The sequence below is a fragment of the Lontra canadensis genome, unplaced genomic scaffold (assembly GCF_010015895.1).
Source record: "Lontra canadensis isolate GAN:19392208 unplaced genomic scaffold, GSC_riverotter_1.0 scaffold12, whole genome shotgun sequence".
Lineage (NCBI taxonomy): Eukaryota > Metazoa > Chordata > Mammalia > Carnivora > Mustelidae > Lontra > Lontra canadensis.
Window position 1 is genome coordinate 29,339,110 of NW_022631006.1, and position 72,089 is coordinate 29,411,198.

A 72,089-nucleotide genomic window follows, 5' to 3' on the forward strand; every position below is an offset into this window, starting at 1 on the left:
CATAAATCAATAATTCATTGGAGTCTGCTGTTGCAATTCACAACATTACCAGGTACCTGGCAACTATTGTATCAAATTTACCTTGGGTGTTTTCTCCTAAAGAACTGAAAGCATAGAGGTTCAAAACCCTGAAGCTTCCTATGGAGAAGGAAGCACCAAACCCGTATCAGGAAGTCATCATTTCCTCACAATTTCTTTGAGGAAGTTATCACTTCTCCTTTGTTCCTTTAAGGAGGCTTGGTCTTCCTGCATCTGCAGGGATACTGGCTTTAAACAGTGAGTTGGAGGGTGTGGGTCTCATCCACACTGTGCACAAGAAGGGCATCTTCCAAGCCCTAGGTTTCCCTTTCCTCTTTCCTAGGGCTCAGAACCCTTCCCTGCTGCAGGCAGGCCACACTGGCATACCTGGCAGAGGAAAAGCAGACAAAAGTCTCTGGGCCTGGAACTAACCACTGCCTCTGTCCTCAGCAGGACCCCCAGCAAGGAGACCTAGAAAGAGGAGAAGCCTGGGGGTTGAGGAGATAGAACGAGATGATGGCCAGATAGCCCAGGTTAAATAGATGGAGGAGAAATTATCCAGGAGGGAGGAGGGAAGAGGCAAGACTCTGGACCCATAAGCACAGGACAAAGAGAATAATGGGATCTGGCAGTCAAAGGAAAGATCATCTTAATTCACATTCCTCCTCATTGGGCTTCAGGAACTTCATAGAATTGTGAGACCCATGTTGGAAAGATGTTGGTTTTTTAAAAAATTGACTTAAAATAAATAAATAAATAAATAAATAAATAATAAATGGACTTAAGAAATCTTGAAAGGCTCGATGAAGATCTAAATCGTTGTGAATGATAATTTTGCTCTTATTGCTTCTACTACTATCATTCTCTCACTTTCTTCCCTTTTCCCACACAGAAGAGATGATGCTGGATCTTTTGGGACCATTTCCTCTCCTCCTGGTGCTGCTGGGATTGGGGGCCAGTGTCACTTGCTGCTAGGCCTCAAAACCTCAAAGGGTTCAATGGTTTGAAATTCAGCATGTAAGAGCGGGTCCTGTCCAATGCAAGACGGAAATGCGTGGGGCTAATAATTATACTCAGACCTGTAAACTTTCAAACACCTTTCTGCACAACACCTTCCAGAACGGGCTGTTACCTGTCTTTTGCCCAAGACAGACTGTGAGACTACCCAGAAATACTGCCACCGGAGTGCAAGTTGTACTAACATGACTTACTGCTATCACACTGGAGGGACAGTGTGACTGCTGCTACAAGGCTACACTCCAGAACTGGTTCTACCTTGTTAAATGTAACAAGTTTCAACCAGGTTACCCTCCCAATAGTCTGCTTCCTGTACACTTAAACAGTACCAGATCACAGCCTCCTGGATAGTTTGATTAGACTAAGGTTCCCATTAATTTGCCTTACACTTGGTGCAGGTTCTCTTATGCTCCCTTCTGCCTTTTTTTTTTTTTTTTCCATTGTTGATTTCCATGGTTCCCATAGAAGAAAGAAGGAGGGCAGTGAGACAATTATGGGGCCATGATGCCAGACCAGAGTTGGGGACAAAAACATATAGCATTCCTTTCTGCTTTGGAGCTTTGTGTATTTTGGAGAAGGCCAATAGGGAAAGGGACAAGTAAAGACTCAGGCCCGCATATTTTTAATCTTGGAACATCATCCAAGTTTGTGGCATTCTGTTCACAGCCATAAAATCTCTTTCTGCTGCATTGTAATGACCTTGAGTGTGTGTGTTTAGGATGCCTTTCACATCATTCCCAGCCTGGAATCATCTAGATTGCATTTGCTGACATTCTTAGGAGAACTAGCTGGGCCTTAGGCATCCTCTGGTGTTATTCTGCAACCTGGGGCCTCTGCCCACTACTCTCACCCCTGTGTCTTTTTGGAACTTTGGAGCAAGAAGATTCTCCATCTCATCAAACTCTACTCATGGCTTTTACATATTTCCCTTGAAACCATGACTTATTTTATTTGGAGGTGGCACAGATATTTCATAAAATGTCCACAGTACTTTCACACACAAGTTCTAACACTGACAACCAATGCATCCTACATCTTTACTGTTGGTTTCCATAATTCTTCAGATAATTTTAAATGTCAGTGGTAGGGAGAATAATCCACTGTAGCCTTAGAGTCAATTCTCCCATGATCTATTGCAATGCATGAAAAGAAAGCATAGATCAAGAAAAAAAAAAAAGTACTGGGGAGCTAAAAACACGCCTGTCTTACTTAAACACTGAAATATCACAGAGTAATGGTGTTTTTGAAGAGGTAGAAGACATAGAAATTAAGGGACTGGGATTCAGAAAATGGCTGAGATTAAGAACTTAGGTAATAGATGTAGGGGAGGAAGAATAATTTTCCTTCTACCATTCTAGGTTCTTAGCTCTGAGCCCCCACCCCCAGTATAAAAAGGCAGAGTAACAGGACAAAAACTATTTTAATTATATACATACATAGGAGATCCCCACAAAAATATGAGACTAAAAAGCAGCTATCCACCTGGGACTTATGGACCATCTTGGGCTAAGAAAAGGATAGGGATCTAGGGCTTTAAAAGAGGGAAAGGCAATTCAGAGGAAGGTGAGAGGAGGAAATATTTGTGAAAGGAAATTAGCCCTGTCATGAAGATGACTCTCCCAGATGAAAGTGATCCCTGTCATGGCTCACTTCCTGTACTGGACCCTTTTCTAATGTAAATTTCCCCTACAGAAGTGTAACATCTACTCTGCTTTCAGAACTTCACCTGGTCTACACTTTCTCAAAATAAACAGCTTAAGATAATTCTTGTGCCAGAAAGGATTATTTGGAGGTGGCCTATTCTGCTACCCCTCATACCTTTCCATTTCCCTGCCAACTGCTAGACTCACTGGGTTAACAGCCCAGTGGAAGTCAAAATGTTCTGTAGCCCGATCTGTCTTTGAGTAGCAGCCAAACATAATGCCTATCCAAAAGGCCACCTACTGAAGTAGTTAACGAGTGTGTCAGTTATCTGTGCTGCACAATGGTTCTTTCCAAACCAAGGAATTCCTTTAACAGCTGTGCTAGTCAGACTCACTTTCCTTTATGCCACATCTTTACATCAGGTCTTAGAAACAAAGACAGAAATATGAAGTTTCGGGTTTCAGGAGCCTGGATTCCAAGGGTGCTAAATACTCAAGGCCCCTCTCAGTGGGAAGACATAAGAAGGCCAGGACAACCTGGCACTTGACAAAACGGGTACCCATTGGGGAACTTCTCCCATGGGACTTGAGTCTGCCAATTTAGAGCAGCTTTCGATAGTATTAATCTTAAGCAGCGTGACATTTACATTGCAGAGGCTCAAAGTATTCAAGCCAAGTGCGGGGGGAGTGGACACAAGGATCTGTGTTCACATTTGGTAGGAACCAGTGTAGGAACATGTAGCATCATCCTCAGCGAAAGGGGTGCATTGACCTGATCAGTAATCACAATGGACTTACGTGTTGTATAAACATTACCTGGCCATTTCAGCAGATTCTTGGAGAAAGTAACCTAGTAAAAGGCTGAATTTCCTGTCACCCAACCACTCAGTTACTCTACCTTACTCAACTATTTCTCAACAATCATTATTTATACATTACAGAACACACAAATTGAAGAAATTGTGGGAGGGAATAAGAATGAAGATAACTTGGGGAAAATCTTTTATGCCCAGAGGCATTTGTTCTGAATTAACAGACCAGACCAGGGTAGACTTTCTCTCAGATTTGTGTTATTTTCTGCATGCTATCAGGTATTGTGGGAGAGTCAAGATAACTGACTGAATCAGATATTCATTTAGGTATATTCCTAAGTCAGCTTCAATGACCTGACAGTCATTATAGGAACGACTCAAAAGTTGCAAACCTTAATATTTTAGCAAATATTTCAGCAGCTCTTAACTCTGGTTTCATATGAAGTTCATCTGGGAGGTTTATAAAAAAACAAAATCAATGACTGGATCCCTGTGAGAAAGTAGAAAATATATGTTGATTTCTGTCTCTGATTCCTGGCACAGGGCTCTTGAAACCCTTGTAAATTCCTAAGTGATAAGAGCACTGGGAATGTCTTTTCTTATAAGAAAGAGACCCTTGGCAGCCACCTGGGAGGTTTCTAGATGGGACTGATCACCAGCAAGATGGAGCCATGATGAAAAGCTTGGTAATTTTGGCCTCACCCTCATCCTCAAGAGAGGGGAGAGGGGCTGGAAATGGAGGTAATAATTGCCCTGCCTGTGTGAGGTAGCCTTTATAAAAAAGGGGGAACTAATGGGTTAGAAACACATCTATGATGTGGGAAACAAAAGTGAAAGAGAAACTAAATTTCCTTACTACCTACAATCCATGACATCCTTGACACAAGCAGAGTGACACTCCTCTAAGAACTCAGCTGCATCAATGTCACTACTTTGCCAAGGGCAACTGGCAATCATAGCCTGATCTTCAGGATCCTGTAAGTCTACTATAACATATAAAAGTCCTTTGGGGACTTCCATTATCTCTACTCCTCCCCAAGATATATGATGACATGATCCCCAAGCATATGGCCCACTTATATAAAACTGAAAGACCTTATGATGAAGTTTTACAAGACAGTAATAAATGATCTCTTCCTGGAAATAGCTAGCCCCTTCAAGGTCCTGGAAACCTTCCTGCCTGGTTCATTAGAGACTTACCCTATCCCTAAAGCCCTCCAAACTTGAAAGTATCTAATGGGCCACTCCTCATGATCTGAGTGCAGCTCTATCTGCCCTCAGGTCTTGTCCCCCTGCTTTAATAAAGCTGTCTCTTTGTGCCACAGACGTCTCAAGAATTCATTCTTGGTCACTGGCTTTGAGCCCTAACATCCTTCCTACATCATCTACACTGGGAGGGTGATGCACACCAACTCCATGAGGACAGAAGCTTAATCATTAGGGATACTCCCAGACCTTACCCAACATAACTCTTATCTGGCTGGGCATCTCTCCTTATCATATCCCTTCAAAAACTGGTAAAGCATATATGTTTCCTTGAGTTCTGTGAGTGGTTCTAGCAAATCAATCCAACAAACAAGGGGGTGGGGGGGAAAGCTGAGACTTATAGCCAGGCAATCAGGAGACTTGTGATTGACATCTAGATTGGGTGAGCCTCAGGGAATGAATCCTTAATCTGGGGGAGCTGACACTATCTCCAGGGAGGTAGTGTCAGAATTGAGTTAAATTGTAGAATATCCAGCCAGTGTCCCAGAGTTGCCTGTTGTAGGAAACCACCTACCCCCCACACACATATACCCCCGCTGCATATCTGGTGTCAGAGGTGTTGTGAGTGTGGAAGCAGTGTGACAGTAACGGAGAGACAGAGAAGCTGTTTGTCCCGTTAAATGACTTTGATGAACACTTAATAAACAACCAAATGAATTTCTGAGGATGAGGCCTGGCTTGATGGAATATTTTTTAAAGGTCCCTGCCTGACTGTAACAGGCAGTCTGATTCAGGAACTACTGTTCATCTAGAGGTAGGACTACAAGGGAGAGGGGAGGAGGAGGAAGAAAGGGGAAGAGAGACACCACTTGTAGCCCACAAAGATGAAATAGTTATTGTCTGGCCTGTATAGAAAAGGTCTGCTACTTTTGGTCAACAAAACTATTCCATGGATGTTGTCTTCTGGCTGTGACTGACCCAGGTGGCTAGAATTCAGTAGGAGGGAAGATACCCAGCAGGCTGAGAATTTGTAACTAGTGCCTCAGGATATCATGGACTCAGGACTGGAAAGATATTTGGCCTCTTGCTATCTCTCATCAGTGTTCTTTTCTATGCATCCCCTCAGTCTGGCTGTAGCAGATTCATTTCCTCGACCCTTCTGTTTCACATCGTGAACCCATGTTCATCTCACTTTCTATTTCTTCCTTAAATAGAATTTCCTGCTGAAGGATAGCTGGTTGACCCACCTGCATTAGTCAATCATATCACTCAGACAGAGTTCAATGGCACAAATGTGCCTTCTGGAGCCTTCTTCTGTGGCCACACAGAAGATAGGGTTAGAGCTGGAACTGCCCTTACACAGAAAAGTGGAGTCTCTGGAGTCTTGGCCCCCATGTCAGGGATGCCCACCCACACACTTTGCAACACTTTTGAAGTTCTCACCTTTTAACTTTTTATTTAGCTTTTTTTTTTTTAAAAACAAATTCTAGTGAATTTGGGTCTCCAAACCATGACCCTGAGATGAACCATCTCATGCTGTACAGACTGAGCCAACCAGGCAACCCCTTTGAAGGCACTCCTTAAAAGTCTACCTGTAGTGGTGGGAAAACACCAGAGCCAGCATGGCCTGGACTGAGACCCACACTTGCAGCCATCCTGTGTCTCCCCTTCCAGGCTTTCCTGACCCTTTGCCTTTCCTCCCAGCACAGGAAGTTCTGAGGAGCTTCAGGATCTGTGGCTCTGGTGGCATCCTAAGGCCAGACCTCATTCCAAGACAGTGAGCCCTTGCTTAGAGATGTCATAGTTTTGAGAAAATGAGCTAAGGACACAATTCAAAATATGTCACCTACAGAATCTGAGAATTGAATCAGATGACATGGTACTTTAAAGGAATAAAAGAGAATTTATGTTGATTAGAAGATGCAGTTCCAGTGAAAACAAGGTACTGCTCTGACAGCCTGACCTCCTATCTTACACAGACGCCTTAGCTACTTCCATGGGCAAGGACAGAGAGTAGACAATCTAAACCTATATTGATTGATTAATTTCCTAGTATGAATGCTTTTTTCTGTAAGTCATCTTTTCAATTTGTAAAGTTATTTTTGAAAATGCCATACTATCTACCCAGTGCTAACAGAAACAGAGAAAAAGTGCTGTTTGTCCACAATTAAGGCAAGCCTACAAAGGACAGCCCAGTGTGAGGGTGGCAGGAGAGGGGCCAGAAAGCCTCACAGGAGAGGAGAAGCTAGGCTCAGGGTGATGGGGAGTCTTCTGGAGTTCCTTATACTTCTTGGTTGGTTTTATTTTTTTTTTCTTGGTAGGTATTATTAAGTCTTTCCCCTGCCCTTTCATGGGCTCATTTCATGTTTAAGGTGATTAATTACTTTTCAAAATTTAAGCAATGTAGATCAATACAAGCCAATATATAGTACGCAACACTAATAAACATCGTTTTTCATTTGCTTAGCATTTTGTCAATAAAGAAAATATAAAAACATTAGCGTCCACTTTTCTCTTCTCTCCATTCTCACTCCTCTTAACACTTCACAAATGAAAGCATAAAATTGGAGTGTATCCAGTCCTATTTTTACATTTGTACTTCATGTCTAATATATTTATAAGCAAAATCTAGTGCTCTGGGAGCAATTTTAAAACCATGTACACAAGACAAACCATAAGAGACTCTTAATCTCACAAAACAAACTGCGAGTTGCTTGGGGGGAGGGAGGTAGGAATAGGGTGGCTGGGATATGGACTTTGGGGAGGGTATGTGCAAAGCTGAGTGCCGTGAAATGTGTAAGCCTGATGATTCACAGACTGTACCCCTGGGCAAATAAAACATTATATGCTAATATAAAACAGAAAAAAGGAAAAAAGAAAATAAATGTACACAAATTCTATCATATGGGTCAAATTATTCTGCAACTTGTTCTGTTGTTCAATCATTAGTGCTTTTAAGACTCAATATTAAAATGTATGTTTCTCATTCCTTTATTTGTTGTGATGTATTCTTGTCCCTTTGTATCAATAAAACACCATTCCTTTAGTAATCTTCAGTTGGCAAAAATTTGGAATATTTCAAAAGTTTCCAAGCGATGTAACAATGAATATCTTTCTATATGTCTCTGTGTGCACGTGTAGAAAAATTTTAGCAAGGTACGTCTAGATGTGGAATTGCCATGTCCTATACATTTTCAATTTTACCAAATATTGCCATAATTTCTTCAAACTGATCAGAGCAGATTATATTTCCAAAGATAGCCACACCAGCATATCCCATTCTACATGCTCTTCTTACAGTGTGATATTAATTCTTCTCTGTTAAAAGATATGGTCTGTGTTACCTTTACTTGAGTATGGGTTAGTTTTAGGAAGTCACTTCCAAGGAATAGAATCAAAGTGACTTCTCGCATGATTTCCAAGGCCAAGTCATAAGAAATGATACAACTTCTGCTTAGTTCTCCTTTTCTGTCTTGGGATGCAATCACCATGTTCTAAAGAAACCCATGCCACCCAGAGAGGCCGTGCATAGATGTTCCAGCCACCTAAGACCTAGGCCACCTAAGGTCTCAGCCAACATCAATCACTCATCCTGTGGGTGAATGAGACTATAGATGATTCCAGCTCTTAACCTTTCAGTCTTCCAGCTGTGGCTTCAGTTGTTGGAACAGAGACAAATGGCCCTCACTATGTCTTATCTGAATTCCTGACCCATTCCAATTTATCACTTGTTTTTAACAACAACAACAACAACAACAAACCCAAAGCAGGGAGATTTGTCCCACAAAGCTTTTAAGGGAAATATTGACCAATATAGCAGACCATGGCCCCAGGTTTCACCCAAACGTGGGGATGTTCTTTCTTCCCTTCCTGCGGTCATGTTGTGTAGCACTCTCCGAACAACAGTTTACCAACAATAGTTGGTAAACTCACAGTAAGCGAGAGTGCAGGGCAGGCTGCCAATTCATGTCCCAAACTCCACTAATGCTGTGTTCCAGCTACAGTTTTAATCAAACCAGCTCACCAGGAGGGAGTCTCAGAGTGTTCACTCCCACGGACAAAGGAAAGCAGGGAAGTATTTTAGCTGTTTTATTTTTAGTACGATTGAACTGAAACCCATACTTGATTCAGAGTTCCTTAGTTTCTACCAACATCCTTTTTCTGTGCCAGGGTTCCATCCAGGACACACTTGACATTTCATTACCTGTCTCCTTAGGCTCCTCCTGACTATGACAGTCTCTCAAACTATCCTTGTTTTCAATGACCACGACAGTTCTGTAGAGAACTGCTCAGGTATTTGGCCAAATGTAATGGTGTAGTTTGAAACCAATTTTTCTTCAAAGTAGTTATTAATTGGTAGGCCCAGGCTTTCAGAATTCTCCCATGCAGGCAAGGGAGAGGAGTTGACTCTTGCCCAATGAACACCTGTGGTAGGAATAAAAAAGGAAACTCCTCGGAAGTGGAGCTTGAAGGTCAGTTAGTACATACTTCATTGAGGGAAGTGATAGAGCCCCTAAGGTGGAAAAATTCGCTCTTGAGAGCAAAAACATGCTATTTTATTGTACTTACTTATTTATTTTTCACACTGACCCATTTTTAACATGTAGCTTTCCAAGCAGAGAGGACAGGGCCTGGCAGATGTAGTAGGACCAGGGTCTCTGCACAGACCCGACTCCCGGGGCAGAAGGTTCATCACACCACATCTTCTTGCTGTCTCGCCAAGCACAGGGCGGGGTGGCTGTCCGGGTCCATCTGGGCCAGCCCACGGCGACCTGGGCCTGGTACTTGACAGCTTCTCCCACGTGGGCACCCCTGGCCACCTGGGCGGGAAAGCGAGCTCCAGAACCTGCTCTAGGTCCGGGCTCAGGTATGCCCTCCCCCCCGGGGGGCTCTTGCTGTGGTCCCCCAGGAGGGGTTTCATTCCCCCAGCAGTGGAGTTGGAGTTGCTCCACATCTTTGACGGTTTGGGCTATGGTCAGTAGTTTTCATTTTGACCATTAGAGTTAAGTGTGTAATGGTTCTAATTTGCATTTCCTTAAAGAACAATGGTATTGAACACTTGGATATTTTTATTTCCTATTACTAAATTTTGAGTTTTGAACCCAAAATGGATGAAAGACCCACACGTGAGACAAGAATTTATCAAAATCCTAGAGAAGAACACAGGCAACAACCTGTTCAGACTCAGCTGCAGCAACTGCTTACTGGACACATCTTCAGAGGCAAGGGAAACAAAAGCAAAAATGAACTCTTGGGACTTCATCAAGATAAAAAGCTTTTCCACAACAAAGGAAACTGTCAACAAAACTAAGACAACTGATAGAATGGGAGAAGATATTGCAAATGACCTACCAGATAAAGGGCTAGTATCCAGACTCTACAAGGAATTTATCAAATTCAAAATCCAAAGAATAAATAATCCAGTCAAGAAATGGCAGAAGACATGAAAAGACATTTCTGCAAAGAACACATCCAATGGCCAACAGACACATGACAAACTGCTCAACATCACTTGGCATCAGGGAAATACAAAGCAAAACCACAATGAGATATCACCTCACACCAGTCAGAATGGCTAAAATTAACAAGTCCAGAAACAAGTGTTGGCAAGGATGCAGAGAAACACTTACGCTCCTGACAGAAATGCAAATTGGTATAGCCACTCTGGAAAACAGTATGGAGGTTCTTCAAAACATTAAAAATAGAGCCATCCTATGATCCAGCAATTGTACTATAAGCATTTACCCCAAAGATACAAATATAGTGTTTTGAAGGAGCATCTGTACCCCAATGTTTAGAGCAACAATGTCCACCTAGCTAAACTATGGAAAGAGCCAAGATGTCCATGGGCAGGTGGATGGATAAAGAAGATGTGGTATGGATACACAATGGATTATTACTCAGCCATCAAAAAAAATAAATAAATGAAATCTTGCCTTTTGCAATGACATGGATGGAACTAAAGGGTATTATGCTAAATGAAAGAAGTCATTCAGAGGAAGACAATTATCATATGATTTCACTCATATGTGGAATTTTGAAACAAAACAGGGGAGCATAGAGGAAAGGAGGGAAAAAGAAAACAGGATGAACTCAGAGAGGGAAACAAGCCCTAAGAGACTCTTAATCATAAGAAACAAACCGAGAGGGGCACCTGAGTGGCTCAGTGGGTTAAGCCTCTGCCTTCGGCTCAGGTCATGATCCCAGGTCCTGAGATAGAGCCCCGAATCAGGCTCTCTGCTCAGCGGGGAGCCTACTTTCCCCTCTCTCTGCCTGCCTTTTCTGCCCACTTGTGATCTCTGTCTGTCAAATAAGTAAATAAAATAAAATAAAAGAAACAAACTGAGGATTGCTGGAGGGGAGGTGGGATGGGTTTACTGGGTGATGGACATTAAGGAGGGCATATGATATAATGAGCACTGGGTGTTATATACAGCCAATGAGCCGAACTCCACCTCTGAAACTAGTAAGACACTATATGATAATTAATTGAATTTAAAATAAATTTAAGTTAAAAAATAAAATATTGAGTTTTGAGATTTCTTTATGTATTCTAGATACATATTTAAAATCAGACATCTGATTTGCAAATATTCTCCCAGTTAGTAGCTTTTCTACTCATTCCCCTGACTTCTTTTAAAGAACACAAGTTCTTCGGGTGTCTGGGTGGCTCAGTGGGTTAAGGTCTCTGCCTTCAGCTTGGGTCATGATCTTAGGGTGCTGGGATCGAGCCCCACGTCGGGCTCTCTGCTCAGCAAGAAGCCTACTTCCTCCTCTCTTTCTCTCTGCCTGCCTCTCTGCCTACTTGTGATCTCTGTCTGTCAAATAAATAAATAAAGTCTTTAAAAAAAAATAAAGAACACAAGTTCTTTAAATGGTGTTTACAGCCTTATTGACAGAGAACTGACACACAGTACACTATGTATATGTAAAGAATACAATCTGGCAAGGTTGGACATATACATATACTCATGAAACCACCACCATTATCAAGATCATAAAGGTATCCATCCTTTTCCCTAAATTTTCTTCATACTACTTTAGAATCCCTTCCTCCTGATTTACTGCCCCCAACCCACCCCAACTTCATAATAAGTTTTGAAACCTAATGGCATTAGCCTTTCAACGTTGCTCTTTTTCTAAAGTTGTTTTGGCTATTCTAGGGTCCCTTGGCTGGCTCAGTGGATAGAGCATTGGACTCTTGATCTTGTCGTTGTGAGTTTGAGCCCCACCTTGAGGGTACAGATTACTGAAAAATAACATCTTTTTAAAAAAAGGGTCTTTTGGCAATGCTAGGTTCTTTGTATTTCCATATCAATTTAAAAACAGCTTATCCTCCAGGGATTTTGATTAGGATTGAGTGGAATCTATAGATCTATTTGGGGACAATCCACATCTTAATAATATTGAGTCTTTAGACATATGAACATAGGATGACTCTCTCCTTTGAATTTTCTTGGCATATTTGTTGATTTTTAGTATGGTGGGGAGGTTCGGGAGTGCTATCCCAAACTATGGCACCTTGGCAGAATAAAAGTGAGTCTCATCAATCTGTTCCCATTCCTGGGATGAAGAAGGAAAGCCTGAGCCTTCCCTTCTGCCTTCACTAACACCAAGCTCCAGGGCTCTATTCCAGGATGTAAAATGGGATGAGCTATGTCAGAGACCAGAAGATGTCATGGGAGTCTGCTTGGGAATCTGCCTGGGATCCTTCTCCCTCTGCCTCTCCCTGCTTCAGGACCTGCAAGCTCTGTTTATGAATACAAGTAACAAAATCATGTTTGCTCTTTTAATTGATCATGCATGCACGTAATTATATATTATATAAAATTGTTATGTGATGCTTTTCAGTCTCTGAGTTAAATGGTTTCACCACAGCAGAGACACTTGGTGTACAGCTTTTTTGTTAGCCCCCTTGCATTGATTGTTAATATAGATAAATGTGTGTTTCCCGTTGGGCGTTTGCAATATTATGTAGTAAGCTGCTGCTGGTATTCTAGTAAAGCAGTTGTCAAAGTGTGGTCCAAGGACCTTGATGGTCCCCCAGACTCTGTCGCGGTGTCTGTGAGGTCCTAACCCAAAAACTATCCATCTGTGAGAGGCTGGCTTTTCTTAGTATAATCTGACACAACAACACTATGCCATATAGATTGAATGGAAAAGCATATATGACAATCCAGCTGTCTATTTTTAAGCTAGCCATTAAAAGAATATTCAGAAATGTGAAACAATGCCATTGTTCATATTAATTTTTTGTTTTGGAAACTGGAATTACTTGCCATAAAAATATATCAATGTCATAGGATGGATTCACTGTTGTTATTTTAAAATGAGCTAATGAGTAAATCTTAGGAAGTTTTCTCCATGTTAAGTTTACAATACGGTGTATATGAACAGATAAACGCAAAAACCCTCTTTGGAGTCCTCACTAATTCCTAAGACTCTAAAGGTGAATCAGGAGCAAAAACTCTTGAGTCCTGCCACTGTAGAATATCCAGCAGAAGCTTGGAACACGCGAATGCAGTGGTGCTTGCCAACCAGGAAGCATGCATACATATGGACGCTGTAGGTGATGGTCTTTTTTAACATTGTGTGAGCCTGAATATCCAACCATGGTTTACCCACTGTCAGATTGTTATCCTAGGCAGTGGAGGAGGATGGCAGTGGAGGAGGTGGGTTGGCGCTCCTCTGTCATAGCAAAACAATTGTATTTGGTCACTCATCAGTGACTTCCCAATAGGGGTGGTGGGTGGGAGGGGGGTGTGTGCTGAGCATTAGAAGGTTTTAAAAAAGTGAAGAACCTTGGTGGCGCAGTGGGTTAAGCCTCTGACTCTCGATTTCAGCTCAGGGCATGATCTCAGGGTCGGGAGATGAACTCTCATGTCAGGTTCTATGCTCAGTGCAGAGTCTGCTCAAGATTCTCTCCCTCTAGTTCATTTTTGCCCTTGCTTCCCTTGCCTTTGGCGATGTTCCTAGGAAGATGTTGCTGCGGCTGAGGTCAAAGAGGTTGCTGCCTGTGTTCTCCTCAAGGATGTTGATGGATTCCTTTCTCACATTGAGGTCCTTCATCCATTTTCAGTCTATTTTCGTGTGTGGTGTAAGGAAATGATCCAATTTCATTTTTCTGCATGTGGCTGTCCAATTTTCCCAACACCATTTATTGAAGAGGCTGTCTTTTTTCCACTGGACATTCTTTCCTGCTTTGTCGAAGATTAGTTGACCATAGAGTTGAGGGTCTATTTCTGGGCTCTCTATTCTGTTCCATTGATCTATGTGTCTGTTTTTGTGCCAGTACCATGCTGTCTTGATGATGACAGCTTTGTAATAGAGCTTGAAGTCTGGAATTGTGATGCATTTTATCAAGATCAAAAGCTTTTGCACAGCAAAGGAAACAGTTCACAAAACCAAAAGACAACTGACAGAATGGGAGAAGATATTTGCAAACGACATATCAGATAAAGGGCTAGTGTCCAAAATCTATAAAGAACTTAGCAAACTCAACACCCAAAGAACAAATAATCCAATCAAGAAATGGGCAGAAGACATGAACAGACATTTCTGCAAAGAAGACATCCCGATGGCCAACAGACACATGAAAAAGTGCTCCATACACTCGGCATCAGGGAAATACAAATCAAAACCACAATGAGATACCACCTCACACCAGTCAGAATGGCTAAAATTAACAAGTCCGGAAATGACAGATGCTGGCGAGGATGCAGAGAAAGGGGAACCCTCCTACACTGTTGGTGGGAATGCAAGCTGGTGCAACCACTCTGGAATACAGCATGGAGGTTCCTCAAAATGTTGAAAATAGACCTACCCTATGACCCAGCAATTGCACTGCTGGGTATTTACCCTAAAGATACAAACGTAGTGATCCGAAGGGGCACGTGCACCCGAATGTTTATAGCAGCCATGTCTACAATAGCCAAACTATGGAAAGAACCTAGATGTCCATCAACAGACGAATGGATAAAGAAGATGTGGTATATATATACAATGGAATACTCTGCAGCCATCAAAAGAAATGAAATCTTGCCATTTGCGACAACGTGGATGGAACTAGAGGGTATCATGCTTAGCGAAATAAGTCAATCAGAGAAAGACAACTATCATATGATCTCCCTGATATGAGGGAGAGGAGATGCAACATGGGGGGTTAATGTGGTAGGAGAAGAGTAAATGAAACAAGTTGGGATTGGGAGGGAGACAAACCATAAGTGACTCTTAATCTCACAAAACAAACTGAGGGTTGCTGGGCAGAGGGGGGTTGGGAGGGGGGTTTATGGACATTGGGTAGGGTATGTGCTATGGTGAGTGCTGTGAAGTGTGTAAACCTGGAGATTCACAGACCTGTACCCCTGGGGAAAAAAAAAATATATATATATATATGTTTATAAAAAATAAAATTATAAAAAAAAGATTCTCTCCCTCTCCCTGTGTGTTGCTGCCCCCACTCTGCCCCCTCCCCACTGCCATCCCCCCCCCACCGTGCATGCTTGCTCTCTCTCCCTGCTGAGCCTCAGACTAGAAGCCACTCTTTCTTTTCCACCAGGTGAGAAACAAAACTCTCTATGATAGGGATATAATCAGTTGGATGGCAGGTCACCCTAGATTCTGAGAACAGATAAAAGTCAGTATCATCTCCAGGGAAGCAAAGGAGGGGGTTACTGACAGGACAGCACTGTTGTGAGGTTTCACAAAAATGTCTAGAATGAAATCAGTACACCCACGCAGTGTCAGGCCCCTTCATTTCCAATGCTCAGTGGAAAATTATGATAGCTATACATGAGGAGTGAAGAAACCAAGATATGTTAGGATATACAGCACCTGTCAAACAAAGTTTCCTCCTGGTGTTCCAGGCCTCTTGACTGTCTATTAGACCAAAGGTAGATGAAGGGAGGAAACTTTATCAGAGACAGCTGAGGATGGAAACTCTGACACTCATGTCTGCTGACTGAGAGGCTTCTCTGTGTATTCTCCAATCCTCTAATCTAGAGGGTCTTAGAGGTTTGAAATCATCCTCTGGTCTTTTGAGCTGATCTTTTCTCTCATTCAGTTGAACAACAGTTCTGAGCCACAGGCCTTGGCATCTCCCCTAGAATAAAATCAGCATAAAAATGGTTTGCATAGCCTTAAATACTGATGCAATCTGTATGTAAAAATAATTTCATTTCAGATAATCATACCTTTTCTGCATGAATTTGTAATGATTTAGGAAAATCAGATTTACATAGATAAGTAATGCATCTCAGTCAAATTTCCCATACACCTTCCTCTACAGTCACACACACACACACACACACACACACACACACACACACACACAACCTTATTCCCTAATCAGAGTATTCAAATTCTAGATAAAGTCTGAGCTGAAAAGAACTCCTAAAGACATTCATGCTAAACACTTCATTTTCCAGCTGAGGAGCAGCAAAGGTAGAGTAACAGGTCAAGCTCACTAACGAAAATTAACAATAGAAATGGGTATTAAAAAACATATTTTCTTGTTCTGAGGATACATTAGTACACTATGGCAATCCCCAAATGAGATTTGCAGTCTGTAGAGATCTCCGAGGGAACCTGCAAGACCAGGGCACTGAGATGGGAGGGAAGGAAAGAAGGGGGACGTAGAGAAAGATGTGTGACAAGGCAGGAGGATGTGATGACGGAGTTAGTTGCTCAGAGGAGTGCTTGGAGGGGCAAGGAGAAATGGAGACAGGCCCAGGGAATGGGAGGTGCTGAGGGCCTGGGGTCTGGTTCAGGACAGAAGAGTATCTGTTCCAGTAAATCCAGGTGCCCTATTCTTTGTGTCCTCATTCCGTCCTCTAGGACAGAGACTTGATGCAGGTAAGTAAACATATTTACCGTATGCTAAATCTACTCATATAAATTTTTGTTGGCTAAGCTGTATATTGTCCAGCAATTGCCACTAATCCCAACCACTAATTTTAGAGAATGTGCTTTTTACCTCTTGGTTGTCTTCAGAGGACTCGGTTAGTCTCATGCTACAAAGATGGCTTCTCCTCAATATAAAGATGAGTGTTTTCATAGAGAATAATTTTCTACATATTTCCTGGTCCTGCTGCCTGTCACATATTCCCTTCAGAAAGTTAAGGTCAATTGAAGGACAATGGGTTGAATCAGAGATCTACTCCTCATGGATAATGAGACCCTATACATAAGTATTTAGCCAAGCAGAGAACACCCAAGGATTGAATATTTTAAGGCCAATGAGCAGTTATGTGGGGCCATGAACAGACCAAATTGTAAAATCTGTAAATAATTAATTAAATAAGAGTCACTGAGCATAGTAAAGTTCAAAACACATAGTTCTCTGTTCTTGACCAATGATAAAGCAGAGAGAAGTTCAAGGCTCAAACCCCTGTTGGGTTCCCTGTTCCCCTGAGAATCAACTTCTTGCTCTTATGCTCCCTTTCCCCAAATTCATGTTCTCTGTCTCTCTCTGTCAAATAAGTGAATAAAATCTTTGACAGAGAGAAAGCACAAGCAGGGGGAGTGGCTGGCAAAGGGAGAAACAGGATTCCCCTGAACAAGGAGCCTGATGCAGGACTAGATCCCAGGATCCTGGGTTCGTGACCTGACTGGAAGGCAGGTGCTTAACTGACTGAGGCTCCCAGGAGTCTGTAAATAAAATAAAAAAAAAAGGAAGTTCAAGAATATTGAAATCTAGGCATTACATCACCTAAAAAACAAAGCTGCCACTATAAAATACATCCCAGGAGAAAACTTAAGGAAATAAGAAAATATTCTCTTCGTATTGTTAAGACAAAAATAAAAAAGCAGAAGATAAATTGCTATATATCCTATCACACATTTTCATTTCAAATACAATCAGAATAAATACTGGTTGGAAATTGTGAAAATGAAGTGTTTACCTTTGTCTGTATTACAGCTGACTAGGTTTCTTTGGTTTTTGTTTTGCTTTGTTTTAAGGATTTTATTTATTTATTTTTGAGAGAGAGCATGCTTCCACAACCTGTGGGTGGGGTGCACAGAGGGAGAGGCAGACTCCTCACTGAGCAAGGAGTCCCACGTGGAGCTCCATCCCATGACCCTGGATCATGACATGAACAGAAGGCAGCCACCTGATCAACTGAATCACCCAAGCACCCCTGTTTTTGTTTTTGGTCTTTTTTAAGATTTGTGATTTTTTCCAAAATTCCTAACATTTCTGAATTGAATATGTGTTACTTCTCTTAAAAGAAAAAAAGTGGAGATGTTATTTAACATATTGCCTTCTTAAATCAGATGTTTAGGTTGTTTCCAGCCTCATCAAACCCTCTTCTTACTACAGTGGGACCATATATTCACCTCGAGTTTTGGACACCTCTTCCAGGTGGGTAATACTGATAGAGGAATCTTTGGAATCCCAGGGTAGCTCAGAGAATTCTTGACTGATTTCTATGGGGTTAATTCACTTCTTTCTCCCCAAGAAGACTTCGAGAAAAATACTTCACCCTTGGATAACTGCAATTCTTCTTAGGATTTATTTATTTAGCAGAGACTGGGAAACACTCCTACACTGTTGGTGGGAATGCAAGTTGGTGCAGCCACTTGGAAAACAGCATGGAGGTTCCTCAAAAAGTTGAAATAAGAGCTACCCTGCCACCCAGCAATCACACTACGGGGTAATTACCTTAAAGATGCAAATGCAGTGATCCGAAGGGGCACGTACACCCGAATGTTTATACCAGCAATGTCCACAATAGCCAAACTATGGAAAGAACCTAGATGTCCATCGACACATGAATGGATAAAGAAGATGTGGTGTGTATATATACAATGGAATACTATGCAGCCATCAAAAGAAATGAAATCTTGCCATTTGCAGCAATGTGGATGGAACTGGAAGGTATTATGCTGAGCGAAATAAGTCAACCAGACAAAGACAATTATCATATGATCTCCCTGATATGAGGAATTTGAGAGGCAAAGTGGGGGGTTTGGGGGGTAGGGAAGGAAAAAATGAAACAAGATGGGTCAGGAGAAAGACAAACCATAAGAGACTCTTAATCTCACAAAACAAACTGAAGGCTGCAAGGGGAGGGTAGGTATGGGGACGGTGGTTGGGTTATGGACATTGGGGAGGGTATGTGCTATGGTGAGTGCTGTGAAGTGTGTAAGCCTGACAATTCACAGACCTGTACCCCTGGGGTAAATAATACATTATATGTTAATTTTTTATATTTATTTATTTATTTTAGAGAGAGAGGGCAAGCAAGCACATGTGAGGATGGGGCAGAGGGCGAGAGAGAGAGAAACCAGCAGACTCCAGGCTGAGTGTAGAACCCAATGTGAGCCTTGACCTCAAGACCCTGAGATCTAGAGATAAGTCAAAACCAAGAGTCGGTCACTTTGACTGTACCACTCAGGGGTCCCAGCTGCAATATTTTTTTAAAGATTGATTGATTGGTAGGGAGAGGGTGGTTGGGTTATGGACAATGGGGAACGTATGTGCTATGGTGAGTGCTGTGAAGTGTGTAAACCTGGCAATTCACAGACCTGTACCCCTGGGGCTAATAATACATTATAGATTAATAAAAAAATAAAAATTTTTTTTAAAAGATTGGTTTTTAAGTAATTCCTATACCTTATGTGGGGCTCAAAATCATGACACCTAGATCAAGAGTCAGCATGCTCTTCTGACTGAGCCAGCCAGGGGCCCTAGCCAATTTTTCTTTGATGTCTTTCAGAAGGATGACTGGTAACACACACCATCCAGACAATCCCCATTTTGATACAAAAATATTTTTCTCTCTAAGAAGAATCGTCATTGACTTCTCCCTTGGTGTCCCACCATTCTTTCTTGAGAAAGCAGTTTGGTGTTGGGAAGAAAGCACATTTTGCCCAATGACCATTTTAGGTATCATTAAGAGTGTCATTAAAAGGCCTAATACGTAGGGGGTCTGGGTGGGTCAGTTAAATGAGCATCTGCCTTCAGCTCAGGTCATCATCCGAGGGTCCTGGGCTCCAACTCCCCGTCAGTCTCCCTGCTCAGTGGAGAGCCCGCTTCTCTCTCTCCCTCTGCCTGATGCTCTGCCTACTTGTGCTCTCTCTCTGTCCAATGAGTAAATAAAATCTTTTTTTTTTTAATATTTTAGCTATCCTGTTGTGTGCCACTCGCTGTTAATTGAGCATGTCTTCTCACAAGACTTTCAAGATCAAGCGATTCCTGGCCAAGAAACAAAAGCAGAATCATCCCATTCCCCAGTGGATTCAGATGAAAACTGGGAATAAAATCAGGTACAACTCCAAGAGGATGCACTGGAGGAGAACCAAGCTGGGTCTCTAAGGCATCCCATATCACTCGATGACACACCTAATTGGCACCACGTATTTAATTAAGCTACTTGAAGATCATGTGTTCTATTCCATCACCCTATAAACACCTTTCTGCTTGGCCAATAGATACCATTTATCAGCAAAAGATTTTTCTGTTACTATAGCTCTGCACCAGTGGGTTGGTTTGGTAATAAATGTGAGGCCTTTGAGCTGTAAAAATAAATAAATAAATGAATAAATAAATAAATAAAATATTTTATTTATTTATTCATTTATTTATTTATGAGAGACAGAGAAAGAGAGAGGCAGAGGCAGAGGGAGAAGCAGTATCCCCACTAAGTAGGTAGCATGATGAGGGCTCAAACCCAGGATCCTGGGATCGTGACCTGACCTGGAGGCAGATGCTTAACTGACTGAGCCACCCAGGTGCCCTGGTTGCCAATTAGTTTTATTGATGGTTTCCTTTATTTCGCAGAAGCTTTTTCTTTTGATGTAGACTCAATGGTTTATTTTTGCCTTTACTTCCTTTGCCTCAGGAGATATATCTATAAATTTGTTGCTATAGCTGAAGTCAGAGAAATTACTGTCTGTGCTCACTTCTAGGATTTTTATGGTTTCAGGTCTCACATTTAGGTCCTTAATCCATATAGGGTTTGTTTTTGTTTGGTAAAAGAAAGTGGTCCATATCATTCTTTGGTTTGTAGCTGTCCAGTTTTCCCTATAGATTGTGGGGTTTTTTTAATTTTAATTTTTTTATTAACATGTATTATTAGCCCCAGGAGTACAGGTCTGTGAATTGCTAGGTTTACACACTTCACAGCACTCACCATAGCACATACGTTCCCCCATGTCCATAACCCAACCTGCCTCCCCCGCCCCCGGCAACCTTCAGTTTGTTTTTGTGAGATAAGAGTCTCTTATGGTTTGTCTCCCTCCCCGATCTCATCTTGTTTCATTTTTTCCTTCTCTAACCCCAAACCCCCACTTTGCTTCTCAAATTCCTCATATCAGGGAGATCATATGATAATTGTTTTTCCCTGATTGATTCATTTCCCTCAGCCTAATACCCTCTAGTTCCATCCACGTTGTTGTAAATGGCAAGATATCATTTCTTGATGTCTGCATAGTATTCCATTCGATGTGTGTGTGTGTGTGTGTGTGTGTGTGTGTGTGTGTATACCACATCTTCTTTATCCATTCATCTGTTGATGGACATTTAGGTTCTTTTCATTGTTTGGCTATTGTGGACATTGCTGCTATAAACATTCGAATGCACATCCCTTTCAGATGTCTACATTTGCATCTTTAGGGTAAATACCCAGTAGTGAGATTGATGGGACGTAGAACAGCTCTATTTTCAACTTTTTGAGGAAACTCCATGTTGTTTTCCAGAGTGGCTGCATCAGCTTGCATTCCATCAATAGTGTAGGAGGTCTCCTCTTTCTCCACATCCTCGCCAGCATCTGTCGTTTCCTGACTTGTTAATTTTAGCCATTCTGACTGGAGTGATGTGGTATCTCATTGTGGTTTTGATTTGTATTTCCCTGATGCCGAGTGATCTGGAACACTTTTTCATGTGTCTGTTGGCCATGTGGATGTCTTCTTTGCAAAAATGTCTGTTCATGTCCTCTGCCCATTTCTTGATTGCTGTTGTGGTCCGTTATCAAAGAAATGAGACTGAGACAAAGTGAAAGTTATGCAAAGTCTTATTCTATGCCAAGCATTAGAAGTTAAACTGACCGGCCAGGGGAACAAGACTAAGACAAAGTGAAAGTTATGTGAAGCTTTATTCTATGCAAAGCATTAGAAGTCAGACTGATTGGCCAGGGCCACCTCCAAAGAGAGTGACTCCCTCCCGATCTCACAGGCTGGTTTTATAGGGCATAACGGCAAACCCAAGGTACGTGGCTTCTATTGTTAAGGCGTTTACTCCCAGAATCGATACCCAGAACCATACAAGGAACTACTGGGGCATTTATTCCTGGAATGAAGTCCTTGGATGTAAACAACAATATGGCTACCTAGGCAATATGGAGCTGCTCTGGCTAAGCAGACCCTAATAGTTAAACAGGTTTTAACATTAAATTGGTCCTAACAATTGCATTATTTGTTCTTTGGGTGTTGAGTTTGATAAGTTCTTTTTTTTTTAAGATTTTATTTATTTATTTATTTTATTTATTTATATTATTTATAGATCAGAAGTAGGCAGAGAGGCAAGCAGAGTGAAAGGGGGAAGCAGGCTCCCTGCTGAGCAGAGAGTCCAATGTGGGACTTGATCCCCGGACCCTGAGATCATGACCTGAGCTGAAGGCAGAAACTTAATCCACTTAGCCACCCAGGTGCCCTGATAAGTTCTTTATAGATTTTGGATACTAGCCCTTTATTTGCTATGTCATTTGCAAATATCTTCTTCCATTCTGTCAGTTGTCTTTTGGTTTTGTTAACTGTTTCCTTTGCTGTGCAAAAGCTTTTGATTTTGATGAAGTCTCAATAATTCACTTTTTCCTTGCCTTTGGCGATGTTTCTATGGAGAAGTTGCTGCAGCTGAGGTTGAAGAGGTTGCTGCCTTTGTTCTCAAGGATTTTGATGGATTCCTTTCTCACAATAAGGTCTTTCATCCATTTGGAGTCTATTTTTCTGTATGGTGTAAGGAAATGGTCCAGTTTCATTTTTCTGCACGTGGCTGTCCAATTTTCCCAACACAATTTGTTGAAGAGACTGTCTTTTTTCCATTGGATATTCTTTCCTGCTTTGTCAAAGTTTAGTTGACCATAGAGTTGAGGGTCTATTTCTGGGTTCTCCATTCTGTTCCACTCATCTATGTGTCTGTTTTTGTGTCAGTACCATACTGTCTTGATGATGACAGCTTTGTCATAGAGCTTGAAGTCTGGAAATGTGATGCCACCTCCTTTGGCTTTCTTTTTCAACATTCCTCTGGCTATTTTAGGTCTTTTCTGGTCCCATATAAATTTTAGGATTGTTTGTTCCATTTCTTTGAAAAAGTGGATGGGATTTTGAAAGGGATTGCATTTAATGTGTAGATTGCTTTAGGTAGTGTAGACATTTTCACAATATTTGTTCTTCCAATCCATGAGCATGGAACATATTTCCATTTCTTTGTGTCTTCCTCAATTTCTTTCATGAGTACTTTATAGTTTTCTGAGTACACATTTTTTTGCCGCTTTGGTTAGTTTTATTCCTAGGTATCTTATGGTTTTGGGTGCAATTGTAAATGGGATGGACTCCTTAATTTCTCTTTCTTCTGTCTTGTTGGTGTATAGAAATGCAACTGTTTTCTGTACATTGGTTTTATATCCTGACAGTTTACTGAATTCCTGTACAAGTTCTAGCAGATTTGGAGTGGAGTCTTTTGGGTTTTCCACATAAAGTATCATATCATCTGCAAGGGTGAGAGTTTGACTTCTTCTTTGCTAATTTGGATGCCTTTAATTTCTTTTTGTTGTCTGATTGCTGAGGCTAGACTTCCAGTACTATGTTGAATAGCAGTGGTGATAATGGACATCCCTGCAGTGTTCCTGACCTTAGGGAAAGGCTTTCAGTTTTTCCCCATTAAGAATGATATTCATTGTGGGTTTTTCATAGATGGCTTTGATGATATTGAGGTACGTACCCTCTAACCCTACACTTTGAAGAGTTTTGATCAAGAAAGGATGCTATACTTTGTCAAATGCTTTTTCAGCATCTATTGAGAGTATCATATGGTTCTTGTTCTTTCTTTTATTAATGTACTGTATACCACTGATTGATTTACGGATGTTGAGCCAAACACGGCCGTGGAATAAATCCCACTTGGTCGTGGTAAATAATCCTTTTAATGTACTGTTGGATCCTATTGACTAGGATTTTGGTGAGAATTTTTGCATCTGTGTTCATCAAGGATATTGGTCTGTAATTCTCTTTTTTGATGAGGTCTTTGTCTGGTTTGAGGATCAAGGTAATGCTGGCCTCATAAAATGAGTTTGGGAGTTTTCCTTCCATTTCTATTTTTTGGAACAGTTTCAGGAGACTAGGAATTAGTTCTTCTTTAAATGCTTGATAGAATTCCCCTGGGAATCCATCTGACCCTGGGCTCTTGTTTGTTGGGAGATTTTTGATGACTGCTTCAATCTCCTTACTGGTTATGGGTCTGTTCAGGTTTTCTATTTCATCCTGGTTCAGCTGTGGTAGTTTATACGTCTCTAGGAATGCATCCATTTCTTCCAGATTGTCAAATTTGCTGGCATATGGTTGCTCATATTATGTTCTTATAATTGTTTGTATTTCTTTGGTGTTGGTTGTCATCAATCCTCTTTCATTCATGATTTTATTTATTTGGGTCCTTTCTCTTTTCTTTTTCATAAGCCTGGCCAGGGGTTTATCAATCTTACTAATTCTTTCAAAGAACCAGCTCCTAGTTTCGTTGATTTGTTCTATTGTTTTTTGTTTTGTTTTGTTTTGTTTTTTGGTTTCTATTTCATTGATTTCTGCTCTGATCTTTATGATTTCTCTTCTCCTGCTGGGTTTGGGCTTTCTTTGCTGTTCTTTCTCCAGCTCCTTTAGGTGTAGGGTTAGGTTGTGTACCTGAGACCTTTCTTGTTTCTTGAGAAAGGCTTGTATCGTTATATATTTTCCTCTCAGGACTGCTTTTCTGTGTCCCACAGATTTTGAATCATTGTGTTTTCATTATCATTTGTTTCCATGAATTTTTTCAATTCTTCTTTAATTTCCTGGTTGGCCCATTCATTCTGTAGTAGGATGCTCTTTAGTCTCCATGTATTTGGGATCTTTCCAAATTTCCTCTTGTGATTGAGTTCTAGCTTCAGAGCATTGTGGTCTGAAAATATGCAAGGAATGATCCCAATCTTCTGGTACCAGTTGAGACCTGATTTGTGACCCAGGATGTGATCTATTCTGGAGAATGTACCATGTACACTAGAGAAGAGTGTGTGTTCTGTTGCTTTGGGATGGGATGTTCTGAATATATCCGTGATGTCCATCTGGTCCAGTGTGTCATTCAAGGCCTTTATTTCCTTGTTGATCTTTGCTTGGATGATCGGTCCATTTCAGTGATTGGGGGTGTTAAAGTCCCCTACTATTATTGTATTATTGTTGATGTGTTTCTTTGATTTTGTTATTAATTGGTTTATCTAGTTGGCTGCTCCCATATTAGGGGCATAGATATTGAAAATTGTTAGATCTTCTTGTTGGACAGACCCTTTGAGTATGATACAGTGTCCATCCTCATCTATTATTTTAGGCTTTGGCTTAAAATCTAATTGATCTGATATAAGGAATGCCACCCCAGTTTTCTTTTGATGTCCATTAGCATGGTAAATTGTCTTCCACCCCCTCACTTTAAATCTGGAGGTGTCTTTGGGTCTAAAATTAGTTTCTTGTAGACAGCATATTGATGGGTTTCGTTGTTTTTTTGTTTGGCTTTTTTTTTTTTTTTTCCCATTCTGATACCCTGTATATAGTCTCTGTTCCTTTCTGGTCAACTACTTTTTGGCTCTCTCTTTGCTTAGAGGACTCCTTTCAATATTTCCTGTAGAGCTGGTTTGGTGTTTACAAACTCTTTTAGTTTTTGTTTGTCCTGGAAGCTTTTTATGTCTCCTTCTATTTTCCTTTTTTTTTTTAATTTATTTTTTTATATTTTTTCCAGCATAACAGTATTCCTTGTTTTTGCACCACACCCAGTTCTCCATGCAATCCGTGCCCTCTCCAATACCCACCACCTGGTTCCCCCAACCTCCCACCCCCCCGCCGCTTCAAAACCCTCAGATTGTTTATCAGAGTCCACAGTTTCTCATGGTTCACCTCCCCTTCCAATTTCCCCCAACTCCCTTCTCCTCTCTAACTCCCCATGTCCTCCGTGTTATTTCTTGTGTTCCACAAATAAGTGAAACCATATGATAATTGACTCTCTCTGCTTGACTTATTTCACTCAGCATAATCTCTTCCAGTCCCGTCCATGTTGCTACAAAAGTTGGTATTCATCCTTTCTGATGGAGGCATAATACTCCATACTGTATATGGACCACATCTTCCTTATTCATTCGTCCGCTGGCATCTTGGTTCTTTCCACAGTTTGGCAACCGTGGCCATTGCTGCTATAAACATTGGGGTACAGATGGCCCTTCTTTTCACTACATCTGTTTCTTTGGGGTAAATACCCAGGAGTGCAATTGCAGGGTCATAGGGAAGTTCTATTTTTAATTTCTTGAGGAATCTCCACACTGTTTTCCAAAGTGGCTGCACCAAGTTGCATTCCCACCAACAATGTAAGAGGGTTCCCCTTTCTCCACATCCCCTCCAACACATGTTGTTTCCTGTCTTGCTAATTTTGGTCATTCTAACTGATGTAAGGTGATATCTCAATGGGGTTTTAATTTGAATCTCCCTGTTGGCTAGTGATGATGAACGTTTTTTCATGCATCTGATAGCCATTTGTATGTCTTCATTGGAGAAGTGTCTGTTCATATCTTCTGCCCATTTTTTGATATGATTATCTGTTTTGTGTGTGTTGAGTTTGAGGAGTTTTTTATAGATCCTGGATATCAACCTTCTTTCTGTACTGTCATTTACAAATATCTTCTCCCATTCCATGGGTTGCCTCTTTGTTTTCTTGACTGTTTCCTTTGCTGTGCAGAAGCTTTTGATCTTGATGAAGTCCCAAAAGTTCATCTTTGTTTTTGTTTCCTTTGCCTTTGGAGACATATCTTGAAAGAAGTTGCTGTGGCTGATATCGAAGAGGTTACTACCTATATTCTCCTCCAGGATTCTGATGGATTCCTGTCTCACGTTGAGGTCTTTTATCCATTTTGAGTTTATCTTTGTGTACGGTGTAAGAGAATGGTCGAGTTTCATTCTTTTATATATAGCTGTCCAGTTTTCGCAGCACCATTTATTGAAGAGACGGTCTTTTTTCCACTGTATATTTTTTCCTGTTTTGTTGAAGATTATTTGACCATCGAGTTGAGGGTCCATAACTGGGCTTTCTACTCTGTTCCATTGGTCTATGTGTCTGTTTTTATGCCAGTACCATGCTGTCTTGGGGATCACAGCTTTGTAGTAAAGCTTGAAATCAGGTAACGTGATTCCCCTCAGTTTTATTTTCGTTTTTCAAGCAGGATATAGTATTCTTGGCTGCATGTTTTTCTCATTTAATGCTCTGAATATATCATGCCGGTTCTTTCTGGCCTGCCAGGTCTCTGTTGATAAGTCTGCTGCCAATGTAATATTTTTACCATTGTATATTGCAGACTTCTTGTCCCAGGCTGCTTTCAGGATTTTTTCTTTGTCACTAAGACTTGTAAGTTTTGCTATTATATGACGGGGTGTGGACCTATTCTTACTGATCTTTGAGAGGGTTTCTCTGTGCCTCCTGGATTTTGAAGCTTGTTCCCTTTGCCATATTAGGGAAATTCTCTACAATAATTCACTCCAATATACCTTCTGCCCCCATCTCTCTTTCTTCTTCTTCTGGAATCCCAATTATTCTAATATTGTGGTGTTTGATGGTATCACTTATCTCTCAAATTCTCCCCTCGTGGTCCAATAGTTGATTGTCTCTCTTTTGCTCAGCTTCTTGATTCTCCATCATTTGGTCTTCTATATCATTAATTCCCTCTTCTGCCTCATTTATCCTAGCAGTTAGAGCTTCCATTTTTTATTGCACCTCATTAAAAGCTTTTTTGATTTCAGCTTTGTTAGATTTTAGTTCTTTTATTTCTCCAGAAAGGGCTTTTATTTCTCCAGACAGGGTTTCTCTTATATCTTCTATGCCTTTCTCGAGCCCAGCTAGCACCTTGAGAATCGTCATTCTGAACTCTAGGTCTAACGTATTACCAATGTACATAACCTTCAGTCCTGCCTCTTGGTTTTTGTTTTGTTTTGTTTTGTTCTGTTTTTGTTTTTGTTTGTTTGTTTTTTGTGGTGAGTTTTTCCACCTTGTCATCGTATCCAGATAAGAATATATGAATGAGAGAATAAAATACTGAAAGGGTGGTAATGACCCCAGAAAAATGCGTGTTAACCAAATCAGAAAAGATCTAAAATTTTGGGGAGGAGGAAAGGGAGTAAAAAAAGCTCAAAAAATTTTTAAAAATTAAATAGAAAAAGAAAATATATATATCAGACTGGTGAATAGAACAGAGCCACCCACTTGATTTTGGGAGTATTTTGGTCTCTTAGAAGAAACTACATCCCAAAATGTTAAAAAAGGAAAACACACACACACACACACACATACACACACACACACACACATAAGGATAAATATGATGAAAGGGTAGAACATGAGAATAAAGATGAAAATTTTTAAAAATTATAAAAAAGGAGTTGGTAAGATAAGTTGGTTGGGAAAAGAAAGAAAAAGAAAGTGGAGAGAATTTGCTCAGCCTGGAAACTAGAACAAACCCTGTGGTAGATTTAGGGTATATTTTGATCTATTAGAAGAAGTTGTATCCCAAAATATTTTAGAAGAAAAAACCCTATGGGCATACAAAAGATAAGTTTAGATACAATGAAGGGTAAAAAAATATGACTACAATAATAAACATTCAAAAAGATTTTTTAAGAAAGGTATTATTAAGATAAACTAGTTTAAAAATGTTAAAAGAGGAAAGAGTAAAAGTTTAAAAAAATTAAAATAAGAAAAAATAGATTAAAAATATTTAATTAACTTTGCACGACTAAAGGATCATTGGCAGAAAGCCATGAATTCCAGGCTTTGCTTTCCCATCCTCTGCTCTCCTTGATCAGCGAGCTTGGTCCTGACTGGATTTCTTGCTGATCTTCTGGGTGAGGTGCCTGTTATAGTGATTCTCAGGAGTCTTTGTCTGAGGTGGAATTGCTCTGCCCTTGCCAGGGCCCGGGCTAAGTAATCTGCTTGGTTTCTCTCTCGGGAGCTTTTGTTCCCTGAACACTTTCTGTAGAGCTCTGGAGGACGGGCAGGAATGAAAATGGCAGCCTCCCAATCTCCAGCCCAGAGAAACCAAGAGCTCAGGGCCTCACTCCTCAGTGCACCCTCGGAGAAAAGCACTCAATCACTCCCGTCTCCCTGGTCCCCAGCCTCACTCTGAGCTCACACGGCCTGTGACCCAGCAATTCTGTCTCAGGCACACAGCTCTATTTAGGGTCTCCAAACACAGCAGATCTCTGCCGCTCTTCAGGGGGGGTCTCCCGGTCCCTGCCACTTGTGAGGTCCCTGCTCAAAGAGCAATGCCCTGACTGTGCCACAGATCACAGTTTAAGGTAACCCCGAGTTGAGAGCTCACTCCTTGGCTCTGTCTCTGTAGCCAGCTTCCCTGCTTTAATACTTGTGAGCTCTGCTACACTCAGACATCCCCGATCCTTCTGTGACCCCACGAGACCTGAGCCCACGCTGTCCCCACAAGGGCTCCACCCCCACTTAGACTCTGGAGCGATGTCCCTCAGTGTGGCAGACTTCTTTTTTTTAATTTTTTTTATTTTTTTGACACAGAGAAAGAGATCACAAGCAGGCAGAGAGGCAGGCAGAGAGAGGGGGAAGCAGGCTCCTTGCCGAGCAGAGAGCTCGATGTGGGGCTCGATCTCAGGACCCCGAGATCATGAACCGAGCCGAAGGCAGAGGCTTTAACCCACTGAGCCACCCAGGCACCCCAGTGCAGCATACTTCTAAAAGTTCTGATTTTGTGCTCCGTTGTTCCGTGGCTTGCTGGAAACTGGACCCTCCCTGCATAGGCTATCTTCCCATCTCTTTGGATTCACTTCTCCACAAGTCCTACCTTTCAGAAAGTAGTCAATGTTCTGTTTCAAGAATTGCTGCTCTTCTCTTCGATCTCCTGTTGGGTTTATAGGTGTTCAGAAAGGTTTGATAACTATCTAGCTGAACTCCTGCAACCTGATGTCATCTCAGCCTACTACTATTCTGCTATCTTGACTTCTCCCAACCATTTCTTGAAGGGACTATCTTTTTGCCTTTGGATAGTCCTACTTGCTTTGGTGAAGATTAATTGACCACTAATTGATTGAATATTTATTAGACTAAATAATCTAATAGAGGAACTGGCAGGTAGAAACACAATTGCTATAGACAGAATGTTTGAAATGTTGAAATCCCACATGTGATGGTATTAGGAGGTCAAGCACTTGAGAGGTGACTAGGTCATGAGGGTAGAGCCCGCAGGAGTGGGGCCCAGGAGAACTCCCTGCCCTGCCACCATATGAAGACACAGAAAATAGGTAGCCATCTATAAACCATCTATAAATCTGAGGTGGATTTTCTGCAGACACCAAATCTGCTGGTGCCTTGATCTTGGACTTTCCAGTCTCTTAAACTGTTAGAGATGTTTGTTGTTTATAAGCCATCCAGTATATGGAAGCTTGCTGTACCATCCTGAACATCTCCCAATGTCCTCCGTGTTATTCCTTATGCTCCATAAGTAAGTAAAATAATATGATAATTGAGTCTCTCTGCTTCACATATACAAAGGAGTATTATGCCTCCATCAGAAAGGATGAATACCCAACTTTTGTGTCAACATAGACAGGACTGGAAAAGATGATGCTGAGTGAAGTAAGTAAAAGTCTGAAATTTTTGAAGATATCAGCATCTCTTTTTAATTATTCCTTCTAAATAGACATCATTTGTGGTGACAGTTTGATTCACAACAAAAAAATGAGCAGAAAGCAGAATTCTCATATACCCTGGGTCCCCATGTCGCCCCATGCACAGCCTCTCCCACTGTCAACATCCTATGCCAGAGCAGTACATTTGTTATAAATGACGGACCTACTTTGACACGTCACCCAAAGTCCATAGAAGCCATTAGGGTTCACTTTTGGTGCTGTATATGTGTATGTAACTTGGGTTTTTTCTCTTGCTAGTCTATCTTTTGTCAGTTTAATTTGTACATTCCTCGTCTCTGAACCTAAGAGGGTGGAGGAAAAGGTTTCTTCCTCCTCTCTGTTTCCTCCACGTATTACATAAACACATGTCCAGGTTGAACCCTGGCTCTTCACAACAATAACCCTTGTGCTCATTTGCTCACTCTTGTAATACATCTAACATAGTCTGAGAATTGTTTTGCCCATACCACTATGATGAACTCCAAAAGTTTAGGATGTGTTTGCAGTTTTTCCCTTATCTCTACCCTCCTTGCTGAAGACTGATGTTTTACACCTAAACCATAAAATCAGAGATAATGGAAGTATTGTTGATTAGTAAGTGTGAAATACAGTGAGGCATAAGCACACCATGTTGTTAGCCATAGGCTATACTATGGCATTGGGGCTCTAATTCAGGCCCATTCTTTTTCTCACTACATGATGTTCCACAAAGTCACAAATGAAATTAAGTGGGCATAGAGTCAAGAGCAGAAAGTGTTTTTGATCTGAGATGATAACATGCAGATAAGCAGGCATATCTATTTCGCCATCCCAGAGACAGCCCTCTTCTCTTTCCTTAGACTCGTCATTGGACAGGATGAACTGATTACAAGGGCCATCCTCTCAAGGGGCTGGAAGGTCATTGAAAGTTCAGGACAACCCCTGGACCTCTCTGACTTACTCCTACACCCAGTCTAAATACTTTTCACTGGAAGAGAGTATTTTCTGAAACTTGATCAATCAACAAGCACTCAGAAATGTTAAACAAAACTACATTGTTCACTGAGAACTTAAGCCAGCAATGATTTCACTCTTCAGCTGTAACCCCAGTCATCTGAGCTGACTGATGAAGTTCCAGGTCTGAAATGCTATCCCCAATGGTCCATTTTTCTGAGGCCTGGGTGTTTCTGGGAGATTTGAAGCTGTCTTGAGGCAACTTCCCCCAGGAGTCTAACAGGAATCGAGGCCTCTTGAAAGGAACTTTCAGAGATAGCGCAAGACGGGGGACTGCAGATAAGACATATCCTGCTCTGGATCTACCCCCTTCCTCTTTCTGGCCACACTACTGTCTACCACACAGAAGGGAGTAGCCAAAGGCAACCTTTAGGTGCAAGGTAAGCTGTAATGTTTAGACCCCTCTCCCTCCAGCCTTCATTCACTCCCTTCGCTTCCTATTTACAAACTTGTCTGTCCCATTTTTCCCCTGGGGAGACTCAGGTACAGCCATGTTTCCCACAATTGTCCCTATGAGTTATCCTCAGTTGTACATGGTTATCCCAAGGCTCTCTCAGAGGCACTGCTTTCTCAAAGCCTTCTGACAGTTACCCCACAGTAAATCTCAGTGTGTCTAGTATGATGTCCAAGCCCAGATCTGCCTTTGTTTTCCTGATACAACCATTCCATTTTCGCTGCTCTCTGATTCTCTATAAAGATAGAATTTATAGCATCTGGGTGGCTCAGTCAGTTAAGTGTCTGCCTTTGGGTCAGTTTATGATCCCAGGGTCCTGGGATCAAGCCCCTCATCTCAGGCTCCCTGCTCAGCAGGGAGCCTGCTTCTCCCTCTCCCTCTGATGCTCCTCCTGCTTATGCTATCTGTCCAATAAATCAATAAGGTGTTTTCTTAAAAAATAAAGAGAATTTTGAAACTTTTCAATTTATCCTTCCCTCCCAATCAGAAACTTCAATTACTGTCACCTCTACTGTTACCTCTACTACTAGATCAGAATTAAAAGTGAACTTTTAATTTTGACTCTTGAAGAAACAATATCAGTAGTGGTAATAATAATAACATTAAAATTCTTTTAGGGCTTACTATGTGCTTTGAATAGGGTGACCCTATAATTTGCTGTCTGGTTGGGACACTTTTGAGAGTGAAAAGGGACATTATTATATATTAGCCAAGAAATGAGCATAAATAGGGATGGTCCTCAGCAAACAGGGGCATTTATATGGTTTCATAGCTATGAACCAGTTTCACATGATAGAGGGCTAAAGGAGCTCTCCGTGGTCTCTCTTGTAAGGGCACTAATCCCATTCACGAGTGCTCCACCTTCATGACATAATCACCTCTCAAAGGCCCCACTTCTAAATGCCATCCCATTGAGAGTTAGGTTTTAATATACAAATTTGGGGTGGCAGGTGGGAAACAAACATTCAGTCTATAGCATCTTAGAACAAGGTACTTAAATTGTGCCTAATTTACAGATAAGGAAACAAATACAGAAGTTGATATATTATTTGTCTTTAAAATCATAATGCAGGACTTTTGGGTATTTCATCTGCAGTCAACCAGAAAAACGCAAGTTGGAGTTTCAGTAATAATTAAAAAGGTGAACTGATTCCAGACCACCGTCCAAACAGACTCCAGTTGCTATGCATTTAAATTCTCTTTTTTAGTGCTTTGCCAATCATCCATTTGTTTCATAGATGACAAACTGAGGTCCAGAGAGGTGATAAAATTTTCCTGAACATAACATACCAGTCATGAAGCTGCAACTAATACATATGGTCTCCTCACTCTACAGGCTCTAGTCAAATTCTCAAGAGCGGTTTATGGAAATGAATATCACATCGTATGTGCCTAAAGAAGTGACAACTGTGATATATGTCAAACTACTTGAGAGAAATTTTGAGAGATTGATATCATATTTAATCTGTGTAATGAAGGTAAATACTGCAACTGTAATTTAATGTATGGGAAATGAGGTCTCTCAGTAATGGCTCACAGACTCATTCTACACTGGATAGCTGTCCCCATGACCTAGAGGACAACAGAGATGATGCAGGCATTCTCAGAACCATTTTTTAAAACAGAGGTTTGAGGCAAACAAGATTCAAGTCTCACTCCTTGGAGAAAAGCCCATTGCTGGAAGTGACATTCTTCTGCTGCTCATATTCTTAGTCAACTTCACTGTTTCTCAGCTGCATCCTTTTCCTTGTCTGATACCCCTTTCCACCATCCTCACAGACAAGACAGTCTCCTGTTCCTTTACCCATTTCAGCCTCCTTCCTGTGTGCTGTATTTTCAGTGTCTTCTCCCATACTGACTCTTTCCTCAAGACGTGCACCCCTTCATGTCACCCTCTCCCCAGCCACCCCCATCATGCTAGTGTACAAATTTGCTCCATCACATCACTGTCAGCCTCCTTGTTAACTCCATTTCTTTCACTCTGACTTTCTCTTCGACCTATTGGAATAAGTGTGCTCTGAAAGTACTCCAGCAAATACTCCATTGATCTCCTGATTATCACATCTCATCATCTAATAAAATATTACCTTCTTAAACATTTTTAAAAATTGTAAGTTATCTATATGTACATGTATATATATGTATATATACATATATATATATACACACATAGTGTGTGGGTATAGTCTCTATATACGTGCATAGACAGAGAAAGAGTGTTAGTTTTTTCTATCAGTCTTGTCTTTTAACTGTACCATTTAGTCCATTTATATAACATAATTATTCATTTTTATTTTCCTCAGTGAATACCTACTACCTTCTTTTGCCTTTCCTATTAGTCTCATTTGTCTGGCATTTCTATTTCCTATCCTTTCTTCCCTTCTTTTGGATTAGTGGTGTAATTGTCTGTCATTCTGTGACAGACATTAAAGCTGTTCAAAATAATTCTCTCGTTCCAGGCACCTAGAAAGATCCTATTTCTCTGTCCCTTGTACTTAAATGTGACCATGAGGCTTTCTCCAGTCAATGAAGTGTAAATAGAAGTGACATATGTCCCTTCCAGCAGAAGCATTAAGCATTAAGCATTATGTCCTCTGGGGTGCTGTTTTTTTTTAAAGGTTTTACTTATTTACTTAGATAGAGACAGAGAGAGTGAGTGGGTGAAAGGCAGAGGGGGAGGGAGAGAGAGAATCCCAAGCAGACTCCAAGCTCAGCCCAGAGCCCAACTCAGAGCTTGATCTTATGATCTCAGATCATGACCTGACCCAAAATCAAGAGCAGGATGCTTAACCAGCTGAGCCACCTGGGCATCCCAGTGCTATGTTCTTTCCTCTGCCTCTTTGATTAAGACAGTGTGTGTCAAGAGGAAGGCTGTGTCAGCCTATTTTCCCAAGTGACAATAGCAGGCAGAGCCCCTAGGCTGGACCAAGATAGATATATAGCAGGAATGAGAAAGAAACTTTAAACTACTGAAATTTTGAGATTGTTTGTTACTGCAGCACAACTAGACTCTCCTAACTGATCCACAGTCTACTTATTCTCTGCTAGTTTGGAATTCAAACCCTGTTTTCCCTTCTTTTCATTGCTTATCTCAGAAATTCTCAAATGCATACTAAACATAGAAAAGTCTAATCAATACTTTTAGTCATCTCTTGAACACTTGGCAATTCACATCTCTTCCAAGCTATGTTCATGACATATATTTTAATTTTATCTTCTTAACTCAACAAGACATTATTGCTTTATATAGTTAAAAGGTCTTTTATTTGTCCACATATGTATCATCATCTTTCTTTATTCCTTCCTGAATTCATATTTCCGATGAGTAGCTTTTCTTTATAACCTCAAATCCATTCTTAGAAATTTTTTAGTGGAAGACTGCTTTAATGAAGTCATAAACTCCATTAGGTTTTGTTTTATTTTATTATTTTGTCAGCAAATGCCTTATTTTATTCACTTCTAAGTGCCAGAGTAAATAATTCTATGTTGGTGTGTTGAGAAATCAAAGCCAGTGTATTGAATTAAGATTATGATGTGCTGAAGAGGGGGAAAGCCATTCACATGGTCAGGTTACACCCTCAGCATTCCAGCTGCCACTTTCGGGAAGTGAAAAGCCCAGGGCACAGTTTCAGGACATGGATACAGAAGCAAAGTCATAAGATTTGTCCCGTGCCCTGGTGACTGAGCCAGCCTGACATCCCTTGGGGGTTTCGTTTGACTTTAGTTCCTCTCCTCCATTCTGACCTTCTAGGAGTGGTTGCTGTGGCCAAGTACTGTAACACACCCACCTTCCACACGCAGGAGAGCTGAAGTGGCCAACACTGGGTAAGGTCGCAGGTCTCCTCCTCTCCCTGCCCAGGAAACAAACCTCCTCCCAGACCCTAGGTCCCTGCAGTCTTCCAGCTGTAGGCAGCTGGATGTCCCCCACCCCAGAAGGGGTGCTGTTGGAATTCCAGCCACACCAGGACTCCTGGGGAGACAGAGGACCTCCATTTCTCTGGTGCTCTGGGGATCACATGTTTATGTGTCCTTTGCAAACCTGCAAGAGTTATTTGTTTGATGCAAATGGCCCCCTGAGATGACAAGGACTTTGCTGGGGTTCAGGCATCATTACCTTAGTGGCTTTCTTTGCTGCTCCTTGTGAACCAGCAGGCAAATGAGGTTTACATGGTACGGTTCCTATAAACAAGACTCACCCTTCCCAGCAGTCCTGAAAAAAGAGTGGTGTGGTTGGTTCCCTACAATGTCCTTCCTCACAAGGTCCTTGGTTCCCACTAAAGTGAAACCAAGATGCTCCTCCCACCTATCTTTCCTTGGAAGCCAAGCCCCTTTGTAATCTGTATAAGACATCCTCCCCAGGGATCCGGGGATCACAGAGACTGGCCTTCTGCTCTGTCCTAGAGACCAAGCTAGAGATCCAGGTCAGTGGCTGAAGAGATGGTCTCAGGGACTCTTTCTACTTCTGTGTTGCATTAGAGGGACCAGGGTGGTTGAGGTTAGCACCAGAAATAGCTTGAGCTAGACCAATATCGGGATGGAGCATGTGAGCTACAGGGAACCAAAGGCACTGGGGGAGGGAAGCATTGCTCTTGGGAATACACTGGCATCCCTCTATGATGCTGGTGTTAGGAACTGTGCTGTTGCCCTTGCGTTGGAGAACAATAGGCCTCACTCTGTCCATCATGATCCTATAGGTCATGTGGTATTTCAGGGGATACAGTTGAGCTCATGTTTTATTCAAAAGGATTTCCTGATAAGCACCTTGAACACTGGGTATAAATGTACTTATTCTTCAAATGTATTTTTTTAATGTTTTTAAGATTTTATTTATTTATTTGACAGGGATAGATAGAAAGCACAAGCAGAGGGGGCAGCAGAGGGAGTGGGAGAAGCAGGCTCCCCACTGACCAGGAAGCTGGGCTCGAGACAGAACTAGATCCTAGGACCCCCAGATCATGACCTGAACTCAAGGCAGACACTTAACAGACTGAGCCATCCAGGTGCCCCCTCAAATAGATTTTAAATTTTAAAATCTCTAATATTCAGACATAGGACTGCAGGATTTTAGTTCACTGTCAAGTCACCAACCAGAGGCAAAGACCACCTCTCTCCAGCTAGTAGGACTTAAATACTCTTGGACAAGAGTGTATGTGAGCATCTCAATCTTTGGAAAATTGCACAGAAGGAAGGATACCTTACTGGCTGACCTAAAGGGAGACTGTGAGCCAGGGAGGCCAGAGGTAGGAGCTGGGACTCTTTCTCAGGCAATGCTTTTTCTCTTCTCTCCCTTTCCTGGCTAGGCTCTTCCAGAGGAGTGAGACCACCATGGCTCAGGAGAGGTTCTTCATCCTGTTCCCACTACTGGCCCTGGTGCTGCTGGTGCTGGGCTGTGTCCAGCCATCTCTGGCCAAGGAGTCGAGGGCCGAGAAGTTCCTGCGGCAGCACATGGACTCGAACACCTCCACCATCAATGCCAGCTACTGCAACCAAATGATGAATCGCCGGAATATGACGGTTGGACGGTGCAAGCCAGTGAACACATTTATCCACGAGCCTCTGCCAGATGTCCAGGTAATCTGCTTCCAGGGAAATGTAACCTGCAAGAATGGGAAGCCCAACTGCCACCAAAGCAGCTCCAAAATGCGCATCACCGACTGCCGCCTGAAGAAAGGCTCCAAATACCCCAAATGCGACTACCAGACCCAGCAGCTACAGAAATCCATCATCGTGGCCTGTGAGTGTGTACAGTATGAGACAGTCCACTTTGACGGTTCTGTGTAGGTCTGCACCTGAGGCCAGAGTAGCAAGATGCCCCACCTCCCTGTTGTGGCTACTGTTTCTCCCCTCTCCCTTCCTGGCTCTGAGAGAAAGAACTCCAGTCAGGGTTCCTGTCCCAAACACACATGCGTTCCTACCCAGGACTTGCTCCTGTGTGGTTTGGGGGGTGAGGGGGTCCCTGTGTAAACCACTTCCCGGATTCTTTCAGTAAAACACAGTTGCAACCACCTGGATTTCTGAAACTGTCGCCATCCTAGTACTGTCGTGTGATTGCGTTCCTGCTCGGGTGAGAACTATAAATTTGGGTAGATTTCGTAAGCATGGAATAGAATCATTACGTGCCTTTGCTCCTGACTCTTGGTTCTCAGTGACCTGAGATCATTCCTTTGCTCAGAGATGCCTTGCTGTCAAATATGAAGCTAAGTATCAGCTATTTGAGATGAAAGGGAGCTACAGTCTGGGACTGTCCTGCTGGGTGAGCTGATGGAGGGCGAGCTCATATACCAAATTCTCTGGCACGGAAGGAAGGACAGGGTGACCTCAAGAAAACCTTGCTCAGACCCTGGCTGGGAGGACATGGGGATGAAATTATTATCCTAAATTTTCCTTTTCCTTTTATTGAGTGAGCTATTACCAGATCACAAAAATGGCCATCTCTTAGTTGGAAAGTCAGAATGTTCTATTCAGGAGCTAGAAGGGTCTGTAAGGATTATTAAATTAAATAAGAATAAGTAGATTTTGACTCGTGTATCCACTTTAATGGGATGGGCCTGCCTAGAATGTTGCAGAAAAAAATTCTAATAAGCGATGAGGTTGAACGGTAGCCTCTGTTGAAGGCAGGATGGAGGTAAATATGTGTGTTCCACTTGCCATCCCTGAGATAGTAATCTCCACTTTTACAGAGGAACAGCCTGAATCTCAGAAAGGTTAAGTGACTTGCTCACGGCTGCTGCTACTTAGTGGCACAGCTGAGACTAGACCCCAGGTCTCCTGGCCTCCAGTCCTTGTTCTTTCTGCTACCAGAGTGGACTCAGGAAGAAAATCCTGCAGTCTCCCTTTTCCTAAGTGCGGTGGGGAGGGTACCTGGGTGGCTCAGTCTGTTAAGAGACCTACTCTTGATTTCAGTGCATATCATGCTCTCAAGGTCCTGGGATCAAGTCCTGTATTGGGCTTTGTGCTCAGCTCAGAGCATGCTTAGGGTCTTCCTCTCTCTCCTCCTCCTCCTCTGCCCCTCCCTTGCATGTGCTCTCTCGCTCTCACTCTCTCTCACATAAATAAGTAAATCTTTAAAAACAGAAAAGTAAGGTAGAATATGGACTCTGAAAAACAACTTGAGGGTCTTGAAGGGGCGGGGTGTGGGAAGTTGGGGAACAAGGTGGTGGCAATTGGGGAGGGCACATATTTCATGGAGCACTGGGTGTGGTGGAAAAACAATGAATACTGTTACACTGAAAATAAATAAATAAATAAATAAATAAATAATAAAAGAAAAGTAAGGTAGAAGTAATTATGGATATGGCATCAAGGAAGTAGGTCTAGGGACACCTGAGAAACAAGATCAGAAAGGATGGCATAGTAGGGTACATAGTTCCCTTGGTTCTGTTGACCTCCTGTTCTGGAAAGTTCGCTGATCAAATCACTCAGGAGGAGGAGGAAAACCATTTTTTCTCACAGGAAGCATAGCTTCACTTTTCCAGAATTCTACCTTCATCTCTTGGGCTTTTAGGAATGGCGGGTACACTCCATGTCACCCTTGACATTTTATTTAAGTTCAGTAATGTAATATCCAGAGCTTGTAGTTTTTGCAGCATCCATGCACTCCTGAAATTCCTTCAGGCAGCCTAGACATACAGAGATGTCAAACCATCATTTCTTTCCTCAATACTTTTCTTTTTCTTTTTCCTTTCTTCTTCTCTTAAACATTTTATTTATTTATTTGACTGAGAGAGAGAGAGCACAAGTAGGGAGCGCAACAGAGGGAGAGGGAGAAGCAGGTTCTCTGATGAGCAGGGAGCCTGAGGCGGGGCTCGATCCCAGGACCCTGGGATCATGACCTGAGACCTTTAATGTCTGCCTTTGGCTCAGGTCATGATCCCAGGGTTAGAGATGGAGCCCCACCTTGGCCTCTCTGCTCAGCGGGGAGCCTGCTTCTCCCTCTCCCTCTGCCTGCCTCTCCCCCTGCTTTGTGCTCTCTGTCTGACAAATAAATAAAGAAAATCTTTAAAAAAAAAAAAAACAGAAAAAAAAAAAACCACAGCTTGCACCTGGAGATGATAGGGGTGTGAAAGTTGAGAAAACCATTGGAACAGAGGCTAGTTCCATCTGTCACATTCTACAAATACATTTTGTTAAGGAAACATGACTACCTAGGAAACAAAACCCTGAGAAGCCAGGTACTTCTGTCTGGATGATATACCCTTCTTAGAGATGAGACTCAGAGGCAGCCTGAATGGGCAGAACTGACCTTAACCCTATCGCACCCTGCCTCCCTCTGAGCAGCAGTGCCCAAGGAAGAGCACTGGAGCTTGGAAGTAGACCCTCAGGACTCTGCTGCTCCCTGCTATCACCATCCTGTCTGGGCCTCAGGACAATCTCTAGCATGGGGACAGTCAGAACTACCTTGTAGTCTGGCATGAGGGTTCAGTGAGGCAATTTTGATAAACTGTCTTACAAATGGGAACTTTCAATCCACTCCACAACATGCTCCAAGTGAATGTAAAAATAAGTTAGCTGTCCATCCTAGTACCTTAGTTTGTCCGCCGTATGCTAAAATGGCTTATTTTAACTGTCTCCACTATTAAAAGACCAAAGTCTAATCCAATTGATACTGACTTCTCAGATACCCATTATGAAAAAAATAACAATAATAATAAAAATAACTACTTAGTTGTGCCCAGAATGTTCACTTTCCCTCGGCTTCCTTAGGTCTGGTAACAGCAAGTGCATCTGGAAGGGTTTCCTGTTGTCAACCCACAGCCCCCGGAACCCACACTCACGAGGGAGCTTCAGAGCTTATCTCCAGGGAAGACCAGTAGCACGCGGAGGGACTTATGGACAGCACACGCACTAGAGAAATCCATGGGCCTTTGGGCTGCTGTTTTGTTCCAATATATTCCTCCTAACTGGTTTATACTGGTAAAAGTTGGCAAACAAACAGAATGTCCTGAACATGGGACTGGTTAAAATATGATGCATATCCTTACAACAGAATACTATGCAAATAGAACCAAATACACCTTTGCTACTGACATGCAATATGTCCAAAATATATTCTTAGTGGGAAAGAGGAAATAGTGTACAACATTGCGTATAAAATGTTATTATTTGTGACGGAAAAAGAGGAGAGAAACACATGCACCAGTATACATGTTAATTCACCTTTTTTAATGTTTTCTTTATTTACTTGAGAGAGAGAGAGAGCCTGTGAGCAAGGGAGAGGGGCAGAGGTCAAGAAAGAAGCAGACATCCCACTGAGCAGGGAGCCTGACCACTCAAGACCAGGGGCTCCAATCCCAGGACCCGGGGATCATGACCTGAGCTCAAGTCAGACATTTAATCCACTGAGCCTCCCAGGTGCCCTGTTAATAAACTTTTATTTTTATTTTTTATTTTTTGGAAATAATATATTAGTTTATTATTATTTTAAATTTTTTCATTTAAAGTCATCTAATTAACATACAATTATTGTTAGTTTCAGAGGTACAGGTCAGTGATTCATCAGTCTCATATAATACCCAGTGCTCATTACACCATGTGTCCTCCTTAATGTCCATCACCCAGTTACCCCTCTACCCCTCTCCCCTCCAGAAACCCTCAATTTGTTTCCTATGATTAAGAGTCTGTATGATTTGTCTCCCTCTCTGGTTTCCTCTAGTTTTATTTTTCCTCTCTTCCCCTATGATCCTCTGCTTTGTGTCTTAAATTCCACAGATCAGTGAGATCATATGACAATTGTCTTTCTCTGAATGACTTCTGTCACTTAGCATAACATCCTCCAGTTCCATCCAGTTGTTGCAAATGCCAAGATTTCATGTTTCTGACGGCTGAATCATATTCCATCGAATATATTAATAACATTTAATACTTAAATCTGTGTAATAGATAAAGGCTGTGAAGAGGCATAAAAAACTGAACTGCATCTGGAAAAGAAAACTGAGGCCTAAGAAACAACGACCAAAGGAAAACATACTTTTTACCAGATTTATTTCTCAATGTTGCATTTATGCTTACCATTTGCACGTGCGATGCATACATAGATAAAAAGGAAAAAGTCAAAGGGACTACCTCACTGCAGCCCCTTCTCGGTCGGTAAGGAAGATCCTGGTAATAGAAAGTCCAAAAAATTGGGTGCCTGGGTGGTTCAGGGGGTTAAGCCTCTGCCTTCCACTCAGGTCTTGATCTCAGGGTCTGAGATCCAGGCCCCCATCAGGCACTCGGCTCAGCGGGGAGCCTGCTTCCCCTCTCTCTCTGCCTGCCTCTCTGCCTACTTTGATCTCTCTCTCTGTGTCAAATAAATAAATAATATATTAAAATTTAAAAAAAAGTCCAGACAATGGCATTAGGAAGAAAACTTAAAAAGTACCACTGCGATGAAACCTTGAGTTGACCCGGACACCCCCACCTGTTACCCCGGAGCAGCCCAGCAGACAGAAGCACACAACCCTGCCTTCCACACAACTAACCACCGTCGTGATGGAGAACTCGTGGTACACAGTAGGCGCACTTTATCTGAAGCCTATTGGCTTACTTTCCGGCAGTGTTCCTCAGTGTCAGCCATTTTGACAATCAGGCCTGTAGCTCTGCAGAAACAATAAAACTAAACCTTAAAAAGAACGTGGAACTCATCAGGTAGTATCAGTCTCTGACTCACTGTTCTGACCACTCACTTGTCAGGTGCCTGACACAGAAAGACCTCAGCAACCAGGGAAGAAGGAGTCTTCTAAGAGGTTGATATGACTGAATATAGTATATGATTCAAGATACCAATGTTCTGTTATTTCAGTGACAAGAATTTGGCACCATTACTTTTGCAGTCAGCAAGCATATAAAAGTCTAGAGAAAGAAACAGCCCAAATAGCAGGCCTTCGAACTAATCCCCTTCAAGCCAGGCAGCAGTGTGGAAAAGACACAGGCATGTTGCAACAGAGACCCCAAAATGGACACATCAAATGCTCTGAACTTGCTTTAGGATTGTGGGCCTAGACCAAGGACCAAGCCAACTGCCAGGGTCCACTCACATCACACACAGCTTCTGACAGAGTTCAGGACATGCTATTAAATAATATGGCAACTTGGTCATATTATTTAATCTTTTAAATTGAAGAAATTTGAGAAAGGACAGGTACAGGAAAGACATACTGACCTTCTCTGGAAGCAGGTCATAAAACCCTACTGGGAGAGGGTTTCCGGCACCCAGAGGAAAGAAGAGTCATTATCTGAAAAATGGAGTGACATCTGAACAAACGTCTTGCTAAGTTTCCCCCATTTACTACACTTAGCTTGTACCCTTTGTTCTAGCACATCTTTCCACCACTTTCCATCTTTCATCAAACCTAGCATACACACACTCAGGTTTAACCACTTCTTTAGGGCTTTATTTCCTTAGGAAGGCTCTCCTCTCACCTTAAACCTATGTGAAATAAATGGGAATTCTTTTCTCTTGTTAATCTGTTTGTTGTTGTTGTTGTTGTTTTTATTAAAGGGTCTCAGCTGAGAACGTAGAAGGGTAGAAGGAATGGATATTATTCCTCCACTACATACGTAAGATTTGGGATAATTTAAGAGAGATAGGGAGGAGAGACAGACTCTTCCAGTTGTGTACTCCCCAGTCTGTCTTGCACTTTACTTCTGGTAGCAGACAGCCATTCAACTGCCTGTTTTAAGACAAGGTAGAAATTTTGTTTCAGGAATCAGGCAGAAGGGCAGTTTTGAGAACTTGGGCACTGAGTGAAAATCAGTGTGAGCCAGAGAAAATGGTTCTCCACTAGGAATGGGTATGAGATTCACCATGGAGCTCATCAAACACAGACATGCAAAAAAGACCTCCTTCCCAAAGAGTCTGTTTCAGGAGGCCTGGAATCCAGGCCTTCTTAAAAGTCTCTTAGGCACTTCTGATGAGAGGGGCCAGGGTTGGGAACTCCTGCCCAGGCACAGGGGTAATCTGATACTGTTTACCTCTACTAGTGGGCTCAGGGTGCAATCAAGTTGTGGGACTGGAGAGAAGGGGGGCTTGTGGCTGTAGAATAGGATACATGAGGGCTAGGCACACAGACAGCTTGTTTGGTTTGGTTTGGTTTGGTTTGGTTTGGTTTGGTTCTAATTAAGTAGCTTTAATTCTTCAGGGCACTTTTAGGTTTACAGAAAAATTGAGTAGAAAGATAGAAAATTCTCTTGTGCTTCTCCCTCGCCCGCTTTCCTGCCCACACAGCCCACAGTTTTCCTGTTATTAACATGTTCCTTGGGGTGGTCCTTTTCCTATAATTGATGAGCCAATATTGATGATGACTAACTAAAGTCCACAATTTAATTATGATCCATTCTCTGCATTATGTATTTCTATGGGTTTGGACAGTTCATAGTGTCATTGTAGGAGAGGAAACCATCTTCCTCGGCTCTCTTATGGTCTCTGACTGGGTCTCAAAATTGAACTGACAGAGATAAGTAAGAGTAAAGCATAAAAATTTGCTTAAATTTTCACATGTACATGGGATCCTCCGTAAGGGAATGAAGACCTGAAATAGCGACCAGCCCTGGAAGCTTTTGTATCCTTTAGACAAAGACACAATACATTTGTGGAGACTTGACAGGATAAAGGGGTCTGGTCTACAGGTAGGAAATGGTGAAGAAATAACTAAAAGAAAAGGGTTAGTTTAACAAGGTTTGTTTCCAGATTCCTCTGGTGTGACCTCTGGCTGGTAACATTTTCTCCAGGAAAAGAATTTATTTCCTCCCTTTAAGCTAAAGGAGAGCCTTTCCTGCATTTATGGATTCTTGACTGCCTTTATTACAAAATATTATTTGTGTCAAAGAACCATAGCTTGGGGTCACAGAGTCTGGTTTCCTTCAGCATGAACAAAGATGATCTCCTCATGTACTTAGATTTTCTTTGATTTCCTTCAGCAGAGTTTTGTAGTTTTCCTCATAATGATCTTGTTCATTTTTTTAGTAGATTCATATCTACATATTTCATTTTTCTTGGGTGAGTATGTAAATTTTTTTCTCAAATTTCAATTGTTCATTGCTGGTACCTAAGAAAGCAATTGATTTTTGTATATTAACTTTGTATCTTGTGACTTTGCTCTGAAAGACATCATTTTTATCCTGTAGATAACTGAAGACATTAAAAGCAAGAGTGTTCCCCTATTCTATTGATGCTCAAGGAGTACTAATCTGGAAGGGATGTGTAAAACAGATTGGAAGGAAAAGAGGCTAGAGGCAGGGAGTCCCTGTAGGAGACATTTCTGTGAGCCCTCCAGAAAACAAAAAGATTCCAAGTAAGTGTATTACAGCCCCAGTGGAAAAGCAAGAACAGACCGAAGAGGAAAATACCCTGAACTGGCCTTTCTCCTTCATGCCCATGGGTCTCTGTTGCCACACTCCAACTTGTCCGTGTACCAATGTGCAGCAAGCCAAATTCTGAGACACTGGATTTAAACCAAGGAAAGCTTTGTAGTCTAGAGAGCAGCCCGAGGAGAAAGTAGGGGATCATTCCCAAAGCTGCCTTGCCCTCTTGTCCTGTTGATCTATAAGGGACAACTTACACACATGAAAGGAAGCTAAGGGGTTTCCTGAAACTTGTTGGGAGGTCCTTGAAAAATCTAAGAGATAAGCATTCTTCTGGACAGTGAGGCACAACTTGGGATCTGGGATCAGATACATCAAGATACATGTTTCTGTCTGGTCTCTGTTATGTTTCTACGATCGGTAGGTAAACACAGAGTAGGAATAAAAAGTCAAAGGTAATGATTGGTCGTGCTCAAGGTTATGAAGTAAGGAAAACCGAGCCACCTGTGTGTCTCCGTCATTTTACCTTCCAATTGGTTTGCACTCAGGTCCTGATCTCATGGGTGGTGGGGTTGAGCCCCAGTAGGACTAAGTGCTGGATGCGGAGTCTCCCTCCTCTCCCTTTGCCCCTCCACCCACTCGTGCCCTCTCTCTTTTTCTCTCTCTCAAATGAATAAATAAGTTTTTCAAAGAGAGTACATAACACATAATTAAGTAGGAAACAACACAACTTAGACCTAAGTGTACCACACAAACAATAAAATTACAGTGATCCTTATGGTTTCAGAATGGGTCCAGGAACCAGCTTCTGGCTTCCTCTTCACATGCAGTTCCCTCATGGGATGCCCTTACCATCCTCTTCACCTAACTTCTTATTAATCCAAAAATAAGTCCAGGTGTCAGAGCCTTCTATCTACCAGCTCCTCAGAGCCCCCGGCACCTCCTCCACCACAGCCAAAAGAGCTATTTACAGTTATTAATATACCATGTATGTCTCTATTAATCTGACCATCTTCTTCATTAGATTATGAATTCTTGAATCTATATGGGACAACTTATACACATGAAAGGAAGCTAAGGGGTTTCTAGAAAGTTGTTGGGAGGTGCTAGAAAAATCTGGAGATAAGCATTCTTCTGGAGAGTGAGGCACAACTTGGGATCTGGGATCAGATACATCAAGATACATGAGAAGCCCAGAGTCTGGCCCAACAACATACCCATAAATCAATAATTCATTGGAGTCTGCTGTTGCAATTCACAACATTACCAGGTACCTGGCAACTATTGTATCAAATTTACCTTGGGTGTTTTCTCCTAAAGAACTGAAAGCATAGAGGTTCAAAACCCTGAAGCTTCCTATGGAGAAGGAAGCACCAAACCCGTATCAGGAAGTCATCATTTCCTCACAATTTCTTTGAGGAAGTTATCACTTCTCCTTTGTTCCTTTAAGGAGGCTTGGTCTTCCTGCATCTGCAGGGATACTGGCTTTAAACAGTGAGTTGGAGGGTGTGGGTCTCATCCACACTGTGCACAAGAAGGGCATCTTCCAAGCCCTAGGTTTTCCTTTCCTCTTTCCTAGGGCTCGGAACCCTTCCCTGCTGCAGGCAGGCCACGCTGGCATACCTGGCAGAGGAAAAGCAGACAAAAGTCTCTGGGCCTGGGACTAACCATTGCCTCTGTCCTCAGCAGGACCCCCAGCAAGGAGACCTGGTAAGAGGAGAAGCCTGGGGGTTGAAGAGAGAGAGCCGAGATGATGGCCAGATAGCCCAGGTTAAATAGATGGAGGAGAAATTATCCAGGAGGGAGGAGGGAAGAAGCAAGACTCTGGACCCATAAGCACAGGACAAAGAGAATAATGGGATCTGGCAGTCAAAGGAAAGATCATCTTAATTCACATTCCTCCTCATTGGGCTTCAGGAACTTCATAGAATTGCGAGACCCATGTTGGAAAGATGTTGGTTTTTTAAAAAATGGACTTAAGAAATCTTGAAAGGCTCGATGAAGATCTAAATCGTTGTGAATGATAATTTTGCTCTTACTGCTTCTACTATTATCATTCACTTTCTTCCCTTTTCCCACACAGAAGAGATGATGCTGGATCATCTAGGACCATTTCCTTTCCTCCTGGTGCTGCTGGGATCATGGGGGCCAGTGCCACTTGTTGCTAGGCCTCCAAACCTCAAAGGGTTCAATGGTTTGAAATTCAGCATATAAGAGCAGGTCCTGTCCAATGCAAGATGGAAATGCGTGGGGCCAATAATTATACTCAGACCTGTAAACCTTCAGACACCTTTCTGCACGACCCCTTCCAGAACGCGGCTGCTACCTGTCTTTTGCCCAAGACAGACTGGCCAGAGAAACTGCCACTGGAGTGCGAATCGTATTAACATGACTTACTGCTGTCACTCTGGAGGGACAGTGTGACTGCCACTACAAGGCTACACTCCAGAACCGGTTCTACCCTGTTAAATGTAACAAGTTTCAGCCAGGTTACCCTCCCAATAGTCTGCTTCCTGTACACTTAAACAGTACCAGATCACAGCCTCCTGGATAGTTTGATTAGACTAAGGTTCCCATTACTTTGCCTTACACTTGGTGCAGGTTCTCTTATGTTCCCTTCTGCCTTTTTTTTTTTTCCATTGTTGATTTCCATGGTTCCCATAGAAGAAAGAAGGAGGGCAGTGAGAGAATTATGGGGCCATGATGCCAGACCAGAGCTGGGGACAAAAACATATAGCATTCCTTTCTGCGTTGGAGCTTTGTGTGTTTTGAAGAAGGGCAATAGGGAAAGGGGCAAGGAAAGACCCAGGCCCCCATATTTTCAATCTTGGAACTTCTTCCAAGTTTGTTGCATTCTGTTCACAGCAATAAAATCACTTTCTGTTGCATTGTAATGACCTTGAGTGTGTGTGTTTGGGATGCCTTTCACATCATTGCCAGCCTAGAGCCATCTAGATTGCATTTGCTGACATTCTTAGGAGAACTAGTTCGGCCTTAGGCATCCTTTGAGGTTAATCTGCAACCCGGAGCCTCTGCCACTTCTCTTACCCCTGTGTCTTTTTGGAACTTTGGAGCAAGAATATTCTCCATCTCATCAAACTCTACTCATGGCTTTTACATATTTCCCTTGACACCCTGATCTATGTTTATTTGGAAGTGGCACAGATATTTCATAAATTGTCTGTAGTACTTTCACACACAGGTTCTAACCCTGACAACCAATGCATCCTACATCTTTACTGTTGATTTCCATATTTCATGAGATAATGTTTTAAATGTCAGTAGTAGTAGGGAGAATAATCCACTGTAGGCTTAGAGTCAATTCTCCCATGATCTATTGCAATGCATGAAAAGAAATCATAGATCAAGAAAAAAAAAAGTACTGGGGAGCTAAAAACACTGAAATATCACAGAGTAATGGTGTTTTTGAAGAGATAGAAGACATAGAAATTGAGGGACTGGGATTCAGAATTTGGCTGGGATTAAGAACTTAGGTCCTAGATGTAGGAGAGGAAAAATAATTTTCTCTCTACCATTCTAGATTCTTAGCTGTTAGTCCCATGCCCCCCTATACAAAGGCGGAGTAACAGGACAAAAACTATTATAATTATGTACATACACAGGGGATCCCCACAAAAATATGAAACTAAAAAGCAGCTATCCACCAGGGGCTTATGGACCATCCTGAGCTAAGGAAAGGATACGGATTTAGGGCTTTAAAAGAGGGAAGGCAATTCAGAAGAAGGTGAGAGGAGGAAATGTTTGTGAAAGGAAATTAGCCCTGTCATGAAGATGACTCTCCCAGATGAAAGCAATCCCTGACATGGCTCACTTCCTGTACTGGACCCCTTTCTAATATAAATTTCCCCTAGAAAAGTGTAACCTCTACTCTGCTTTCAGAACTTCTCCTGGTCTACACTTTCTCACAATAAACAGCTTAAGATAATTCTTGTGCAAAAAAGAATATTTGGAGGTGGCCTATTCTGCTACCCCTCATACCTTTCCATTTCCCTGCCAACTGCTAGACTCACTGGGTTAACAGCCCAGTGGAAGTCAAAATGTTCTGTAGCCCGATCTGTCTTTGAGTAGCAGCCAAACATAATGCCTATCCAAAAGGCCACCTACTGAAGTAGTTAACGAGTGTGTCAGTTATCTGTGCTGCACAATGGTTCTTTCCAAACCAAGGAATTCCTTTAACAGCTGTGCTAGTCAGACTCACTTTCCTTTATGCCACATCTTTACATCAGGTCTTAGAAACAAAGACAGAAATATGAAGTTTCGGGTTTCAGGAGCCTGGATTCCAAGGGTGCTAAATACTCAAGGCCCCTCTCAGTGGGAAGACATAAGAAAGCCAGGACAACCTGGCACTTGACAAAACGGGTACCCATTGGGGAACTTCTCCCATGGGACTTGAGTCTGCCAATTTAGAGCAGCTTTCGATAGTATTAATCTTAAGCAGCGTGACATTTACATTGCAGAGGCTCAAAGTATTCAAGCCAAGTGCGGGGGGAGTGGACACAAGGATCTGTGTTCACATTTGGTAGGAACCAGTGTAGGAACATGTAGCATCATCCTCAGCGAAAGGGGTGCATTGACCTGATCAGTAATCACAATGGACTTACGTGTTGTATAAACATTACCTGGCCATTTCAGCAGATTCTTGGAGAAAGTAACCTAGTAAAAGGCTGAATTTCCTGTCACCCAACCACTCAGTTACTCTACCTTACTCAACTATTTCTCAACAATCATTATTTATACATTACAGAACACACAAATTGAAGAAATTGTGGGAGGGAATAAGAATGAAGATAACTTGGGGAAAATCTTTTATGCCCAGAGGCATTTGTTCTAAATTAACAGACCAGACCAGGGTAGACTTTCTCTCAGATTTGTGTTATTTTCTGCATGCAATCAGGTATTGTGGGAGAGTCAAGATAACTGACTGAATCAGATATTCATTTAGGTATATTCCTAAGTCAGCTTCAATGACCTGACAGTCATTATAGGAATGACTCAAAAGTAGTAAACCTTAGAAATGAACTTAGCAAATATTCCAGCAGCTCTCAACTCTGCTTTCATATGAAGTTCATCTGGGAGGTTTATAGAAAAACAAAATCAATGACTGGATCCCTGTGAGAAAGTAGAAAATATATGTTGATTTCTGCCTCTGATTCCTGGCACAGGGCTCTTGAAACCCTTGTAAATTCCTAAGTGATAAGAGCACTGGGAACATCTTTTCTTATAAGAAAGAGAACACTGGCAGCACCTGGGAGGTGTCTGGATGGGGGCTGATCACCAGAAAGAAGGAACCATGATGAAAAGCTTCATAATTTTGGCCTCACCCCCAACCTCAAGAAAGAGGAGAGCAGCTGGAAATGGAGGTAATAACTGCCCTGCCTGTGTGAGGTAGCCTTTATAAAAAAAAAAACAAAAGTTCAGGGTTAGGGGAATTAAGGGGTTGGAAATACATCTATGATGTGAGAAACAAAAGCAAAAGAAAAACTAAATTTCCTTACTACCTGCAGCCCATGACAAGCCCTTGACACAGGCCAAGTGACACTCCTCTAAGAACTCAGCTGCATCAATGTTACTACTTTGCCAAGGACAAACGGCAGTCTTAGCCTGATCTCCAGGATCCTGTAAGTCTACTAAAACATATAAAAGTCCTTTGGGAACTTTCATTATCTCTACTCCTTCCCAAGATATATGCTAACATGATCCCCAACCATATGGCCCACTTACATAAATCTGAAGTACTGATGACTGAAGTTTCACTAGACAGTAGTAAATGACCTCTTCCTAGCAATAGCTAGCCCCTTCAAGGTCCTGGAATCCTTCCTGCCCAGTTCTTTAGAGATTTACCTATCCCTAAAGTCCTCTGAACTTGGAACTATATAATGGGCCACTCCTCATCATCTGAGTGCAGCTCTATCTGCCCTTAGGTCCTGTCCCCCTGCTTTAATGAAACCATCTTTTTGCACCAAAGACAACTTAAGAATTCGTTCTTGGTCATTGGCTTTGAGGCCTAACATCATTCCTACATCATCTACACTGGGAGGGTGATGCACGCCAACTCCATGAGGACAGAAACTCAATCATTAGGGACTTTCCCAGACCTTACCCAACATAACTCTTTATCTGGCTGTGCATCTCTGTCCTTATCATATCCCTTCAAAAACTGGTAAAGCATATGTGTTTCCTTGAGTTCTGTGAGTGGTTCTAGCAAATCAATCCAACAAACAAGGGGGTGGGGGGGAAGCTGAGACTTACAGCCAGGCAATCACGAGACTTGCGATTGACATTTGGATTGGGCGAGCCTCGGGGAATGAATCCTTAATCTGGGGGAGCTGACACTATCTCCAGGGAGGTAGTGTCAGAATTGAGTTAAATTGTCGAACATCCAGCCGGTTCCCCAGAATTGGCTGTTGTAGGAAACCACCTCCCACCCATACACACACCCCCGCTGCATATCTGGGGTCAGAGGTGTTGTGAGTGTGGTAGCAGTGTGACAGTAAAGGAGAGACACAGAAGTTGTTTGTCCCATTAAATGAATTTGATGAACACTTAATAAACAACCAAATGAATTTCTGAGGATGGCGCCTGGCTTGATGGAATATTTTAAAGGTCCATGCCTGACTGTAATGGGCAGTCTGATTCAGGAACTACTGTCCATCTAGAGGTAGGACTACCAGGCAAGGGGGAGGGGAGGAGAGAAAGAGAGGGGAAGAGAGACACCACATGTAACCCCCTAATATAGAAATAGTTATTGGCTGGCCTGTATAGAAAAGGTCTGCTACTTCTGGTCAACAAGACTACATGGATGTAGTCTTCTGGCTGTGGCTGCATTCAGTAGGAGGGAAGACATCCAGCAGGCTGAGAATTTGTAACTAATGCCTCAGGAAATCATGGACTCAGAACTGGAAAGATATTTGGCCTCTTGGTGTCTCTCATCAGTGTTCTTTTCTATGCATTCCCTCAGTCTGTAGGTAGCAGATTCATTTCCTCGACCCTTCTGTTTCACGTGGTGAGCCCATGTTCATCTCACTTTCTACTTCTCCCTTAAATATAATTTCCTGCTGAAAGATGTCTGACTGACCCACCTGTGTCAGTCAATCATCACTCAGACAGAGTTCGATGGCACAAATGTGTCTTCTGGAGCCTTCTTCTGTGGGCCACGCAGGAGATAGGATTAGAGCTGGAACTGCCCTTACACAGAAAAGTGGAGTCTCTGGAGTCTTGGCCCACATGTCAGGGATACCCACCCACACACTTTGCAACACTTTAGAAGTTCTCACCTTTTAACTTTTCATTTAATTTTTTTTAAAGCAAACTCTAGTGAACTTGAGGCTCGAAACCATGACCCTGAGATGAACCGTCTCATGCTGTACAGACTGAGCCAACCAGGCACCCCCTTTTAAGGCGCTCCTACCTGTAGTGGTAGGAAGTCACTTCCAAGGAATAGAATCAAAGTGACTTCTCGCATGATTTCCAAGGCCAAGTCATAAGTAGTGATACAGCTTCTCCTTGGTTCTCCCTTTCTGTCTTGGGATGCAATCACCATGTTCTAAAGAAACCCATGCCACCCAGAGAGGCCATGCATAGATGCTCCAGCCACCTAAGACCTAGGTCACCTAAGGTCTCAGCCAACATCAATCACTCATCCTGTAGGTGATTGAGACTATAGATGATTCCAGCTCTTAACCTTTGAGTCTTCCAGCTGTGGCTTCAGTTGTTGGAACAGAGATAAGGGGCCCTCACTATGGCCTATGTGAACTCCTGGACCATTTCAATTTGTCACTTATTTTTAACAACGACAACAACAACAAAACCAAAGCAGGGATATTTGTCCCACAAAGCTTTTAAGGGAAATATTGACCAATATAGCAGACCATAGCCCCAGTTTTTACCCAAACGTGGAGATGTTCTTTCTTCCCTTCCTGCGGTCATGTTGTGTAGCACCCTCAGAATAACAGTTTACCAACAACAGTTGGTAAACTCACAGTAAGCGAGAGTGCAGGGCAGGCTGCCAATTCATGTCCCAAACTCCACTAATGCTGTGTTCCAGCTACAGTTTTAATCAAACCAGCTCACCAGGAGGGAGTCCCAAAGTGTTCACTCTCAAGGACAAAGGAAAGCAGGGGAGTATCTTAGTTGTTTTATTTTTAGTACGATTGAACTGAAACCCATACTTGATTCAGAGTTCCTTAGTTTCTACTAACATCCTTTTTCTGTGCCAGGGTTCCATCCAGGACACACTTGACATTTCATTACCTGTCTCCTTAGGTTCCTCCTGACTATGACAGTCTCTCAAACTATCCTTGTTTTCAATGACCACGACAGTTCTGTAGAGAACTGCTCAGGTATTTGGCCAAATGTAATGGTGTAGTTTGAAACCAATTTTTCTTCAAAGTAGTTATTAATTGGTAGGCCCAGGCTTTCAGAATTCTCCCATGCAGGCAAGGGAGAGGAGTTGACTCTTGCCCAATGAACACCTGTGGGAGGAATAAAAAGGGAAACTCCTCGGAAGTGGAGCTTGAAGGTCAGTTAATACATACTTCATTGAGGGAAGTAATAGCGCCGCTAGGGTTGAAAAATTCGCTCTTGAGAGCAAAAACATGTTATTTTATTGCACTTACTTATTTATTTTTCACACTGACCCATTTTTAACATGCAGCTTTCCAAGCAGAGAGGACAGGGCCTGGCAGGTGCACTGGTACCAGGGTCTCTGCACAGACCCGACCCCCGGGGCAGAATGTTCATCATACCACATCTTCCTGCTGTCCCGCCAAGCACAGAATGGGGTGGCTGTCTGGGTCCAGCTGGGTCAGCCCACAGCGACGTCAGCCTGGTGCTTGACAGCTTTGCCCACATGGGCGCCCCCTCCCACTGCTGCTCCTGGACACCAAGGGTCCCTCAGGGATGTGGGGGGTACTGCCAGTGTTCCCGACACCAAGGAGCACCCGGTAAGAATGGCCCTGAGTGCCTGCCCTCCCCTGGGGGCCTGGTAGAAAGTGCATCCAGGAAAGGTCTGGGATCCCACCATGATGATGTGGTGGGGGGCAGGGGAATTAGGGGCAGGGGTCCTGGACACCTGGGAGGGAAAGCGAGCTGGAGAAGCTGCTGTAGGTCTGGGCTCAGGCATGCCCTCCCCCTGGGGGGCTCTCGCTGTGGTACCCCAGGAGAGGCTTTCATTCCCCCAGCAATGGAGTTGGAGTTGCTCCACATCTTTGACGGTTTGGGCTATGGTCAGTAGTTTTCATTTTGACCATTAAAGTAAGTGTGTAATGGTTCTAATTTGCATTTCCTTAATGACCAATTATATTGAACACTTGGATATTTTGATTTCCTATTACTAAATTTTGAGTTTTGAACTCAAAATGGCTGAAAGACCCACACATGAGACAAGAATTTATCAAAATCCTAGAGAAGAACACAGGCAGCAACCTGTTCAGCCTCAGGGGCAGCAACTGCTTACTGGACATGTCTTCAAAGGCAAGGGAAACAAAAGCAAAAATGAACTCTTGGGACTTCATCAAGATAAAAAGCTTTTCCACAACAAAGGAAACTGTCAACAAAACTAAGACAACTGACAGAATGGGAGAAGATATTTGCAAATGACCTACCAGATAAAGGGCTAGTATCCAAACTCTACAAGAAATTTATCAAATTCAAAATCCAAAGAATAAATAATCCAGTCAAGAAATGGGCAGAAGACATGAACAGACATTTCTGCAAAGAACACATCCAATGGCCAACAGACACATGACAAACTGCTCAACATCACTTGGCATCAGGGAAATACAAAGCAAAACCACAATGAGATATCGCCTCACACCAGTCAGAATGGCTTAAATTAACAAGTCAGGAAACAAAAAATGTTGGCAAGGATGCAGAGAAACTCTTATGCTGCTGGCAGAAATGCAAGTTGATAAAGCCACTCTGGAAAACAGTATGGAGCTTCCTCAAAACATTAAAAATAGAGCCATCCTATGACCCAGCAATTGCACTACTAAGCATTTACCCCAAAGATACAAATATAGTGTTTTGAAGGAGCACCTGTACCTCAATTTTTAGAGCAGCAATGTCCACATAGTTAAACTATTGAAAGAGCCCAGATGTCCATGGGCAAGTGAATGGATAAAGAAGATGTGGTATGGATACATAATGGACTACTACTCAGCCATCAAAAAAAAATAAATGAAACCTTGCCCTTTGCAGTGACATGGATGGAACTAGAGGGTATTATGCTAAGTGAAGGAAGTCATTCAGAGAAAGTAATTATCATATGATTTCACTCATATGTGGAATTTTGAAACAAAACAGGGGAGAATAGAGGAAAGGAGGGACAAAGAAAACAGGATGAACTCAAAGAGGGAAACAAATCCTAAGAGACTCTTAATCATAAGAAACAAACTGAGGTGGGGGGGCACCTGAGTGGCTCAGTGGGTTAAGGCTCTGCCTTCGGCTCAGGTCATGATCCCAGGGTCCTGGATCAAGCCCCACATCGGGCTCCATGCTCAGCGGGGAGCCTGTTTTCCCCCTTTCTCTACATGCCTACTTGTGATCTCTGTCTGTAAAATAAAGAAAAGAAAAGAAGAGAAAAGAAACAAAATGAGCATTGCTGGAGGGAAGGGTGGGGGATGGGTTAACTGGGTGATGGACATTAAGGAGGGCATGTGATATAATGAGCACTGGGTGTTATATACAGCCAATGAGTCACTGAACTCCACCTCTGAAACTAATAAGACACTATATGATAATTAATTGAACTTAAAATAAAATAAATTTAAGTTAAAAAAATAAAATGTTGAGGACAACAAAATGGCAGGGAAGTAGGAGAGGCACCAATTCAACCTATACCCTAAAGTGAGCTGATTACCTACCAAAGAACTCTGATCACCCATGAAACCAGCCTGGGATTAGAATTATACACTTCTGGATCTCTATGGGGGCAGAAGACGCCAGTGGGCAGGTAAAGTGGAGTGGAAACATCGGACTGATATCAGAAGATAAACAAAAGGGGGAGGGAGCCTCCAGAAGTGACCCGTTGGGAAGTAATACCCCAATACGAGAGTGCCCTGCGATTGGGGACCAGCATTAACTTGGAGTCTGGTTGAAAGCACTCAAAAAGAGCAAAGGATTGTGGGGTAAAATTGTGGGAATCTGGGCAGTTAGGGACAGGGGTTTAAGTCTCCTGACCCAGGACAACCACCCCTGGCACTGAGCCAGAGAGAGTGCTGCGAAGAAGCCAGGTCTTGGTCCCTGAGCTGACAGCACGACAGCACGCCTGAGAGCGTTTGAGTGGCAGCTCCCGTGAGGGTGAGGGAGACTCACCAGCCAGCAGAAACACAGCCTTTTGCACTCTCCACATGTGAGCCACACTACCAGAGTCTGAGTCTCGCCCCACAACCTCCCCTGAGAGAGGTGCATGCAGGCGCCAGCCGGTGCTCTCTCAGACCCTGGAAGTCTGAGCACTCCCAGGCCTGGCAAGCAGGAAAATCTCAGTGCTCTATCACTCCTTGGGACCTCTCTGGCCATCTGGAGCAGCCCAGACAACTGCAGCTATCATGGTTTTGGGTACAAGCAGGAGTTCCTGTGACCCCAGAGACTGTGACTGGGAATGTGCTCTGCCAGTCCCAAGGGGGAATTTATGTGCTCTGGAGCACCCAGAGGGGAACAGACTGAGGCTTCTCTCTGAGAGGGAGGTCTGGATGCAGTTTGCTTTCCTCTAAACCTCCAAAAGCCATCAAAAGCTGCCAAGGTGAGAGAAAACAAATGAACAAACAAACCAAAAAAAACTTCCAGAGAAGAAAAGCCTGAAAAACTGGTTTCCTCAGAGCCCACCCCGTTGATGGGGGCAGGAGGACTTAACTCCAGCAAGACTCCCTGAAAACCCACATGGCAGGCCCCTCCCGCAGAAAGCCAACCCAAAAAAAAAAAAAAAAAAAGAAGAAGAAGAAGAAGAAGACAAGAGGACAACCACCACTACTTCATAGATACAACTTTTATTTTTAATTCATTCCCACTATTCTGGTTCATTTTTTTATATATAAGTTTTTAACCTATTTACCATCACAGTGAGATGTCCAGTACATCAAATTCCATAATAACCTTTTAACATAAACTTTTTGATAAATATACCTGTGTTTTTATTTTGCTTTTCTATTTTTTAATTTTTTTAATTTTAGTTTAGTTTAGTTTATTTCTTTTTTTTTTCTTTTTTTTTAATATTCATATAGAGTTAAGCTTCAAGGTAATCCCCTTTCCCCAGTCAATGCTACCCCTTAGGTAAGCCAGTTTTTAATCCCCCTTTATCTTAAGAAAGTTGAGTCCTTTAACAAGATATCAAGATACATCCAGGAAGAATCAAAATAACCTTCCTCGCCCACACTGAGAATTTATAATTACTCTCCCATCTTTTTTTTCTGCCAGTGTTTCTGTGTATTTGTTTCTGTCCTGGTAATATATAAATCTTATACTTGGGGTACTTGTTGATGAGGTTCTTTTTGTTTGTTTGTTTTCTTTTTACTTATTTATTTCCTTTTCTTTTGTCATCTACTTTTGTCAGTCTTTTTGTTTGTATACTTCATAAATCTTACCTTGGGGCCCATTTGGGTTGGGACTTCTCTTTCATTTTATCTTTCTTTTTTTTTCCTGTCTCTCTCTCTCTCTCTCTCTTTTTTTTCTTTTTTCTGTCTCTTGGGTGGAGACTCTTGACTGCTTAGAAGCATTCCAGGGTGCACCTTCCCTGCACCACTGTCAATACATTCAGCTACACATCCATTCAGCCATCTCTCACCAAAATGACTAGAAGGAGGAATGCCCAACAGAAGAAAAATGCAAAGACCAGGCCTTCTGCAACAGAGCTAATGGCTATGGACATAGACAATATGTCAGAAATGGAATTCAGGCTAACAATTATCCAGACAATAGCTAGGTTGGAGAAAGCCATAGATGACAAAATGGAGTTGATTAGGGAAGAAGTGAAAGCCACCAGGGATGATGTTCACAATGTTCTCAATGAGTTCCAATCTAATCTAAATTCTCTAAAAGCTAGGGTAACCGAGACAGAAGACAGAATCAGTGACCTGGAAGACAAACAGATAGAGAAAAATGATCAGGAGCAAGCCTGGAACAAACAGCTTAAAAGCCACAAAAACAGAATTAGGGAAATAAATGACACCATGAAATGTTCCAACGTCAGAATTACTGGAATACCTGGGTGGGGGGAAGGAGAAAAAAAAAGATTAGAAGATATAGTTGAACAAATTCTCCATGAACATTTTCCCAATCTTGTGAATGGAATCAGCATTCATGTACTAGAGGCAGAAATACCTCCCTCCAAAATCATACAATCTAGAAAGACCTCAAGACACCTGATAGTGAAAATGATGAATCATAATTGTAGACAGGAGCTCTTGAAGCATCTAGGACAAAGAAATTCCTAATGCACAGAGGAAAGCCCATCAGAATAACGTTAGACCTGTCCACAGAAACCTGGCAAGCCAGAAAGGGCTGGCAAGACATATTCAGGGCACTAAATGAGAAGAACATGCAGCCAAGAATACTTTATCCAGCAAGACTGACATTCAAAATGGATGGAAAGGTAAAGAGCTTCCAAGACCAGCAAGGTTTAAAAGAGTATGCGACCACCAAGCCACCACTGCAGGAAATATTAAGGGGGGTTCTATAAAAGAGGAAAAATCCTAAGAATATCATTGAACAAAAATATATGGAGACAATCTATAGAAACGAAGACTTCACAGGTAACATGATGTCAATAAAAACGTATCTCTCAATAATCACTCTCAACATGAATGGCTTAATGCACCCATAAAACAACACAGGGTTGCATATTGTATAAAACAACAGGACCCATCCATATGTTGTCTACAAGGGACACATTTCGAAACTGAGGATACACCCAGACTGAAAGCAAAGGGATGGAGAAGCATCTTTCATTCCAGTGGGCCTCAAAAGAAGGCCAGGGTAGTGATTCTCATATCAGATAAATTAGATTTTAAACTAAAGACTGTAGTCAGAGATACAGAAGGACACTGCATAATTCTTTCTTTTTTTTTAATTTCTTTTCATCGTAACAGAATTCATTGTTTTTGCACCACACCCAGTGCTCCATGTGATGGGTGCCCTCCATAATACCCACCACCTGGCTCCCCCAACCTCCCACCCCCCACCCCTTCAAAACCCTCAGGTTGTTTTTCAGAGTCCATAGTCTCTCATGGTTCATCTCCCCCTCCAATTTCCTTCAACTCCCTTCTCCTCTCCATCTCCCCATGTCTTCCATGTTATTTCTTATGCTCCACAAATAAGTGAAACCATATGATAATTGACTTTCTCTGCTTGACTTATTTCACTCAACATAAGCTCTTCCAGTCCCATCCATGTTGATACGAAAGTTGGGTATTCATCCTTTCTGATGGAGGCATAATACTCCATAGTGTATATGGACCACATCTTCCTTATCCATTCATCCGCTGAAGGGCATCTTGGTTCTTTCCACAGTTTGGTGACTGTGGCCATTGCTGCTATGAACATTAGGGTACAGATGGCCCTTCTTTTCACTACCTCTGTATCTTTGGGGTAAATACCCAGTAGTGCAATTGCAGGGTCAGAGGGAAGCTCTATTTTTAATTTCTTAAGGAATCTCCACACTGATCTCCAAAGTGGCTGCACCAACTTGCATTCCCACCGACAGTGTAAGAGGGCTCCCCTTTCTCCACATCCTCTCCAACACACGGTGTTTCCAAGGACACTGCATAATTCTTAAAGGGACTAACAATTGTAAATATTTATATGGGAGCAGCCAGTTACATAAGAAAACTGTTAATCAAGAGAAATAGTCATATTGATATGAATACATTAATAGTAGAAGATCTTAACATGCCACTCTCAGTAGTACACAGGTGATCCAAGCAGAAAATCAATAAAGAAACAAGAGCATTGAATGACACATTGGACCAGATGGACCTCATAGATATATACAGAACATTCCACCCTAAAACAACAGGATACTCATTCTTCTTCTTTTTTTTTTTTTTGATACTCATTCTTCTTGAGTGCACATGGAACCTTCTCCAGAATAGACCACATATTGGGTCACAAATCAGGACTCAACCGATACCAAAAGACTGACATTATTCCCTGCATATTCTCAGATCACCATGCTTTGAAACAGGAGCTCAACCACAAGGAAAAGTTTGGAAGGAACTCAAACACCTGGAAACTAAAGACCACTTTGCTTAAGAATGCTTGGATCAACCGGGAGATCAAAGAAGAACTTAAACAATTCATTGAAACCAATGAGAATGAAGACAATCCGGTCCAAAACCTATGGAATACAGCAAAGGCGGTCTTAAGGGGGAAATACATAGCCATCCAAGCCTCCCTCAAAAAAATTGAAAAATCCAGAGTATACCAGCTGTCTCTACACCTTAAAGAACTGGAGAATCAACAACAAATTAAGCCAACGCCACACGAAGAAGGGAAATAATCAAGATTAGAGCTGAGATCAATGAGATAGAAACTAGAGACACAGTAGAACACATCAACGAAACTAGAAGCTGGTTTTTTGAAAGAATCAATAAGATGGATAAACCATTGGCCAAACTAATCCAAAAGAAAAGAGAGAAGGCCCAAATTAATAAAATTATGAATGAAAAGGGAGAGATCACAACTAACACCAAGAAAATAGAAACAATCATCAGAAGTTATTATCAACAGTTATATGCCAATAAGTTAAGCAACCTGGATGAAATGGATGCATTCCTGGAAATGTATAAACTTCCAAAACTGAACCAGGAAGAAATTGACTACCTGGATAGACCGATATCTAGTAAGGAGATTGAAGCAGTGATCAAAAACCTCCCAAAAAACAAGAGCCCAGGACCTGATGGATTCCCTGGGGAATTCTACCAAACTTTCAAAGAAGAAATAACACCTATTCTCCTGAAGCTGTTTCAAAAAATTGAAGCAGAAGGAAAACTTCCAGACTCTTTTTATGAAGCCAGTATTACCCTGATCCCCAAACCAGGCAAAGACCCCACCAAAAAGGAGAATTTCAGACCAATATCACTGATGAATATGGATACTAAGATCCTCAACAAGATCCTAGCAAATAGGATCCAACAGCACATTAAAAAGATTATCCACCATGAACAGGTGGGATTCATCCCTGGTTGCAAGGATGGTTCAACATTCGCAAATCAATCAATGTGATAGAACAAATCAATAAGAGAAGAGAGAAGAACCACATGGTCCTCTCAATGGATGCAGAAAAAGCATTTGACAAAATCCAGCACCCGTTCCTGATTAAAACGCTTCTAAGTATGGAGATAGAGGGAATATTCCTGAACTTCACAAAATCTACCTATGAAAAACCCACAACAAATATCATCCTCAATGGGAAAAAGCTCACAGCCTTCTCATTGAGATCAGAAACACGACAAGGATGCCCACTCTCACCACTCTTGTTCAACATAGTATTAGAAGTCCTAGCAACAGCAATCAGACAACAAAGAGAAATAAAAGGTATCCAAATTGGCAATGAAGAAGCCAAACTCTCTCTCTTCGCAGATGACATAATCCTTTATATGGAAAACCCAAAAGACTCCACCCCCAAACTACTAGAACTCATACAGCAATTCAGTAATGGGGCAGGATACAAAGTCAATGTACAGAAATCAGTTGCTTTCTTATACACTAACAATGAAAACATAGAAAGGGAAATTAGAGAATCGATTCCATTTACTATAGCACCATTATCTTCATTGGAGAAGTGTCTGTTCATGACCTCTCCCCATTTTTTGACATGATTATCTGTTTTGTTTTGGAAACTGGAATTACTTGCCATAAAAATATATCAATGTCATAGGATGGATTCACTGTTGTTATTTTAAAATGAGTTAATGAGTAAATCTTAGGAAGTTTTCTCCATGTTAAGTTTATAATATGGTGTATATGAACAGATAAATGAAAAACCCTCTTTGGAATCCTCACTAATTTCTAAGACTCTAAAGGTGAATCAGGAGCAAAAACTCTGAGTCCTGCCACTGTAGAATATCCAGCAGAAGCTTGGAACACATGAATGCGGCGGTGCTGGCCAACCCGGAAGCATGCATTCATATAGACACTGTAGTAGATGGTGTGTTTTAACATTGTGTGAGCCTGAATATCCGACCATGGTTTACCCACTGTCAGATTGTTATCCTAGGCAGCAGAGGAGGATGGCAGTGGAGGAGGTGGGTTGGCACTCCTCTGTCATAGCAAAACAACTGTATTTGGTCACTCATCAGTGATTTCCCCAGTTGCGGTGGGGGGGTAGGGGGTGTACTGAGTATTAGAAGAAGGTTTTTAAAAAGTGAAGCACATTGGTGGCTTAGTGGTTAAGCCTCTGACTCTCAATTCAGCTCAGGGCATGATCTCAGGGTCGGGAGATCAACCTCCATGTCAGGTTCTATGCTCAGAGCAGAGTCCGCTCAAGATTCTCTCCCTCTCCCTGTGTGTTGCTGCCCCCATTCTGCCCCCCTACACCATGCTTGCTCGTGCTCTCTCTCTCTCTCTCTCTCTCTCTCTCTCTATATATATATATATATATATATATATATATATATATATATATGAAGGCTGCATTCAGTGAGACTTTTCAGTGGTGTCTATTAAGATACCTTAGGAGAAACTAAGCTTCTGTGGTGATCACTCTTGTGCAATCCATGCGTTCATCTCAGCCACAAAGTGAATATTGCCTGGGCCTTTGTAGCATTTAGAAATGGCAGACTTTGAGGCCTTTGCACGGATGTCCTGTCATTGCCTGGCCTCAATAAGAATCCATAGTGACCACCTTTATGAAGACTTTTTGATCTGGTGGTCTAGGCATCGATATTTCTCCTCCATGATGAGTCAACGCTGTTATAACTTGAAATATCAGGAGGCCCTGAGAGGTTGTCTATAGGAGCTCAAGAACCTGACTGGGACTCAGAGAAGTACAGTGGGGCCTGCAGGGACAAGAGAATCAGAAAGTCCTCTGTGTTAGAAGACACCAGTTACCTCACAACGGGGCCTGGCTAGGGCACTGGCCATTCATTCTCTGGGAGATCATGATAGAATGGCCCCCATCTATAACCCTTCTCTGCATTCATCCCCTTGGTCAGTGCCCCCCATGGTGACTCTGGGCTGGGTTTGTGCCTGACCTGGACCAACAGAGTGGGACAGAAGTGACTGCATGAAGTTTTGTGTCTAAGCCTTGCTGTTTCTGGTTTCACCACCTTGGAAACTGGAGCATCCTGGAAAAAGCAGCTCCCCTGCTGTCGTGTTCATGGTGGAGGTTGTGGTGGAAAGTCCTAGAGGGTGGATGGCCATGAGGAGAGAGAAGCCCTGTGTCCCAGCTGTCCCAGACAATGACCGATACAGGAGAGTGATGTCACCCAGAATTCTGTAGCCTGAGTTAGAGCTGCAGGAACAGGCCCAGATGACACTAGACAGAGGACATACAAGCTATCCCAGCCGAGCCTCAGACTAGGAGCTCACTCCTTCTTTTCTACCAGGTAAACAGCAAAATTCTCTATGATAGTGATATAATCAGTTGGATGGTAGGTCTCCCTAGATTCTGAGAACAGGTAAGAGTCAGTATCATCTCTAGGGAAGTGGAGGAAGGGGTTACTGACAGGACAGCACTGTTGTGAGTCTTCATAAAAAATGTCTAGAATGAAATCAGTACACCCACGCAGTGTCAGGCCCCTTCATTTCCAATGCTCAGTGGAAAATTATGATGGCTATACATGAGGAGTGAAGCCAAGATATGTTAGAATACACAGCACCTGTCAAACAAAGTTTCCTCCTGGGTGTCATGTTCCAGGCCTCTTGACTGCCTATTAGACCAAAAGTAGATGAAGGGAAGAAACTTTATCAAAGACAGCTGAGGATGGAAACTCTGACACTCATGTCTGCTGACTGAGAGGCTTCTCTGTGTATTCTCCAGTCCTCTAAGCTAGAGGGTCTTAGAGGTTTGAAATCATCCTCTAGTCTTTTGAGCTGATCTTTTCTCTTGTTCAGTTGAACAACAGTTCTGAACCACAGGCTTTGGCATCTCACCTAGAATAAATTCAGCTTAAAAATGGTTTGCATTGGGACGCCTGGGTGGCTCAGTTGGTTGGACGACTGCCTTCGGCTCAGGTCATGACCCCAGAGTCCTGGGATCGAGTCCCGCATCGGGCTCCCAGCTCCACGGGGAGTCTGCTTCTCTCTCTGACCTTCTCTTCGCTCATGCTCTCTCTCACTGTGTCTCTCTCAAATAAATAAATAAAATATTTTTTAAAAAATGGTTTGCGTAGTTTAAAATAGTGACGCAGTCTGTATGTAAAAACAATTTCATTTCAGATAATCTTACCCTTTCTGCATGAATTTGTAATGATTTAGGAAAATCAGATTTACATAGATAAGTAATGCATCTCAGTCAAATTTCCCATACACTTTCCTCTACAGACACACACACACACACACACACACACACACACACACATCTAGATTCCTTAATGAGAGTATTCACATTCTAAATAAAGTCTGAGCTGAAAAGAACTCCTAAAGACATTCGTACTAAACCCCTCATTTTCCAGCTGAGGAGCAGTAAAGGTAGAGTAACAGGTCAAGCTCACTAAAATAAATAACAATAGAAATGGGTTTTTAAAAACGTGTTCTCTTGTTTTGAGGATCTCTTAGTACTCTATGGCAATCCCCAAATGAGATTTGCAGTCTATAGAGATCTCTGAGGGAACCTGCAAGACCAGGGCACTGAGATGGGAGGGAAGGAAAGAAGGGGGACGTAGAGAAAGATGTGTGACAAGGCAGGAGGATGTGATGATGGAGTGAGTTGCTCAGAGGAGTGCTTGGAGGGGCAAGGAAGGATGGAGACAGGCCCAGGGAATGGGAGGTGCTGAGGGCTGGGGTCTGGTTCAGGACAGAAGAGTATCTGTCCAAGTAAATGCAGGTGCCCTATTCTTTGGGTCCTCATTCCCTCCTCTAGGACAGACACTTGATGCAGATAATTATACTGTATGCTTAATCTCCTCATATAAATCTTTGTTGCCTAAGCTATATATTGTTCAGTAATTGCCACTAATCTCAACCACTAATTTTAGTAAATGTGCTTTTTTCCTCTTGGTTGTCTTCAGAGGACTCGGTTAGTCTCATGCTACAAAGATGGCTTCTCCTCAATATAAAGATGAGTGTTTTCATAGAGAATAAATTTCTACATACTTCCTGGTCCTGCTGCCTGTCACATATCCTTTTCAGAAAATTAAGGTTAGATGAAGGACATTGGTTTGAATCAGAGCTCTACTCCTTATGGATAATGAGACCCTATACATAACTACTTAGCCAAGCAGAGCACACCCAAGGATTGGATACTTTAAGACCAATGAGCAGTTATGTGGGACCATGAACACACGAAATTGTGAAATCTGTAAATAATTAATTAAATAAGAATCACTGAGCATAGTAAAGTTCAAAACACGTAGTTCTCTGTTCTTGACCAATGATAAAGTAGACTGAAGTTCAAGGACATTGTGCATTACCTGGGTGTCTCAGGTCATGTTCTCAGGGTCCTGGAATTGAACCACTGTTGGTTTCCCTGTACCCCTGAGAATCTACTACTCCCTCTTATGCTTCCTCTCCGCATGTTCATATTCTCTCTCTCTGTCACAAATAAGTAAATAAAATCTTTGACAGAGAGAGAGCACAAGTAGGGGGAGTAGCTAACAAAGGGAGAAGCAGGCTCATCCTGAACAAGGAACCTGATGCAAGACTGGATCCCAGGATCCTGGGTTCATGACCTGACTTGAAGGCAGGTGCTTAACTTACCAAGCCACCCAGGAGTCACTAAAAAAAAATCTTTAAAAAAGGGGGGGGGGCACCTGGGTAGCTCAGTGGGTTAAGGCCTCTGCCTTCAGCTCAGGTCATGGTCTCAGTGTCCTGGGATCCAGCCACACATTAGGCTCTCTGCTCAGTGGGGAACCTGCTTCCTCCTCTCTCTCTGCCTGCCTCTCTGACTACTTGTAATCTCTGTCTATCAAATAAATAAAATCTTAAAAAAAAAAGGAAGTTCAAGAATACTGAAATCTAGGCATTACATTGCCTAGAAAACAATGCTGCCACTATAAAATACATGCCAGGAAAAAGCTTATAGAAATGGGAAAATATTCTCTTTATATTGTTATGACCAAAAAAAGCAGAAAATAAAATGCTATTTATCCTATCACACATTTTCATTTCAAATACAATCAGAAAAAATACTGGTTGGAAATTGTGAAAACAAAGAGTGTTTATCTTTGTTGAGATTACAGCTGTCTAGGTTTTTTGGGTTTTTGTTTTGCTTTGTTTGAAAGATTTTATTTATTTACTTGAGATGGAGAAAGCATACTTGCACAACCTGGGGGTGAGGTGCACAGAGAGAGAAGCAGACTCCTCCCTGAGCAAGGAGTCCCACTCGGGGCTCCATCCCAGGACCCTGAGATCATGACATGAACAGAAGGCAGCCACTTGATCAACTGAATCACCCAAGCACCCCTGTTTTTGTTTTCGGTCTTTTTTAAGATTTGTGATTTTTCTAAAACTCCTAACATTTCTGAATTGAATATGTGTTGCTTCTCTAAAAAGAAAAAAAGTGGAGATGTTATTTAACATATTGCCTTCTTAAATCAGATGTTGAGGTTGTTTCCAGCCTCATCAAACCCTCTTCTTACTGCAGTGGGACCACACACTCACCTCGAGTTTTGGACTCCTCTTCCAGGTGGGTAATACAGATAGAGGAATGTTTGGAATCCCAGGGTTGCTCAGAGAATTCTTGACTGATTTCTATGAGGCTAATTCACTTCTTTCTCCCCAAGAAGCCTTCAAGAAAAATGCTTCACCCTCTGGATAACTGCAATTATTCTTAAGATTTATTTATTCATTTTAGAGAAAGATGGGGAGAGCAAGGAAGTGTGAAGATTGTGCAGAGGGAGAGGAAGAGAGAAACCAGCAGACTCCAGGCTGAGTGTGGAACCCAATGTGGGGCTTGACCTCCAGACCCTGAGATCTGAGATAAGTCAAAACCAAGAGTCGGTCACTTTGATTGTACCACTCAGAGGTCCCAACTACAATATTTTTTTAAAGATTGATTGATTGATTGATTGATTTTTTAAGTAATTTCTATACTCAATGTGGGGCTCAAAATCATGACACCTACATCAAGAGTCAGCATGCTTTTCTGACTGAGCCAGCCAGGGGCCCCAGCCATTTTTTCTTTGATGTCTTTCAGAAGGATGACGACAACACACACCATCAGAGAATCCCTATTTTGATACAAAAATATTTTTCTCTAAGAAGAATCATCATTGACTTCTCCCTTGGTGTCGTACCATCCCTTCTTAAGGAAGCAGTTTGGTGTTGGGAAGAAAGCACATTTTGCCTGATGACCATTTTAGGTATCATTAAAACTGTCATTAAAAGTCCTGATACTTGGCATGCCTGGGTGGCCTAGTTGTTAAGTAAGCATCTGCCTTTGGCTCAGGTCATGATCCCAGGGTCCTGGGCTCAAACCCCACATTGGGCTCCCTGCTCAGTGAAGAGATTGCTTCTCTCTCTCCTTCTGCCTACCACTCTGCCTACTTGTGCTCTCTCTCTGTCCAATGAATAAATAAAATCTTTTTTAAAAAAGATTTTATTTATTCAATTATGAGAGACAGAGAAAGAGAGAGGCAGAGGCAGAGGGAGAAGCAGTATCCCCACTAAGCAGGGAGCATGATGAGTGTCCAATCCCAGGATCCAGGGATCATGACCTGAGCTGAAGGCAGATGCTTAACTGACTGACCCACCCAAGTGTCCCAGTTGCCATTTAGTTTTATTGATGGTTTCCTTCATTGCACAGAACCTTTTTATTTTGATGTAGTCCCAGTGGTTTATTTTTGCCTTTACTCCGTCTCAGGAGACATATCTAGAAATTTGTTGCTATAGATAATGTCAGAGAAATTACTGCCTGTGCTCACTTCTAGTATTTTTATGGTTTCAGGTCTCACATTTAGGTCCTTAATCCATTTGGGGTTTGTTTTTGTTTGGTAAAAGAAAGTGGTCCGGTTTCATTTTTTGCTATGTAGCTGTCCAGATTTCCCAGAGATTTGTTGAAGGGACTGTCTTTTTTTTATCATTTTTTTTATTTATTTTCAGCATAACAGTATTCATTGTTTTTTGTACCACACCCAGTGCTCCACGCAATCTGTGCCCTCTCTAATACCCACCACCTGGTTTCCCCAACCTCCCACCCTCCCGCCCCTTCAAACCCCTCAGATTGTTTTTCAGAGTCCATAGTCTCTCATGGTTCACCTCCCTTTCCAATTTCCCCCAACTCCCTTCTCCTAACTCCCCATGTCCTCCATGCTATTTGTTATGCTCCCCAAATAAGTGAAACCATAGGATAATTGACTCTCTCTGCTTGACTTATTTCACTCAGCATAATCTCTTCCAGTCCCGTCCATGGTGCTACAAAAGTTGGGTATTCATCCTTTCTGATGGAGGCATAATACTCCATACTGTATATGGACCACATCTTCCTTATCCATTCGTCTGTTGAAGGGCATCTTTGTTCTTTCCAGTTTGGCAACCGTGGCCATTGCTGCTATAAACATTGGGGTACAGATGGCCCTTCTTTTCACTACCTCTGTATCTTTGGGGTAAATACCCAGTAGTGCAATTGCAGGGTCATAGGGAAGCTCTATTTTTAATTTCTTGAGGAATCTCCACACTGTTCTCCAAAGTGATGCACCAACTTGCATTCCCACCAACAGTGTAAGAGGGTTCCCCTTTCTCCACATCCCCTCCAACACATGTTGTTTCCTGTCTTGCTAATTTTGGCCATTCTAACTGGTGTAAGGTGATATCTCAATGGGGTTTTAATTTGAATCTCCCTGATGGCTAGTGATGATGAACATTTTTTCATGTGTCTGATAGCCATTTGTATGTCTTCATTGGAGAAGAGTCTGTTCATATCTTCTGCCCATTTTTTTATATGATTATCTGTTTTGTGTGTGTGTTGAGTTTGAGGAGTTCTTTATAGATCCTGGATATCAACCTTTTGTCTGTACCGTCATTTGCAAATATCTTCTCCCATTCCGTGGGTTGCCTCTTTGTTTTGTTGACTGTTTCCTTTGCTGTACAGAAGCTTTTGATTTTGTTGAAGTCCCAAAAGTTCATTTTGGCTTTTGTTTCCTTTACCTTTGGAGACATATCTTGAAAGAAGTTGCTGTGGCTGATATCGAAGAGATTACTGCCCATGTTCTCCTCTAGGATTCTGATGGATTCTTGTCTCACGTTGAGGTCTTTTATCCATGTTGAGTTTATCTTTGTGTACGGTGTAAGAGAATGGTCGAGTTTCATTCTTCCACATATAGCTGCCCAGTTTTCCCAGCACCATTTATTGAAGAGACTGTCTTTTTTCCACTGTATATTTTTTCCTGTTTTGTCGAAGATTAACTGGCCATCGAGTTGAGGGTCCATATCTGGGCTCTCTACTCTGTTCCACTGGTCTATGTGTCTGTTTTTATGCCAGTACCATGCTGTCTTGGGGATCACAGCTTTGTAGTAAAGCTTGAAATCAGTTAATGTGATGCCCCCAGTTTTATTTTCATTTTTCAACATTTCCTTAGCGATTCGGGGTCTATTCTGGTTCCATACAAATTTTTGGATTATTTGCTCCAGCTCTTTGAAGAATACCAGTGGAATTTTGATTGGAATGGCATTAAAAGTATAGATTGCTCTAGGCAGTATAGACATTTTAACAATGTTTATTCTTCTGATCCAAGAGCATGGAATGGTCTTCCATCTTTTTGTGTCTTTGAAGGGACTGTCTTTTTGCCTTTGGATAGTCTTACTTGCTTTGGTAAAGATTAATTGACCATTAATTAATTATGGACTCTGAAAAACAATCTGAGGGGTTTGAAGAGGTGGGGGGGAGGGAGGTTGGGGGAACCAGGTGGTGGGTATTAGAGAGGGCACGGATTGCATGGAGCACTGGGTGTGGTACAAAAAACAATGAATACTGTTATGCTGAAAATAAATTTAAAAATGATTTAAAAAAATAATAAAGATTAATTAGACTAATTAATCAAATAGAGGAACTGGTGGGTAGAAAAACAGAATTGCTACAGACAGAATATTTGAAATATTAAATCCCACATGTGATGGTATTAGAAGGTCAAGCACTTGAGAGGTGACTAGGTCATGAGGGTGTAGCCCACAGGAATGGGGCCCAGGAGAACTCCCTGAGGACACAGCAAAAAGGTAGCCATCTATAAACCATCTATAAATGGTAGCATTCTCAGCACACACTAAATCTGCTGGTGCCTTGACTTTGGGCTTTCCAGTCCCCTAAACTGTTAGAAAGAGATATTTGTTCTTTATAAGCCATCTAATATATGGGCTTGCTACAGTATCCTGAACAGACTAAGACAAGGACCACAGATAGTGTGGTCAGGGTAGAACTCTAATGAAGGGATATTCAAAGTGAAACCTGTCAAATGAGGAGACAGTCATATAAAAGAACATTTCAGGCAGGAAAAAATAACAAGTGCAAAAGCCCTGTAGCAGGTAAAACTTGGCATCTTCTCTCACCCTAAAGAGGTTGGTATGGTCGGGGAGAGGTGAGGGAATATGAGATGGTGGTGACAAGGCTAAAGAGAAGAAATAAAATACCTAATAGAAGGAATCCGGTTGAGGAGTCAGCAGCTCCTGGATTTCTTGTCATAGAGATGGCATGGCCTCAGGAAAATAGGAAAAGGAAAGCCTAGATTTCTTTTTATTTTTTTAAGATTTTATTCATTAATTTTAGAGAGAGTGAGTGGGAACAGGGGAATGGGGTGGAACAGAGGCAGAGGGAGAGAGAATCTCAAGCAGATTCTAACTGAACACGAAACCCAACATGGAGCTCAATCCCATGACCCTCAGACCATGACATGAGCTGAAATCAAGCACTGAGGGCTTCACTGAGCCACCCATCTACCCCAAGAAAACATAGATTTCCTAAAGGATGAGACGACATTGACTGTAGACTCTCATTTGAAAGGAATTTAGATGAGCTCACCCCAGGGAGTTATGCAAGATCAAGCAGTCAAACCCCAGGTCAACAGCTCTCTCCACACCTGAGAGTGAGGTGACACGTCTGAAGGGTTCTGAGGTCCCCTCAGACAGAAGGATGTAATGAGCCTCAGTACTAGACAGAGAGGAGATGAGTGATGCTTTCCCTGGAGGAGCCATTCAAAGAGTCCCACCGTTGGCAGTAGGAAGTAAGAGCAACAGACATTGAAATGACAGCAGTGGTGGCAACAACAAACTATGTTAAGTAATGACAAATTCTGTACAGATGTTGACTTACCGTCAATACTGAGAAAAGACAAAAATTAACTGCATTCAAATACAAACAGAGATTTAGAAGAATTATGACAGAGTCACAGAGAAGGCTGGGAGATGCACCACTGGAATATGAAAGAAAAATGTGGACTCTCCCATCCATTGGATCTCTCTATACAGTTTTCTTCCTACCAAGAAAAGTGGAATACTTGGGCTGGTCTTTGAAAGAATCAGGGTTCCCACACATCAACGATCATGAAAGACCACTGATGGAATAAAGATCTTCTGTCTGATTGTCCCCTTCATTCTCAGAAGCCTAATTCCCTTCTTTATCAACATCATTTATTGTGGTCTGGT

At 42.1% G+C, this 72,089-nt stretch overlaps 2 protein-coding genes across 5 annotated transcripts; both read left to right on the forward strand.

Annotated features, from left to right (window-relative positions):
- Positions 1 to 19,859: 19,859 nt before the first annotated feature.
- On the forward strand, positions 19,860 to 20,220 carry LOC116867332 (60S ribosomal protein L39-like). The gene has a single exon (XM_032856977.1). It carries the CDS (start codon positions 19,860 to 19,862, stop codon positions 20,013 to 20,015), a length of 156 nt encoding a protein of 51 aa, XP_032712868.1. The 3' UTR covers positions 20,016 to 20,220.
- An 11,655-nt stretch (positions 20,221 to 31,875) lies between these two features.
- Positions 31,876 to 47,918, forward strand: LOC116867331 (ribonuclease pancreatic-like). Of its 4 annotated transcripts, none has more exons than XM_032856976.1 (3): positions 36,388 to 36,484; positions 37,364 to 37,794; positions 47,857 to 47,918. In XM_032856976.1, exons 2-3 carry the CDS (start codon positions 37,389 to 37,391, stop codon positions 47,901 to 47,903), a joined length of 453 nt encoding a protein of 150 aa, XP_032712867.1. In that variant the 5' UTR covers positions 36,388 to 36,484; positions 37,364 to 37,388; the 3' UTR covers positions 47,904 to 47,918. The 4 variants fall into 4 exon arrangements, with proteins under 4 accessions (XP_032712866.1, XP_032712867.1, XP_032712865.1 ...); XM_032856974.1 differs by lacking the exon at positions 47,857 to 47,918 and adding an exon at positions 40,440 to 40,449 and having other exon boundaries at positions 37,364 to 37,886; XM_032856975.1 differs by lacking the exons at positions 36,388 to 36,484; positions 47,857 to 47,918 and adding an exon at positions 31,876 to 31,989 and having other exon boundaries at positions 37,364 to 38,074.
- Positions 47,919 to 72,089: the final 24,171 nt, after the last annotated feature.

Excerpts from the sequence above, each read along its gene's own strand:
- LOC116867332 (XM_032856977.1), top strand. The coding sequence starts at position 19,860 with ATGTCTTCTCACAAGACTTTCAAGATCAAGCGATTCCTGGCCAAGAAA.
- LOC116867331 (XM_032856975.1), top strand. The coding sequence starts at position 37,389 with ATGGCTCAGGAGAGGTTCTTCATCCTGTTCCCACTACTGGCCCTGGTG.